Genomic DNA, 72,089 nt, shown 5'->3' on the forward strand with positions numbered 1-72,089 from the left:
CTTGCCGCCCCATGTCCCGCCCCACTCCTTCCGTGCCACCCCCACCCCCGACTGTCTAGCGCCGTTCCTCCCTCGCCTCCCCATATCCTGCACAGCTCTTCCGCCCCCACCTCTCGGCCGCTCCGCTCCACTAGCATTCTCAACCGCTTGCGCACCTCCCTCCCGTGCGGCGCCTCCCGCTGCAGCAGGACGATGAGCAGGTGGTGGAAGCCACCCGGGCCCGTGCCGAGATGCGTTGCCCGCCCAGGGGCTAGGTCCGCTCGGCCGAATGGGCCACACGCCATTGCTCGTCCCCGCCACCCCCGTCCGAGCTTCCTCCTCCGCCCGAGCCGACTTGCCCCTCTCCTCCCCAGTTGCACCGCCTCTCGCGCTGCCCCTTTCCGCCCCTACCTTCCTCGTCGCTTCCGGCCTCCCACGCGGCTCTGTGTCGCTCCTCCTGCCCCTACCTTCCTCGCCGTTCGCGCGTCCCCACCATTGGCTCGCCTCCGGAATCCCGCGCTGAGTCGCGTTGCTTTGCCCACGCGGAGGAGGCACAACGCCCACTCCGTGGTAGCGAGCCCCGCCAGCACAGACACCGCCGTGTCTTGCAACCCCGTCTCCCAGTTTGCTCCGCACGCATGGCGGCCCCACCTCTCTTGTCGCTCTAGCCGTGCGGCGGCCCCGCAGTGGCTCGACCCCCGCTTCACTCCTCCTCCCGGCCGCCCAACATGTGCCGCCCTGCCGGCCACCGCCCCGCCTCCCTTGCCGTGGTATGACCCACGTGACGCTGTTCTAGATCCCTCTCCGACCTGCCACCCTCTCTTGTCAATTTATAATAAAAAATACCGTGAAATCAAATGGACTTTGGTTTCCAAGAAAACTGTAGTTTTAATGTAGTATGTGAAAACCACAATATTGATGGCACATCCAAAAAATAAACAAGTTAAGAGTAGAAAACACAGGATTTCTTTTGGCGGTTTCTACCCAGAAGGCATAATGTCTTATTTGGATGGTTATTACCTATCTTGAGCATATTCTAATCTAATAATATAAGGGGGGAACATGCATTAGTTTCATTTTATTGAAATAATCAATAATCATAATTTGCAGCAAAAGTAAATATCATTAGTAGGCCCCAAAACATGATTCAACTCGGTCCAAAGTCCTATACTGTATAGCCCAGGATACAGAAAATAAGAGAAAATATTAATTTCTTATGGGCTAAGACGACCTATCGAACTAGACAGTTTGTAGCCTGGACCATCTAGTGCCTAGCTCCTCTAGCATGGTTTCTTTAAATTCGCTAGGAGCGCATATCATGTAAGCACTCATATGGCTAGCCACACTGACCGCACACTCAAACATAGTTGGGATTGCCTGAGTAGTCTTGAAACATGCCTACCAAGATTAACACACTCCACACAAGTACACACACCCCAACCTTGGTCCCCTCTGGCTCTGGGGATAAACCCCGTGCAATGCGCAGCGTTCGAGCCCCATAGCTCGTTCGCTCTAGCATGGGTTCTGAGCATTATATGACTCACCTCACCAAAGTTTCTCTCAATATCTATATCAAACTTCTCTCTATGTACAGTGTATATCTACAGTGTAAAATAGTGTTTTGGCCATCCATATAGCAAGTCTTAGTGATGATAGCCTAAGTTATAACCCATGCTATGCACCTGGGCCTGCGCCGTGAATTGGCAAAAGTATATTGATCTCATAGCCAGTGAATATTCTTCAGTTGTATTCGTCCATGATATCGCATCTGACTGCCACAGGATTGGTTGAGGGGAGACTGTTGGAAGAAACACTCTTATTAAATTAACTAATATAAATTAAATATATTAGTGGATTTGATGGGGTAATAGCCTATACATTCGTTGTGCCACTGCCACAAGGGGTAGAATCTTAAGAGACTATCAAATATATATTCATAGATAACTTTTTTCTTATAACTAGTTAACTTTTTTTACTTATAACTAGTTACAACAGCTTATCTTTATGTTATCTCTCTCTTTGTTCTTTTTTAACAAAACACCCACAAGTATACTTTGTAATATTTTTTGTAAAAATTAACAATTTCTCCATATAATTTTCCATACATATTCATAACTTATCTTTTCTTTTCATCATCCTTCATATATTCTCAATATGTGCTTAATTGACACCTTTACTTGTGGGGGTACTTGTTATGGAAGTCTTCTCATGGTCTATTTGTTATGACATTATGGATCTAGATTTTGGTATTTGAATTTTTATTCTATTAGTTTTATACTGATTTTTATCTGCATATTAAGTTAACATTTTAGTGCTTATAATATCTATTACTGAAAACTCTCCTATTTTGTTTTATTAAAATGTTGATTTTAAGCTCTAACCTACACTCCTAGTTAATATAGTCGCATAAGCAATTGCTTCAGTAGACCATGTCAGCTTAGGTGTTGAATTTTCTCTATCAAATAATTATGTGGAAGTATATCAACATAAAATAATATATGAACTCTATCAATACAAATATGTTATAATGTTTGTATCAAAGTATTTTATCTAAAGGAATAACTTACATAATTTTAGGGTTAATAATTTAAATAAAGATTTTGGTTAATAATTTAAATAATTTACATAATTTTAGGAATAACTCATAGTTTTAAATAATTTAAATAAAGATTTTGGTGTTATTATATATAATCTCTCATAATAGGTGGGTATGTATATACAAATTTTAGGGTTAATTTATATTATCTTCTAAAATTACAGAGGTGGGTAATTTAGATGCAAATTGGATGTAATTTAAGATTATCTTTCATAATGATAGATGTGTGTAATTTTAATGAAAATTTAGGAGAGATTATTTTGCATTGTCATTTACAAAGGTGGAGGTTAGTAATTTTTTAGAAAATAGGATATATCTAATGTCTTTGGTATCAATATACCAAATTGATTGCGAGATGCTTATGCATTTTATGACAATTTTATCTTTTCTCTAGCACATTTCAACTCCAATGTTACTATTACTCAGCGAAGATTCTAGAGGAAGAACCACTTATGATACATGCTAGATAAAAAATAATCTTCAATATTCTCATAAAAATGTGAAACATCTGGAACCATTATGGCCTTTAGATCTATTATTTTTTCTCGAACGCGTAGGAGAGCTGCGCATCAATATATTAAGAAGGCCTTTAGATCTATTATTAAAATGAGAAACATCTGGAACCATTATGGCCTTTAGATCTATTATTAAAATGAGAAACATCTGGAACCATTATGGCCACTATGCCATTATGGAAGATAATTTGGTGTGTGTGTATGATACTTCATGTGTTTCTGCATGAATTTTGATGTGCTATATGGAAACATAATTGGAGTGTGAAATAGTAAATAAAGTACTGGAATTACGAAAGGGAATATATGTATATGTTCCGTGGCTTCTCCTCAGCATATAAACAAATAAGGGTTTTAATGGCTGATGAGCCTTTCGATGCCGTGGCATCATGGAATACCAGAAAACTCTCATAGTGTGGAGACTCCTATTTTGATATAGACTATTTTCTAACGTTTGTGTCGGGTAACAATACTAGCTCATACAAAATAGAGACTTATCTTTTTTTTTCTCCAGCATATTTTTTTCTCCAATTAATAACAGTAAGATGAGGACACAATATACATACCGAGATTAAAGGCTTCGCGGGGTTGGTGGCATGAAGTAATTCCCAGCTTGCCGATTTACCGGCGCTATTAAGCACTGTTATGTCCATATCTTGGCGATGCCTTAAAGCAGAAAGCATCTCCACCTTCTTGAATTTGGCTGCGAGATGCAGAGCAGTTTCTCCTCTGCTATTTTGCATGTTAACGAGTTGCCCAAGTTGCTGTGACCCCAGGATAAACTTTACATACTCCATATGTCCACACAACACTGCTAAGTGAAGGCATGTGCTGCCCATTGGATCGCAGTAGGGAGCATCTGGACAATGTTTAAGAAGCTCTCGAGCAACACCAACAGCACCCACAGTTGCGGCGACACAAAGAAGAGGTGGGGAGATTAGGTACCCTAATGACGAATCATGTTCCAATAATACTTTTAGCACGTCAATCCTTTTTTTGCTCACAGCTAGGTGCATTGGAGTAGACTTATTCTCGTTTTGTTGTCTGACTAGCCAAGGGCGTAATTCCATAATCCTTTTAGCTATCACTGAAAGCAAATCAAAATGGTAAGGTCAACCAAAAACTAATTATAAAAACTGAGGATTAATAATGGTGGCATTAGATAATACCCCATTTTTTTCCTTCACAAATGTACTCAGTTATTCATCTTATTTAAAAAAGAATTATTCAAACATGTAAAAACACAAGTCGTGCTTAAACTATCTTTAAATTATAAAGCAAATCACAACAAGATATATAAATGATGATTTATGAATTTTTTATTATAAGGCAAATGGTGAAAGTTGTAGAAAAACGTCAACCATGATATGTATTTATGACCGAAGAGAGTACGTTTCTGTAAATGCATCTCTGATGGACACTCTTATACCTGGATTGCCATTTCTGACGGCAGCATGGAGAGCATTGAGGCCACAGGTTCCCGAATGAGCTGAATACGGAATCTCCAACAATTTTTCACACACATCTGTGATGTTTCTCATCGCTGCGATGAACATGGGCGACTCGTCGTTTTTGTTGACAGCTTTCGACAAGGCCGGCTCTGCTTCTATCAGCTCAAGCGCCAGCATCGTGTGTCCTCTGCGGATGGCGTGGTGCAGCACGTTGAATCCGCGCTTGTCTTGTTTCAAGATTACTTGGCTCAGCTGCTGATCACGGCAATACCTGAGTAATATAGAAGCTACAGAGACATGGCCCCTTGTCACGGCGGCGAGGAGCGGCGTCTCGCCATCTTTGTTGACGGCGGAGACGAGTGCTGGAGACTGGTCCAGCGTCAGGATACTCCTGCAGAATTTCTCGTGCTCCAGGATGCAGGAGACGTGGAGGCAGGTGTTCCCCGGTGGAGTTGTTCCCAGCAGCACGCCTGGATCAAGAGCCAGTTGCTTCATTGATGCCGCATCTCCAGATGCGGCTGCAGCCAGGAGACGTCGGTCCATAGTTGCTTCTCCTGACGTCGTACCGGCTGCCATCCCTACAGAGAATGATTAATCCGTCACATAATTAGTTGTCCGTAGAAAGCTTGAAAAGAAAAGCACTATTTTGACGAGGCGCCGGTCATGCAGGAACTTTTAGGTGTCTTAAGGCACAAAATATTACTTGACGGGGGAGATAATCAATGCCGATTATTCAGTAGTATTAGGAGTTATAAGATGCCAAAAATTTCAATATTCATAAAAATGCTATTCCAGGTAATCCATGCCATCGTATGATCAAAGACGGGTGTTGTTGTAGGACCCTCTCAATGTTATTGCATCCACTGGGAAAATCAAAACTTGCAATGGTATTTCGGTCGTCAACAAACACACTCTTAAGGCCTAGCTAGCCAAAAGATGATGGGAAGAACCTAGTCCTTATAACATGGTATGTCTCAATACGATGAACCATGACTTGTTATGCTAGAATACAAACTATCGCTATATTATTGGAAATATCCTAATGGCAAGATAGTTATGCTGATGTTTCTAGCTGACAAAATGAATAAACTGTGGTATGAAATACATGTAGTATGTACCTCTTTACTGTAAGTAGTTAGTGATACATTTTTGCTGACTACTATTGTAGATCAAGAGTATGTATTTTTTTTCAGTTATTTCATAAAAAATATTTTATACCATTCATAAATTTTGTTAATCTGTATAGAGGTAATGCCATTGGCACATTCAATGCATTAAAGATAACAATACTTTGGATCTGAAGTAATAAACATATACTAAACTGAAATTCATGATAGCAGATCAAAAAATTATATTTATATTTTTCGGAGAACAGATAAAATCGGACTCATGTTATGCTACGTACAGATTTATTGCTTGATCTTAATTTTGTAATTAACCTACTAGCCACGAACGAAACAACATAAGAAATAAGGATACCCATGATATATACCTGGCTGCTGAATAGGGCCGGTAGTATGGACGACAAGTGATGATTCGACCCCTTTACGCTGTCAAACCATTAACCAGTGATGATGCAAGGCGTTGCAAACACAGGTCAGATATATAAAATGACACAACACGCTAGGCAGGCATGGAGCATGTTAATTGTCCGTCGCAGCAGCCTTATTATATACAATCCGACATCACCAAAGCAGCGAAAGGGAAAGGGAAAAAAAGAAAAAGAAAAAGGGGGAAAAGAAAAAGGAAAGAGTACCTTGGGTACTAGAACAAAGCAAAGAATCGCTTATAATATATGACAGTGACAGACAGATACTAATTTGGACCTGAGGAGTATTTCCGTATGCTTCATATATATAAAGGACATGCAAAGCTGGATTACCTAGTGTTCAAAATTTGCGTGATAAACAAATGCATACTTCAAGCATGGTGAAGTAGTGAAGTGAATCAATGTATTCTCATGGCGTTCATAAGTACCAAAAGCATGTGACGGGGTATGTAGTCTAGTGAGTGTGACAACCTTAGTAGCACCTTAGATTAATTTTGGGTTCGTTCGACTCTCGGTGGGAATGAATTATTCTAAATTTTCACTGTGTCATTCTTTCGATGTTAAGCGACGTGTACTTTCACAACGACATACATGCCTTAATTTCATCAATCACAAGATTTGTTGGCTCAGTGTGGCTCAACCTCTAAGAGGTAATTATAGGCGAAGGGTATGCTGCGTGCATTAATAGGGGAAAGTATATTTGTGTTTATAATCGTCTGTCCATGTAGTGTCTGTAGTTAGTAATAAATAAATAAATAAATGCCAAAACATATGGATGAATAGATACGAAACATGGCACCACATAACATATTTTGTTCAAATACACCAAGCCTCCAGTTACGAGTAAGTAACATTTTCGGTTATCCTGAGTCAATCATTCAAGTCTTTATTAATCATTTTCTATGTTGGGCATGGATATTTTCATTACCAGGGATTTGTCTAAAAATGTGATACATATTCGAAAGGAGTTTGTTCTTCCACTGATGCAACTAGGGACAAAAACATGAGGAAACAGTCGAAAATGGTACCAAAATACAGAAAACAAGTTGGCGAATGATTTTACTATATTCATGAAATGAAAAGAAACAAAAAGATTAATGTAAATCGAACAAGTGCATTCACCTTATACATTATGAGGAACTATCACTACTAGAAAACAGGCCAAAGGTCCTGGCCAAAGGTACCAGTTGCTTTTGCAACCGGTACTTTGGCCAGCGGCGACCAAAGGTAAGGGGTTTGGTACCGGGTTAAAGCATTACCCGGTACCAAAACCCAGTATAGGCACCGGTTAGAGCCACTAACCGGTACCAAAAGAACAAGGAGGAATAGGTACCGGTTGGTGGCACCAACCAGTGCCTAAAGGGCGGACAATGGCACCGGGTTTTGCCATGACCCGGTGCCGCCACGTGCCCACAACAAAAGCACCGGTTGGTAACTTCAACCGGTGCCTATGCCTATTGTTTGGTACCGGTTGTTGAGCATCAACCGATGCCTTTGAGCCATGCCTATAAATACCCCAACGCCTCCCCCCTCCAAGCTGTCGTGAACTCACTGTTCATGGCAGCTAAGTGAGGGGAGGGGAGGCGAATTTTTGTTTTTTTTCAAAAAAAGTTAGTTATTTTTCTCCATAACTTAGCAATTGGTTTTTAGAAGCAGTTATCACTTAATTTAGTATATACATGTGATAATTATTTTTAGTTGTAGCATTTTATTGTAGTTATATGCGTTATCAATTTATTTGATATGTGAATACTATCAAATTATTGTATTTATATGTTTTATCAATTTATTTGATAAGTGAATAGTATATATTTATTATAGTTATATGCATTATCAATTATATATTTGAATTCAAATTTTGTATGGAAATATTATCAATTACATATGCAAGGGTGCTTTATTTAGATCCTTCAAAATTCCAAAACTTTACAAGATTCTACATTCGAGATGCATGCTGCGCCAATTCGAGACCCGCAGCTCAGCTAGGCCAGAAGGCCACATGCGTCGTTTCTTGTACAAAAATATAAAGTTCCATATAGAGAAACAAAGTTTTTAAACAGTCATGCAGTCAGAAGGCCATATGCATCGTTATAATTTTGTAGTTAAGTTTTATTAATAGCGTATTCAATGTTAGTTATAAATTGGTAGTATGAATGAACAATTTGTACACTACAATGATGTATATAAATATATTGTGGACCCAGATGAGTCGGCAATGGATGTACATGGCTGACCGGCGTTCAAAGGAGTTCATTGATGGCGTGCATGAATTCATAGAAGTGGCCGAGAAACACAAGTATGGCGGTTTCGTTCGTTGTCCATGCAAATTCTGTAAGAATGAGAAGGATTACTCATCATCAAGAACCATCCACAGTCACTTGTTCAATAGTGGTTTCATGCCGAACTACTATATTTGGACCAAGCATGGCGAAAGAGGAATTATGCTGGATAATAATGTAGAAGAAGAGGACAAGATTCCTGACTTTGCAGCCAATTATAATGCCTTTTTCAATGACACTGCAATGGGTGAGCCTGAAGAAGATACTGAAGGATGCGTTGTAGAAGATGATCTTGGTCAGATGCTACGCGAAGCTGTGGAAGGTTGCGAAACAGAAAAGGAATCGAGAGATCTGAAGCGTATGTTGGAGGACTACGGAACATTGTTGTACCCTGATTGCAAACAAGACCAAAAAAAGTTGGGTACCACATTGGAATTTTTGCAATGGAAGGCATCAAATGGTTTGTCTGACAAGGGATTCGAGGAGTTGCTAAAACTTATAAAAAACATACTCCCTAAGGGTAACACCTTGCCGGCGACAACATACGAGGCAAAAAAAGTTGCTTGTCCTTTAGGATTAGAGGTACAGAAAATACATGCTTGTCCTAATGACTGCATCCTATATCGAGGTGAGTATGAAAATTTGGATTCATGCCCTGTATGCAACGCATGCCGGTATAAGATCCCTCGAGATGATCCAGGAGACGTTGAGGGGATGCGTGTCAAGAAGAGGGTGCCTGCCAAGGTAATGTGGTATTTCCCTCTAATACCATGTCTGAAACGTTTGTTCATGAACAAAACGAATGCTAAATTGATGCAATGGCACAAAGAAGAACATAAGCAAGACAATATGTTGAGACACCCCGCTTATGGGTCGCAGTGGAGAAAAGTGGACAGAACATTCCCAACATTTGCAAATGATGCTAGGAATATAAGGTTCGGCTTAAGTACGGATGACATGAATCCTTTCGGTGAGTAGAGCAGTGGCCATAGTACCTAGCTTGTGACACTCTGTATATACAACCTTCCTCCCTGGTTGTGTATGAAGCGGAAATTCATTATGATGCCGGTGCTTATCCCCGGCTCGAAGCAACCCGGTAACGATATAGATGTGTATTTGAAACTACTGATTGGGAATCTTCTATTATTGTGGAAAGAGGAGGGTGTTCGTATGTGGGATGCGCACGCAGAGGATCATTTTAACCTTCGTGCATTGCTTTTCGTAACCACCAACGATTGGCCAGCACTAAGTAACCTCTCTGAACAATCCAATAAGGGTTATAGGGCATGCACCCATTGTTTAGAAGAAACCGACAGCAGGTACCTCAAGCACTGTACGAAGATCGTGTATATGGGTCATCGTCGATTTCTTCCGATCAAGCCTAGGCACCGTTGTGGGAAAATGGTGTTTGAAATGGTCAAGGATATAAAAATAGTATTCGGAAAAGGAACCGGCAGCAGATCAGTGCAGAGTGATGACGGACGTGCACCTATGTCGAAGAATAAGAGTATTTTTTGGGATTTACCTTATTGGGAAGTCTTAGACGTCCGCCACGCAATTGATGTGATGCACCTAACAAAAAATCTTTGTGTGAACCTTCTAGGCTTCCTTGGTGTCTACAATAAGCCAAAGGATACATTGGAAGCGCGGCAAGATCTTCAACGTATGAAACAATGGGATGCCCTACATCCAGAAAAAAGGGATAAAGAACGTCATTATCTAGGTCCTGCATGCTACACTCTTAGTAAGGAAGAGAGGCAAAGTATGTTCGACTGTTTGAACAGTATCAAGGTCCCATCAGGCTACTCTTCGAATATAAAGAGGCTACTGAACTTGAAAGGGAAGAAATTCGCACACGTAAAGTCCCATGACTGTCACGTGTTGATGACGCAATTGATTCCAGTTGCACTTAGAGGTATTCTACCAATCATAAAGCTATGCGCCTTTCTCAACACAATTTCTTAGAAGGCAATCGATCTATCGAGTTTAAGCAGGCTACAAGAGGATGTTGTTCAAAGTTTAGTCAGTTTTGAAATAATATTTCCTCCATCATTCTTTAATATTATGACGCATCTTCTAGTTCACCTAGTCAAAGAGATTGGTATTCTCGGTCCTGTTTTCCTTCATAATATGTTCCCTTTTGAACGATACTTTGCAGTCCTAAAGAAATACGTTCGTAATCGGCCTCATCCGGAAGGAAGCATTGCGAAGGGTTACGTCACAGAGGAGATCATTGAGTTTTGTGTTGACTATGTGGAAGAACTCTGCCCAATTGGGATTCCAGTATCACGTCATGAGGGGAGGCTGATTGGAAAGGGCACACTTGGAAGAAAATCAGTAAATGCCACAGATCATGCCACGTTGAGTAAAACACATCTCACAGTTCTGCAACAATCAGTCTTGGTGGCTCCATACATGGAGGAGCACATGCAAATTGTGCGAAGCATATACCCTTTGAAGTCTCAGACATGGACTACAAAACATCATAACGATACATTCGCCACCTGGTTGCAGAAGGAAGTCATGGCCAACGATCAAATTCATGAGCAGCTAGCTTGGCTGGCTAGGGGTCCGGCAAATTCAATCCTGATGTACCAAGGATATGAAATTAATGGTTACACATTTTATACAAGAGCCCAAGATAACAAGAGCACCAATCAAAATAGTGGTGTCCGTATAGATGCCACCGACTAGTGGCCAAACGAACTCATATTTTGGTTACATTGAAGAGATCTGGGAACTCGACTATGGGCCGTTGAAGATACCTCTATTTCGTTGTCAATGGGTTAAACTCACAAGAAAAGGTGTCGATATCGATGAGCATGGAATGACAACGGTAGACCTCAAAGAGCTTAGCTATCGAGACAAACCATTCGTCCTAGCTAAAGATGTCACTCAAGTTTTCTATGTGCAAGACATGTCTAGCAAACCGAGAAAGGACAAGTCTAGGAATAAATCAAGTTTTGTAGGTGCCGGAGATGAGCCAAAGCGCCATATTGTTCTTGTAGGAAAAAGGAAAATTGTGGGAGTCGACGATGTCACAGATGAAGAAGAATACAATAAGGTTGAAGATATGACTCCGTTCGCAGTGGAGGTTGACACAAGTATTCTTTTAGCCGAAGAGGAGGCTCCGTACGCACGTCATGATCATAATGAAGGGACGATTGTAAAGCGAACCATCGTTAATATTTCCTTAGTTGAATGATTATGTCTTGTAATATTTTCTGTGAATATTATCAGATTTCTTATGCAATGAATTGATTTATTAGGCAATTAAATGATTTATTATGCAATTATTTTATTTATTATGCAATTAAAATAATTAGTTATGCACCTAAATGATTTATCATTTAGTAATTAGAATTATTGTGCATTTAAATGATTTATTATGCAATTATTTGATTTATTATGCAATTAAAATAATTAGTTATGCACCTAAATGATTTATTATGTAGTAATTAAAATTATTGTGCATTTAAATGATTTATTATGCAATTATTTGATTTATTATGATTTATTATGCAATTAAAATAATTAGTTATGCACCTAAATGATTTGTTAGGAAATTATAAGAGAAAAAGAAAGGCGAAAAGAAAAGAGAACCATTAGTACAGGTTGGATACCTTACCGGCCTATTTGGGTAAAAAAAGTGGGGCATCGCGTGGGAGTCGAACTGTGGCCGCGGAGCTCAAATTACATCGCATTAACATTGAGATACTGAAGAATTCCATTCAAATCCGGTCAAAGTCGACAGAAAAGTTAATTTCAAAAGGCCTAAGATACCAGTTCCAGAAGTCCACCCGGTACCATAGTTGATTTTTATTTCCCGCCAGTTGGGGCCTAAGGCACCTGGTGTGCCAAGAACTGGTACCTTAGACTTGCCAAGGGTACCGGGTGGGTCAACAACTGGTATCTAAGGATTACATAGGTACCGGTTGTGTTTTTTACCCGGTACCTTTGGCCTGGGGTATAAATCCGTCTCCTCTGCTTCTTCCTCCCAATTCTCTATTGCTCATCGCCTCCTCCAGTCGAGCACCGCCACGCGCCCTCTCATCGTCGTGCCGCTACCGCCGCATCGTCGTGCCGCCGCCACCTCGTCGTGTGCCGCCGCCTCCGCTTCTTCTCTGCGTTCCACCGGCGGCATCCGCCTGTGCCGGTGGCCCTCCTCCACACGCACTAGCCCGCGCCAACTTGGTCGTCGTGGACGTCGACTCCGGCGACCGTCCCGTGCCAACCTCGTCGTCGTCATCGACCTCCTCGACCTCTCCGGTGGTCGAGCCGTCCTCGATCGCCGTCGCCGGCCCTCCTCGACGCCGCGCGCCGACTCGCCTCCTCCACCGCGCCGCCCCTTCACCCGGCAGCAAGCCGGCCACCCCACTGCGACGCCGGTGCCCTCCTACGCGCCGCGCGCCGACTCACCTCCTCCACCGCGTCGCGCCGAGCTGCTCCCCCTCCACCAGTGGCGCCGCCGACCTCCCCATCGACGTAAGCAACAATGGCGCCGCCACCGCCTCTTGCATTTTCATATTTTTATTAATTATTATATGTAATGTGTAATTTTCCTATTTTTTATTTCTATTTCTACTATTTAATTATGTAGTGAATAATTTAGTATAATAAAAAAGAATGTATAGAATTGAGTAAAATTTAGGTAAAACAATTAGTTTTATTGTTAAGTAGATAGTTTAGTTTTATTTAGTTTAAAATTTATTTATTTTAGAGATTGCTGGATAGTTTAGTTTTATTTAGTTTAAAATTTAATTGTTTTAGTGATAACTATATAGTATAGTTTTATTTAGTTTAAAATTTAATTGTTTAGTGATAACTAGAAAGTATATAATTTATCTATATTAGTTTCATGTATAATTTGTATAATTAGTTTGTTATGTATATGTATATACTATATAATGTATAATTAGATAGAATTTAAATAATTTCTGTATAATTAGTTTGTATTATATATGTATATAGTATTTAGATGTGTAATTTATTATTTTTTCTTTACATGTGTAATTTAGATGTACTTGGACCGCATGTTAATTTATTTATATACATTAGTTACAGAATTTAGTTAGAGAAGGAAATGGAGCGAATTTAGTTAGAGAGAATGTAGTCATTATTTTTTTTGCCATTATTTGATATTATCTAGAATTTAGTTATTTCATATATAGAAGGAAATGAAGAGAATTTAGAGTGAGAATTTAGAGAGAATTTAGTTATTTCTTTTATTATGTCTTATGTAGTGTATAATTGTGTCATTCAAAGATTTTATTTAATCATGTATTTAATGGTTAGAAGACGACAACATGTATTTCACTGTATAATGTAATAACGACGATGAGTAATGACGACGACAATAAGTAATGACGACAACGAGTAATGACAAGTAACGACGACGAGTAATAATTTTATGTACAATTCTTGATTACATATATTACATTTATAATTTAGATTGATTTAAATTAATTCTCGTACTCGAACCCGTTCGTATTCGCTCTCTAACTCACTCACGCATTCGCCGTCCCTCGACTCTCGACCTCGACCCTCGACCCCGACTCTCAACCCCGTCCCTCGACTCTCGACCTCGACCCTCAACCCTAGACCTCGACCCTCAACCCTCAACCCCGTTCCTCGACCCGGTTCCACGACACACACACACTCCCACTAACACACACACACACATACACACACGCACTATCTAATACACTCTAATACACACACACACACACACTCACTAACACACACAGACACACACACACTCTAACACACACACAAACACACCCTAACACACACGAACACACCCTAACACACTCTAACACATTTATATAAAGTATCGACCCTCGACCCTCGACACACACACACACTCACTCACACACACTCACACACTGACTCACACACACACTAACTCTCTCTCTCTCTTTCTCTATCCCACTAACACACAAATACACAGACACACACACCCACACACACTGACTCACACACACACAACTCTCTCTCTCTTTCTCTGTCCCTCTAACATACACACACACTCTCTCTCTCAAACACGCATATTCGTTCAAAGAATTGAATTCTGCTGCTTCATTTAAGGATGGACACATACTCTAACATATTTTTACGGTTTCAGTTAAGGATGGACCCCTTCGGTGATGACGAGGTCGCTAAGCAATACATGTTGGATGCAATAAATGAAGATACGAGGGCCAACACCACCCAGCCAATCGCTGAAGAAGATGCTCGGACAGCTGATTTGTTCCTGAATATGTCTGGAGATGCTGATGAAGAAGATGATGACTTTGCACCGCCGCCCAATCAACAGCAGCATGTTCCAGTATGAATCTTAAAACTATATACATGGTGACTTCGGTAGATTAGTTTGGAGATTAACATATCTTTTCTGTAATTTAGTCGACCTCCGCATCGACTTCGTTGAGCCAGTCAAAAGGGAGACGCCGGCCAACCAAGAAAATGGAGGGAAGACAGGTCGTCACAGAAGTGGACGCAGAGGGCTGTCCAAGTGCTCCAGAGGCTGCTAGCACAAAATTTGTCAACCAATGTGGGGTTATTGTTCGGGCAAGAATTCTGATCACCACAAGACTATGGCAAACGAGCAAACCCGAAGAACAGCAACACGCGGTGCCTGCACATTAGAAGGAAATGCTATGGGCAGAACTCAAGGATATGTTCACTCTTCCTGAAGGAGTTGACCAAGAACTTGTGAAGAAATATGCCCTGAAAAAGATGGCCCTTGCCTTTGCAACTTTCAAGAAGAAGTTGTACATCAATTACATCAAGAAGGATAAGGAGCCAAACTGGGACGATCTTCCTCAGGTTAAACCATACTGGGAGTGTTCAAACAATACAAACTATCAGAGGAAGCCCAAGAAAAATCCGAACAAGACAAGGTGAATGCAGCAAATAAGAAGTACAACCATCACCTTGGGGCTGCCGGGTACAAGAAGTTAGTTAAAAAATGGCAGAAGATGGAGCAGGACCATATGGATAGAGGCATCAGGCTGACGACTTGGGATTGGCCGGATAGATCCAAGTGGTGGTTATTTTCTAATGGTATGACACTAAACTAGTTGGATGGAAGTTTGGTCGTGCCCGAGCATATGCAAGAAGTGTCCCGCGATCTAGTCGCTGCAATAGATGAGACCCAACAAGGAACATTCCAGCCTCAAAGGGAGAATGATGAGCTGACAAGGGCATTAAAGAATCCGGAACACCCTGGACGAGCCCGCGGCATCGGCATGGTCCCATGGAAAGTTGCTTGTGCCGGAGATTCCTCTTACAAGACTCACCGAAAGAGCAAAGCCGAACAGGAAGAGAAACTTCGTGCCATACGAGAAGAGATGAACAGGAAGGTTGCGTCCTTGGAATCTCAGATGGACGCCAGGGTCAATGAGGCAATGCAGCTAGCTCTGAGCCAAAGGGGCACTGCTGGGTCGCACCCGGATGTTGTGATAAGCCCGGCCTCTCAGCGATGCAGCAGCTGTGCATCCACAGCGGCGCCCGACGTACAAGAAGAACAGCAACCCCAGATTGAGCCAACGGCGGTAGATAACCAGAGGTATCCAGTGGATGATGTCACCATGCCGACATCGTGCGAGCAAGAAATATATCCATTCATGTCGCATACGGGTCAGCCCTGCCCCTGAATCCTTCTACTACAATTCATGGAAGGCCTATACCCCCTGGCTACACCTCCGTCACAGTCGAGCAGATAGTTGGAAACAATGAGGATCTTGAGCTCGACTTCGTTGGAGGGGATGGAGAGAAGACATTGGTAGATGCACTACACGGGCTCGTTCTATGGCGCAAGGCCGACATCAAACTTACTGCAAGCACATCGACTCCTGTGCAGACCGATCGCCCGTCTCCGTGGCCTCCCTCACCGCCGTCCCCACAACCGCCGGCGCAAAGGGCCACGAGTACTCCAACTCCTCCTGCCACAGAAAAAGGAAAGAAAAAGACAGCATCCCTCCCAGCAGCTGGACCCTCAAAGAAGAAGCAGAAAACTGTCGAAAGAAAATTAACCTACGAGAAAACCGCTGAGGAGTTGGAATAAGAGACTGCTCGATATATAAAAGAACAATTGAAGCCTAAAGTCCCCCCGCCGAGGGAAAAGGTACCTCTAGAACTAGGGAAAAAGCTTCTCGCAAACCTAGACAACCCACCAAAAACGAAAAGCTTACCCTCGGAATATGATCGTACTCTGACAAAGGCACACAAGGTGAGAAATCTGAAGAAAAAATGTGGCAAGACCATTCCTTAGCTTGGCACACAACAAAAAGAACTCGAGCCCCTCCGGGTGCCAGGGTTGCCACTCCTACACCCGACGGACGTACAACTCCAGGCGGGCCTACAACCGTGATATTTCTTTCTGAAACTGGATTAACGCTAGAGGTGGCAATGGGGCAAGTGGAGGCAGAAATCCCTGTCGCTCCCGTTCTTACTCCATTCCAGCATGGAAAACCTTTTGTCATTGAGGAAGAGGAGAAAAGTCTAGGCACGCAGATGTTCAATTTGCATAGATGGTACCGGCGAATGTCAAATGACGAAGGGAAAATATTTGGAATCAAGTATCGTGACCATGATTTCTTCCGCGGGGAGGACGACTTCTAGGTATACTTCGAAAATTTATATCACATTTACCATCGACAAGCCCTCGACGTCTCTATCATCACCATTTGGGTTTTGTGAGTATCACTTACCTCTACATTAATACTTTTTGTTAACAAGAATATAATTATATGTGTGTTTTATAAAATTTCTATTGTATCGTTTAGACAGGAGTCCCAAAGAAGCCGAAAACATAGATGGCACCATCAAATCGCTTCATGTCTCCTTTGCTAGTCAACCAGAAAGTGCTCAACGAAAATTACAAGGAAACGTGCCAAAACATGTACGATTCGTTGACTAGGCAAAATTACAAATCCTATATATTCATACCATACAACTTTGGGTAAGCATTAGTCGACTCAATCCTCTGTTATATTACTAAATAAATACTAAGTCGTCTAATGCATGTATGTATATATCCTATCTATATCTGCAGTTATCATTGGATTTTATTCATACTTTCTGTAGAGACCGGCAATCTTATAGTCTTTGACTCAATGAGAAATCCAAAGTCCGCAATCTAACATATCCTAGACCCCTTGAACAGATAAGTTTAGTTTGCACAATCAACTCTTTTTTCTGTTAATAACAATTACTAAATATCAAACATAACTTTGAGCGCAGGGTTTGGAAAAAATTTGTGAAAAATAACAAAGGACGTGGTCAATGGAGGCCCGAACTGAACTTTAACATGAATTATCCGGTATGTTGATTCATAAAGATTTGTCTAGTTAAGTATATAATCCCAAATTGTTCTAAATTGAGTAATTTATTTGTTTCTCCTTAAGTGTGCGAGACAACAACAAGGAACTGATTGGTGTGGGTACTACGAATGCGACTACTTACACATCATGACTCCATGCAGGAAGGCTACTGATGAAGACACGAGAGTACGTCCAAACCGTTCACTAGTACATTTTCATAATTGTACTAACGCACATGATGTTAATCCTTTTTTCCTAAATGATAAATGTCTTAAATGGGGGGTGAATGTTACTCTACTGATCGGATCAACGCCGTGTGCGAGCAGCTCGCCGAATTCATTTTGAACGAGATCTTGGATCCTAGAGGCGAGTTCTACCACGACGGTCACATCCATAGAGGACTTCCACCGACATCCATAGAGGACTGCAAACATGACTTGTACATTTGTAAATATTTTTAAATGTTATGCCTTGATGTTTGTAAATTTGTAAATATATTAGTTCATCTAATTAGCTGAATTATATGCTCTCATTTCACTTATAGTTAGTTTCAAATATTCTCCGAAAACGAACACAAACGACCAATGAACGTATAGTACTGTAGAGCTTGAGTGCGTTTAGCAATTATAAAGGAATAAATAGTAATAAATATAACAAACAAAACTGGATTTGGGGAAAAAAAGAGAAAAAGTCATTGGTACCGGTTGAAAAGACCAACCGGTACCAAAGGGGCTGCCACGCTGACCGGTTGGAAAGACCAACCGGTACCAAAAGGGCTGCCACCTTGCGTCAGCGTGGCAGCCTCTTTGGTACCGGTTGGTCTTTCCAACCGGCACCAATGGAAGCCTAAGGCACTAGTTGAAAAACTCGATGTCTTAAGGTGAGGCCATTGGTTTCGGTTGGCGGGAACCGGTTGGAAAACCGGTGCCTAAGGCCTTTTCCAACCGGTTCTCATAGCCTGTTTTCCAGGATCTCCGGGCTCCATTTATATTTTTCGGAGAACAGATAAAATCTGACTCATGTTATGCTATGTACAGATTTATTGCTTGATCTTAATTTTGTAATTAACCTATTAGCCACGAACAAAATAACATAAGAAATAAGGATACCCATGATATATACCTGGCTGCTGAATAGGGCCGGTAGTATGGACGACAAGTGATGATTCGACCCCTTTACGCTGTCAAACCATTAACCAGTGATGATGCAAGGCGTTGCAAACACAGGTCAGATATATAAAATGACACAACACGCTAGGCAGGCATGGAGCATGTTAATTGTCCGTCGCAGCAGCCTTATTATATACAATCCGACATCACCAAAGCAGCGAAAGGGAAAGGGAAAAAAAGAAAAAGAAAAAGGGGGAAAAGAAAAAGGAAAGAGTACCTTGGGTACTAGAACAAAGCAAAGAATCGCTTATAATATATGACAGTGACAGACAGATACTAATTTGGACCTGAGGAGTATTTCCGTATGCTTCATATATATAAAGGACATGCAAAGCTGGGTTATCTAGTGTTCAAAATTTGCGTGATAAACAAAGGCATAGTTCAAGCATGGTGAAGTAGTGAAGTGAATCAATGTATTCTCATGGCGTTATGGCGTTCATAAGTACCAAAAGCATGTGACGGGGCATGTAGTCTAGTGAGTGTGATAACCTTAGTAGCACCTTAGATTAATTTTGGGTTTATTCGACTCTCGGTGGGAGTGAATTATTCTAAAATTTCACTGTGTCATTCTTTCGATGTTAAGCGATGTGTACTTTCACAACGACATACATGCCTTAATTTCATCAATCACAAGATTTGTTGGCTCAGTGTGGCTCAACCTCTAAGAGGTAATTATAGGCGAAGGGTATGCTGCGTGCATTAATAGGGGAAAGTATATTTGTGTTTGTAATCGTCTGTCTATGTAGTGTCTGTAGTTAGTAATAAATAAATAAATAAATGCCAAAACATATGGATGAATAGATACGAAACATGGCACCACATAACATATTTTGTTCAAATACACCAAGCCTCCTGTTACGAGTAAGTAACATTTTCGGTTATCCTGAGTCAATCATTCAAGTCTTTATTAATCATTTTCTATGTTGGGCATGGATATTTTCATTACCAGGGATTTGTCTAGAAATGTGATACCTATTCAAAAGGAGCTTGTTCTTCCACTGATGCAACTAGGGACAAAAACATTAGGAAACAGTCGAAAATGGTACCAAAATACAGAAAACAAGTTGGCGAATGATTTTACTATATTCATGAAATGAAAAGAAACAAAAAGATTAATGTAAATCGAACAAGTGCATTCACCTTATACATTATGAGGAACTATCACTACTAGAAAACAGGCCAAAGGTCCTGGACAAAGGTACCAGTTGCTTTTGCAACCGGTACTGATGCGTGGCATCAGTACCGGTTGCAAAAACAACTGGTACCTTTGGCCAGCAGCGATCAAAGGCAAGGGCTTTGGTACCGGGTTAAAGCATTACCTGGTACCAAAACCCCAGTATAGGCACCGGTTAGTGCCACCAACCGGTACCAAAAGAACAAGGAGGAATATGTACCGGTTGGTGGCACCAACCAGTGCCTAAAGGGCGGAAAATGGCACCGGGTTTTGCCATGACACGGTGCCGCCATGTGCCCACAACAAAAGCACTGGTTCGTAACTTCAACAAGTGCCTATGCCTATTGTTTGGCACCGGTTGTTGAGCACCAACCGGTGCCTTTGAGCCACGCCTATAAATACCCCAACCCCTCCCCCCACCAAGCTGCCGTGAACTCACTGTTCATGGTAGCTGAGTGAGGGGAGGGGAGGCGAATTTTTGTTTTTTTTCAAAAAAGGTTAGTTATTTTTCTCCATAACTTAGCAATTGGTTTTTAGAAGCAGTTATCACTTAATTTAGTATATACATGTGATAATTATTTTTAGTTGTAGCATTTTATTGTAGTTATATGCGTTATCAATTTATTTCAGTGGGATCACGGCGGTGAGGCGCGGATTCAGTGCTCCGGCGAGCAATTGCCCGCGTGATGGAGTGAGAGAGAGGGAGTAAGGAGGGGCTGCACCTTGCTTACCACAACGTGGAGCTCCGGCGATGTTTGGGTGGCGCAGAGCACGGCAGAACAGAGGGTTCGACGGTGGCGGCGGTGCTCCATGTGGCGGGTTTGAGGTCGGGCGTCGGTGTGGCAACACAGCGAGGAGTGAGGAGTGTGAGAACGAGCAGGGGTGACCAGGAGGATGGTTTGGTCTGGGTTTCATAGGGGAAGGAGGAGCAGCATGGCCGGGCGCCAGTGGTAGCCGGCGAGCATCGCGGCGGGTGTCACTGCCGCAATGAAGTCCGGCCATTAAGACCCTAAGTAAACGCGCGCGCGTTACGGGTGTTTTATGGTCATCAAGGGGAGGTGGTCGGGGAGGAAATGCGGGTGCGGATCGCGGGCGCAGGTGCTCGGCGGAGGGAAGGCGGGCGCGACCGGGAAAGGAAGGCGCTGCGGGAGGAGGAAGAAGCTGCGCTGACAGGTGGGGCCGCACATCATAGAGAGAAGGGGAGAGGGAAGCGCGGACAGGCCAGCGTGAGGAAATGGGCCGGAGCAGACCGGTCTTGGCTGGTTTGGGAAGAGAGGAGGGTCAGGGTGAGGTCTTTTGTTTTTTTAACTAAATTCAAAACCAAATCAAATCAACTCAAACAAATTCAAATAAAATTCATTTTAAAATTTTGAAAATAAAATCAGGTGTTACAGTTTTATTTGATTCTGGAGCATCATATTCATTTATTTCCGATCAATTTGTGGCAAAGCATAATCGACCTACGTGCCCTATGAAACAAAATCTTCTAGTTAGTTCCCCGGGTAAAGAGCTGAAAGCTAATCAGCTATGCTCGTGGGTAAATATGAATATCATGGGAATAGAATTTCTAACCAACCTTATAGTACTAAAGTCCAGTGGCATTGATGTTATCCTTGGTATGGACTGGCTAGCAGGATGTGACGGAGTTATTCGGTGTCGCAAACGGTCAGTGCTCTTGACCTGCCCTCAAGGAGAAAGAGTTGAGTTTGTGGCCGATGCCTTGCCCAAAGGAGTGGCAACAGTGAATCAAATGAAGGGAATGCCTTTGGAAGATATCAAGGTTGTTTGTGAATATCCCGACGTCTTCCCGGAGGATTTACCAGGTATGCCTCCTGACCGTGATATTGAGTTCTGTATTGATCTTTTACCCGGTACTGCACCTATTTCTAAAAGACCCTATAGAATGGATGTTAAGAATCTGAGTGAATTAAAGAAACAAATAGAAGAATTGTTAGCAAAAGGATTTATCCGTCCTAGCTCTTCACCTTGGGGAGCACCCGTTATTTTTGTTGATAAGAAAGATGGCACTAGAAGGATGTGTGTGGATTATAGAGCACTTAATGATATAACTATAAAAAATAAGTACCCGTTACCTATGATCGAAGATTTGTTTGATCAGATGAGAGGTGCAAAAGTTTTCTCCAAGATCGAACTGAGATCAAGCTATCATCAGTTGAAGATCCGACAGGAAGATATTCCCAAGATGGCTTTCACAACCAGATATGGCCTATATGAGTTTATCGTTATGTCCTTTGGGTTGACAAATGTACCGGCATAGTTCATGTATTTGATGAACAAGGTGTTCATGGAATATCTTGACAAGTGTTGTACGCCAAGTTGAGCAAGTGTGAGTTTTGGTTGAAAGAAGTTTCTTTCCTTGGGCATATTATCACCGACGGAGGAATCACAGTGGACCCAAGTAAAGTTCAGGACGTGTTGAATTGGAATCCGCTCGAGAATGTGTCTGAAATCAGAAGTTTCATCGGACTCGCAGGTTACTACCGAAGATTCATTGAAGGATTCTCGAAGATCGTGAAACCCCTCACTTCTTTGTTGGAAAAGGGAAAGAATTCAAATGGGATGCCGCATGTCGGACTTGTTTTGAGGAACTGGAAACCAGATTAACCACTACCCCAATATTGATATTGCCAGATATTCACAAAGGGTTTGATGTTTATTGTGATGCTTCCCGTCTCGGTCTTGGATGTGTGTTAATGCAAGAGGGAAAAGTAGTGGCTTATGCCTCAAGACAATTGAGAAAGCATGAATAGAATTGTCCTACACATGATTTGGAATTAGCTACCATCGTGCATGCTTTAAAAATTTGGAGGCACTATATGATGGGGAATAGATGTCAGATTTTCACTGATCACAAAAGTTTGAAGTATAGTTTCACTCAAAGAGATCTCAACCTAAGACAACACAGATGGTTAGAGTTAATCAAGGATTATGATCTAGACATTCAGTATCATCCCGGCAAAGCTAATGTCGTGGTAGATGCACTAAGTAGAAAGGGACAAGCAAATATGGCAATAACTAGATTAATGCCGCAAGAGTTGTGTTGGGAAATGGAACAACTTCACTTAGGGATCGTTTACCAAGCTGAAGTCGTGACCATGGAAACTGAACCTACCCTGGAGCAAGAGATTAGAAAACGGCAACTGACAGATGATAAGATCAAAGAAATTAAAGTATTAATTGGTTTGGGTAAAGCACCAGACTTCACAGAAGATGATCAAGAAACTGTTTGGTTCAGGAAAAGAATTTGTGTGCCTGATATTGACAATCTTCGCGAACTCATTCTGAAGGAAGCACATGATTCAGATTATTCTATTCACCCTAGCAGCACCAAGATGTATCAAGACTTGAAGGAAAAATAATGGTGGTATGGTTTGAAAAGGGATGTAGCAACTCACGTTGTTCTATGTGATGTGTGCTAGAGAGTAAAAGCAGAACATCAAAGACCGGCAGGTCTGCTTCAACCATTGAAAGTGCCTGAATGGAAATCGAAAGAAATTGGTATGGATTTTATCGTAGGGTTACCTCGCACTCGTGACGGATATGATTCCATATGTGTTATTGTAGACCGGTTGACTAAAGCCGCTCATTGCATACCAGTGATTCCAAGCTAGCAGAATTATACATGTCATGGATTGTATGTTTGCACGGTGTTCCAAAGAAGATAGTATTTGATTGAGGTACTAAATTCACATCACATTTGTGGCAGAAATTGCATGAAACCATGGGTACAAAACTCAATTTCAGTTCCGCATATCACCCACAGACAGATGGTCAGACCAAAAGAACCAATCAAGTTCTAGAAGATATATTAAGAGCTTGTGCTTTAAAGCACAAAGGCAGTTGGAATAAGAGTTTGCCATACGCAGAATTCTCTTATAATAACAGTTATTAAGCCAGTCTCAAGATGGCTCCATTTGAAGCATTATATGGGAGAAAGTGTAGAACACCACTGTACTGGAGTAAGACCGGAGAGAGTCAGGTTTTTGGTCGGAGATTCTTCAAGAGGCTGAAAACAAGTCCAGATAATTCGTGATAACCTTAGAACTGCACAGTCACGATAGAAGAGTTATGCTGATACTCGGAGAAGGGAATTGACGTTTCAAGTTGGAGATTACGTATATCTTAAGGTGTCACTGATTAGAGGTCTTCGCAGATTCAAGGTAAAGGGAAGTTATCACCTCAGTATATTGGTCCTTTTCAGATTCTAGAAAAAGAAGGGTGAAGTGGCATATCAATTGAAATTACCGGAACAATTGTCAGATGTCCATGACGTGTTTCACGTATCACAGTTGAAAAAGTGTTTGAGAGTGCCTGAAGAACAGTTACCTCTGAAAGAGCTTAATGTGCAAGATGACTTGACTTATTCAGAGTATCCCGTCAAAATCTTGGAAACATCACAGAGAGTCACTCGTAGCAAAGTGATAAAAATGTGCAAAGTACAATGGAGTCATCACACAGAGGATGAAGCTACTTGGGAAAGAGAAGATGAACTTATGGCAGATTTTCCTCAGTTGTTCTCCAATCTATCCGAATCTTGAGGACGAGATTCTTCTTAAGGGGGAGGATTTGTAACACCCAAGAATTCAAATTTTAAATTTGAATAAAATTTGGTTTGAATCAGTTTTAAAAAAAAGACTTCCCCCTCTCCCTTCCCCATCCGGCCTAGACCAGCCTGCCGGCCCATCCCGTGCTCCGGCCCACCCCCATCCTCTCTCCCTCTCTCCCTGACTACCACGCGGGGCCCGCATGTCGGCGCCTCCTTCTTCATCTCGACAGCGCCTTCCAACAGCTGCGCGCGCTCATGCTGCCGCCATGAGCACCCGCGTCCCCCGCTCGCCTTCCTTCCCGCGCCCCTCTTGATGGCTATAATGGGCCGCATCGCATGCGCCCTGCTTCTAGGCAGTAACGCCGCGACAATCATGGCCGCGATCGCCGCCCGCCAAGCTCGCCGGCCGTTACTTGCTCTCAGTCGTGCTCGCCCCTCCTTTCCCTATAGAAACCTCCACCCGAGCTCCCTCTCTACTCCCCCATCCTGCTCCCTCACTCCTCGCTCTCTGCTGCAACTCAACACCGCCGCTCGAGCTCAAGTTTCACCGCACGGAGCACCGCCGCCATCGAGCCTCCACTCCACCGTGCCTCAGTGCCGCCCGACCTCCACCGGAGCTTCGCACTGTGGTGAGAAAGAAGGCCCACCTTTTTCCTCCCCTCCCTTTGCCTCCACACGCTGGCGATTGCTCGCCAGAGTTCCTCCTCCATAGCGCGCCTTGGTCCGCCCTCTTCCGGCCACCACGGAGCCCTGCAGAGCCTTCCTTTGCGTTCCTCGCGCCGCACTCGACCTCCCCGGCCAAATCCCCTCTCAAACCGAGCCCCGGAGCACCATTTCGGTGAACTCCGGCAGTCCGCCGCCATCCCGCTCGCCGCTGGCGCTCGACGCCGCCACGCCGAGCTGCCTGAGCTGCCGCTCGCTCGAGCCGCCAACCCGCGCAAGCCACCGCTCGCCCGAGCCGCAGAGCCGAGACGAGCCGCCTTGCGCATCTAGGGCCATCGGATCTCGATCCAACGGATCGGATTCAATCGAGCCAAGTCAAACACGCCCCCATACAGGTTAACCCTTAGCTCTTTTGCAAATAAACCCCCTAGTTTTCCCAGAATCAACCCGCCATCCATGCCTATTCAAAAATAATTACAAAACGGCCCAAATTTTTATAGTTAGACCCCAGACCTTTTTATAAATAGAATCTGCCGTCCTGCTTAGCTGTTTTTGGGTGTTAACCCCTATAGTTTAGGATTATTTACATTCTAGTCCCTGGTTTCTTCGCAGCTAGTCCCTGGAAGTTCAAAAATCTCGCAAATAAGTCCCTTGAACCTTGTTTTAGCCATATCTTTCATGTTTTAACTCTGATTTTAGCGATTCTTTCACTCATGCGATCCTTGTACCATGCTCTACATCTTTTTCATCTATTCTAGTCCTGTTTTTTCTATTTTTGTTCTTTTTCTTATTTTGTGTATGTATTTGCTTGTGTGATCGTGTAGACGACGTGCTGCTCGAGGGAGAATAAGAGCAAGTTTTCGAAGAAAAATTTCAGCAGTTAGCCGAGGAAGGCAAGTGGACTTCTCCCCCTACATATTCTGATTTGTCCCATTAATAGTATGTTAATTCACTTTATTTTATCATTTTATGCATAAATTTGATGGGAATCCTATTAAGGACTTCACGTAGAACACTAGGTTTAATATCTTGATGGGTAGAAATGCTTAGTTGCTTAACCTTGGTTAGTTGTTACAATCTTTTGGAAAATATTAATTATGACTTTATTCATATCATGGTTATTTGTACAAGATCACTTTGTTTAAATGGAACATGGAGAACCACCCGAGTAAACCGTACCACCACATTGTCACATGGCTCTGACCTTAGCCAATTAATTAGACTCACAGTTAATTGGCAGTCTTACCGAAAGGGCAAGGAGGGGGTCGGTGTAGTGGTCATAGCACGGTCCTCTTGGGGTAGTGACCTTTGCTAATATACTAACCATTAGGGAGGTTTATGGACGACACTGCTACCGAAACTCTAGTGGGCTGTTTAGTTTTCCGCTTGGCTTTGTAAAGGCTTCGTAGTGAACCCCTCGCCACTCACCAAAGGGAGTGTTTAATGGCCTTGCAAACTTGGGCGACTTAGGGGAACACGGTTTGTGGTGAAAGTGTACAACATCTGCAGAGTGTAAAACTGTTATAACAGCCGTGCTCGCGGTCATGAGCGGCTTGGATCCTCACATGATAATTGAACTTTAAGAATAAATAACTTGTGGCTTACTTGGTTTGGATGTGCTGATGTATCTCTTATGCTTAAGTGGGTTGGTATAAACTTATACATAGATAATAGTCGCATGCTAATAAAATTTGACCAACTAAAAATGCTGACTGCAATAAATCCTAGCCTTTTCTTGAAGGCCTTGCATTTCTTTCCCCCACTTGCTGAGTACCAACCAGAAGAGATCAATGAAGTCGAGTTCTACAACGACTTTGAGGAGTTCTAGCCGCGTTCACCAGTCAAGTGCCTGTGGATGATGAAGTTTTCCCGTAGTTCACGTTTAGGCTATTCGGTGGGACGTTTAAGACTTTCATGTCTATTTTTATCCGGAGTGTAATAAAGTTATGTAATCGCTTTTATTTTACGTTTTGAACACTGTCTTGATATATTCACCGATGACGTCCTTCATATGCGTGTAAGCTTAATCCTGGTGCACATATGAGATGCATTCGGTTACTTTTTTTAACCGGGTGTGACATTTAAGTTGTAATCCAAAAAATAGCTGGATAGCTACGTACAAAGCACAAGTTGCATGCGTGTGGATCCCCCTTCCCTACGTACGTACGATTCAATCATCGAATACTATACGGACACGGCAAGCACCAAGCTAAGATAGAAACGCTTTGTAGCCGGCTTAGCTTGCATTTTGTACGTCGTCTGAAACGAATATGTCTTCAGGATATGTTCTCCTTCCATCTCATCCTCAATTTGCCTGTCAATTACTGCACCTAGCTAGAATCAAGCTACTATATATACAACTAGCAAGAAGGATGCATCACCTGACCTCAACCTCATCAGCTCTCGACGACTCCATCGTCATCGACAGACACTAGCTACTCCATCAATCACAGCCAGCACCTAGCTGCTAGCGTCATCCATCCATGGACATGGAGTGTCGTCAAGATGACCTCCGTTTCATAGAAGAAGACGAAGACGGCCACCGAGCGGCGGCGGCAAGCTTCCACCACTATGTCTTCCTCTCCCTATCCTGCAGCTCCTCCTCCTCCTCCTCGTCCTCCGCGGAAGCAGCAGGCAGCACGCCACCACGAACACGCCGTCGCCGGCGGCGGCGAGGGCAGGCCTTCGCTTGCACGACGTGCGGGCGGCAGTTCGCAACGTTCGAGGCGCTGGGCGGCCACCGGACCAGCCACCTCCGGCGACCCACGGCGAAGCCGAAGCGAGTGGTGGCGCACGCGTGTGGCAGGTGTGGGCTGGGCTTCGCGACGGGCCAGGCCCTTGGTGGCCACATGAGGAGGCACCGATGGGCTGCTGGTTCGGCTATGGGTCCTGGTGATTTGGACCTCACCCAGGTCATTGTGCTTGTCACGGCCCACGGGCCGACTGGGACGCGCGAGTTACTGTAGCGTACATCTACTGTAGCACCGCGCACAGCTCCGCTTTAGTCCCAGACTGGAAACGGAAAGGGAGTTGGACTAACTTAAATAGCCGGTCCCTGGGAGGCTAGTAACTCCGGTTCGATCCTTTTGCGCGAAGCGAGGACGAAAACGCAAGAGAGTTATTTAGCAGGTGTGGTCTACTCAACGTGTAGAGTAGATCTTAGCCGTTATCCTGGGCCGGGTCGTTACAGTGCTCAAGGAAAGGCCCAGTTCAACCTCCTCCTTGCAGAACCTCCTCCTTGCAGCTACTCGACCTGTTCGTGTAGATCAAGCAAAAAAAGAATAATCCTGTATATATTATATACCTACTAGTAGGTTTTCAGTCTAAAATAAAATGTTCACAGTTGTGACAAATAATGTGTGTATACTATATATAGCAGCCGTATGAATATATTTTTCATTATAATTTGAGCTTGATAGTAGGGTGGGTGTGGGTGTGTGTGTGTGTGTATATATATATATATATATATATATATATATATATATATCTGTGTGTGTGTGAGAGAGAGAGAGAGAGACATTTTACATAATTAGAAAATGGAAATACATAGTTCAAATCTGGCCTATGTGACCACACACAACCAAGTTTTAGCTATCAAACTCTCAAATATGTGGCAAAGTTTGAACATAAGCAAAAAAATCAGAAGCAAAGGGTATTGTATTACTTCTATCTGTTCTTGACATAAAGATAAAAAAATTACTTAAAACTACGCAGTCCTATGTGCCCATATATATTATATGCTCAACAACATTGTAGTTTTTCCACTTCTAAGCAACAATCCCTGGCTTAGATTCATAACTTGAAGTGGATAAAATGTTGAAGAATAATCAGGTTAATGTAAAAATTTGATAACATTGTTACCAGGATGAAGAAGGTGTTTAAATAACAAATCATGTACGAAAGACCGGCACAAGTACCTTGACTAGCGATCTAGTCCCCTCGCCCTCTTGAAATATGATCCCCTTGTCATCACCTGTTGCGTCATAGAGATCGAATGAGGAGGTTGATGGATAATGAGCGAGGTTTCTGAAGAGAGGAAAGAATCAATGAAATTACTATCGTCGTCAAAAGGTAGATGTGTTGTAGTACGAGGGCTTGCACTAGTACTTATTGTCATGAACAAGATGAGTACGGTCAAGGAAACTTCTACATTGGATTAGATTTATTGCATAGATAAATTAAATGAAGCCTCACCGTTATCGTTGTTGGTGACTATAGATTGAGTTTGGGGTTGAAGAGCAATCCCATCTTCTTCATTCATGCAAGGAATGCTCTTAGTTGAAGCGGTCGACTTTTCTTGCAATTCTTGCTTCAAATTAAATTCATATTTTTAATAGGATAATAGTTTGCATTTCACTAGGTAGAGGGAATATATATATATATATATATATATATATATATATATATAAGAAACTGAAATTTGAGCTTGCATCTATTGTAATGTTGAATATATTGACATTGTTACTTGGGTTTTGATCATGTGATCAGATATTAGTCAATAATGATACCATTGTCTACATAGCCCAGTGTGTATTCATATGCTTGTAATTATTGATACTTTAGATAATTAATGTCATGCTTTTAATTAATTGCCAGTTGATTTGATATTAAGTCTAGCTATAATTATCAACCTACTAGAGGAGGCATCATCAACAAATGGCCACAAATGATGAATTAATTAATGCTACGCCAAGGCTGATTCTCTATGTCTCAAGTCAAGTCTTCGATCGGAGAGGTACTTGTTGGACTATAAAAAAGAAGGAAACTAGCTAGCAGACTGGTTAGCTACTTTTGTTGCTTCGAGGACGACTAGACTCTTGGATGCAGTGCCGAGTTCTGAGCAACTTCTACGATGATCGGCAGGATATTATATGTTCACTAAGAACACGTAGGTAGGTATTGATCGTTCCACTACGTATTACGCGCGACATGCTCAGAGTGGACATCATATCGATCGATGGAGCATGCATGCACACGGGTGCCTGCAGGAGCTGTCGCCGTCGTCAGGGGCCGACAACATGACATGCATACATGCATCCTCCTTGCCAACGATGAGAGAGCAGCACAGACCAGCACCAGCTCCGTGAACCGTGATGGAGACTGCCACTGCCGCCCACGACAGAATATGTGTCTATCGGCATCCATCTTTCTGCTGGCGCATGATCAAGCTCGTATGTGTGTGCTAATAATGGAGTTGAAGCCAGCCGATTAGTGAGCTCTCCTGTTTTCAAAGTAAAATCATGGACTTTGTATGACTTCTACAAGCACTAAGAGAGAAGGCTCATGGATGGAACCATGTCAATACTAGAAAACAAATCTTTGTTGAGAAATTAGACAAGATCCTGAATTTATTCCAAATATAAAACACTATCGGCAACTATACAAGAGTCGATATAAGAGCCGATATCGATTACGTACCTATCGGCAGCTAGAGCCGATTTCGATTGCGAAGTGTCAACGTAGTGTTAACGCTGACGTAGATCAGATCAGTGTTGACGTAGACGATGGAGCCATGGTGCATAAGTTGATGAAGGAACCGCCGGCAGTGACTCCCCGCAGCAGCTGAAGAACATGGACGACCCGTGGCGAAGAGATTGAGCAGTGGCGCAGAGCGCTTCCTAAAAACCTTATTCGCCCACTCCCGGTGCAGGATCTTGAAGGCGAAGGGTTCCGGAGACCTGATCTCCCGATAGCCGGTGCACACCGGTGCTCAGGATGGAGATGACTATGAAAGCGGCGCAATATCAAGGTGGCAAAACCCTAACTCGAATTGATCTGTTTTTGGTAGAGGCCAGCAGGCTGTTTATATAGTGGTCTGGGGTCTCCTCGATCTCGTGTCGCGAACACGATCTAAACTGATAAGGACTCCAAACCGATAGGGACTCTATAACCCTAGCTTGTCGGCCAAGACACCGAAAAATAGAACAGCAAAAGGAAACTGCAACTTCAATCGGCAGATTTGCCGATATGCCCATGAATGTTCCCGATCAGCAAAATTTTGATCGGCAAAATTTTGCCGATACAAGGCAAGGAACCGGATCCGAATTTCGACGGACCATTCACGCGGGTGCCGCGCGCCCTTTGCCCCAATCCCCAGCATGGCCCGGTGAGGCGAGGCGAGCGAGCGCGCACATGTGGACTCCTTTTTCTTCCCCTCTCATCCATGACTTAGTGAGTGAGATGCCTCTCCACTTTTAAGTAGATGAAACTCCCCTTTCACTAGCAAGATGGGACTAAAAGTTTCCACTATCCCCTTTGCTCACAAATGGGCCTTTGAGGTCTCATGAAATGGGCTTGACCCATATATTCCAACAATCCCCCACCAGATCTCAAATGCCCAATTAGAGTTTTGCCAATACTTGATACTGTTTAATATATCAACATTTCATTGGAGACGGTTAAGTTGAGTTTCCACCTAGAACTCCAAGCTACGTCTATCTACATCTTGAACAATGGACCCTTGAATTGCAAGTTTTGTGCGAACAGGTTTCACCCAAAGCCCTAACTGATACCTGGCTGCCAGTAGCCCTCTCCGTCGGTGGAGCATATGCATCATACTCCATGGTCATCACCCAAGTCTCATAGACTACGACATTGGACAGTCGGCTCATATAGGTGTGTTCTTTCAAGAATGCTCTGTGGGACAACATCTTCGCTAGTTAAATCCAATAGAAACCCATTAAGGCACAATGCCAGCCTACCTCACAGATATCTGAGAGTACTGCATCTTCACTTAGAGAGGGTTTCAAGAATTACTCTCCTCAGTTCGCCCATAGCTTGTTTTTACCCAAGATCTAATTCACGAGATCTCCGATCACATAGACTGAGTTACCACTATGTCAACTTATACGGGTTTCATACCCATCTCCCTCGATGCAATTTCTATCACATTTCGTGATAGTCCCTTGGTGAATGGATCTGCTAGATTTTTGTCTGTTTGAATATAACACATACTAATCACTCCGGTGTTTCTCATTTTTCTGACAGACTTCAGCCGCCTTTTAATATGTCTCGATGACTTCGCATTATCCTTAGCGCTAGTGACCTTCACAATTACAGTTTGATTGTCACAATTCATAAGGATAGCCGGTATTGGTTTCTCAACCACCGGTAAATCGAGCAACAGCTCACGTAGCCAATCTGCATCTAAAGTGGCTGTGTCTAGAGCAGTGAGCTCTGCCTCCATGGTTAACCTCATCAATATGGTCTATTTACATGACCTCCATGACACCGCACCACCACCAAAGGTAAACACATGCCCACTGGTAGCATAGAGCTCATCTAGATCAGATATCCAGTTCGCATCACTATATCCCTCAAGCACTGCGGGATGCCTTGAATAGTGAATCCCATAACTCATTGTACCCTTTAAATAGCACATAACCCTTTCAAGTGCATGCCAATGATCTGAACCTGGGTATGATATAAACCTGCTCAATTTGCTTATAGCAAATGATATATCAGGTCTCATTGCACTAGATAGATACATGAGCGAACCGATAATCTGAGAATATCTTAATTGGTCTATACCAATTCTCTTATTCTTTCTCAATGTCACACTGGGATCGTAATTCATATCACTATATCCCTCAAGCACTACGGAATGCCCTGAATAGTGAATCCCATAACTCATTGTACCCTTTAAATAGCACATAACCCTTTCAAGTGCATTCCAATGATCTGAACCCGGGTTTGACATGAACCTGTTCAATTTGCTTATAGCAAATGATATATCAGGTCTCGTTGCACTAGATAGATACATGAGCGAACCGATAATCTGAGAATATCTTAATTGGTCTATACCAATTCTCTTATTCTTTCTCAATGTCACACTGGGATCGTAAGGTGTGGGTGAAGACTCACAATTTGTATAGCCAAAACGATTTAAGACCTTCTACACATAGTGAGAAGGTGAGAGAGTAATCCCACTTTCATCCTTCGTAAGCTTGATGTTGAGAATTACATCAACTTATCCCAGATCTTTCGTATCAAATTTCTCTGATAAGAAAAACTTGACCTCATTGATCACATCAATGCTTGACCTCATTGATCACATCAATGCGCGCGCGTGTGGACTCCTTTATCTTCCCCTCTCATCCATGACTTAGTGAGTGAGATGCCTCTCCACTTTTAAGTAGATGAAACTCCCCTTTCATTAGCAAGGTGGGACTAAAAGTTTCCACCATCCCCTTTGCTCACAAATAGGCCTTTGAGGTCCCATGGAATGGGCTTGATCCATATATTCCAACAATCTTTTTGTAACACCCTATTTTAACCGCCTTTTCAAAATTTACAAAATAAAATTTTGAATTTTCAAAGTTCAAATAAAATTTTGCTCAAACCTCAGTGGTTTTAAATCTTTCTTTAAAATAAAACCTTTCAAAAAGGTTTCCAAAAGGTTTTGAGTACCCCTCTAGGTTGTAGCGATCTGTATAAATTTTGTTGTTCAAGTTTGCGCCCCAAACATTTCAAATTCCATTCAAATTTGAATCCAAACTCCTTTTGAAAATTGTTCAAACCTTTAAACCCTGAATCGGGCCGCCCTTACCTTTTTCTCCCGCACATCCCAGCGCAGCCTGCGCTCCTCCCCGGCCCGACCCGCCTCCCCCTCTTCCCCCCTGGGCCGCCTGCCGGCCCAGCCCCGCGCGTGCGCGCCTCCGGTGGCCCGCGCTCGCACAAAGCCGCCACCACCGCTTCCCGGACGCGCCCTACCCTCCTCCTTCTTCCTCCAGCCGGCCCCTACCCGCACCCGCGCCATGTGGCCGGTGAAGCCCGAGCTCGCCCCGCCCGCCTCGCTCAGCCCCCACTTCGCACCCCCGGCCCCTACCCAGCTCGAACCTTGCGCCCTCTCCTTCTCTGCCTTGCGCCCGACCCCTACCGCCACAGCCATTGTCGGTCTAGGAAGCTTCCCGAGCTTCCTCGCCCGAACCGACTCCCCTCGGTGTATAAATGGAACCCCGGCATCGCAGAGCCTCTTTTCGCGACATCCAAGCCGCTCCAGCTCCCTCAACCGAGCCCAATCGCGAGCACCACCATCTCCCCCACCTCCGGCCACCGCAGCTCCGCCGCACAATTGGATGCCGCAGACCCCCGCATTGCCCAAATTAGCGCATCGGTGAGCTTCACCTCGACTCCCTCTTACCTCTAGGCTAGGTCCAGTGCTTTCTAGGATGCTCCCGGGGTCGGAACACCAGCTCTGGCGTGTCGCCGCCGCGCCCAGCTGGTGCTCCACCATGGCGGAGGTCACTGGTGCACCACAGCCCCGCGCGTATGGCCTGCTTGGCTTTGCCATGCCTCGCGCGTGCTAACACACCCGGTCACACTTGGAATCGCGCTCGCACGTGACTCCGGCGAGCCCGACCGCTGCAAAGCTACCCCCACCGCTGCGCACATCACACCACTATGACACAGCCCGCGCGGATCCCCTACCTGGGTTCGCCTTTGCTCGCGCTTGCTCCCCGACCGTTTGGCACCCACGAACCAACACCGACGCGCCCCGAACGGCCTACGCCGCCGAGCCCCGCCGCGTCGAGCCACCGCTGCCCTCGCCCGCACTGCCCAGAGCCTCGCCATGCCCCACCCTTAGCCCAGGAGGGTTACACATGTCGCGCTGAACCTCCCAGACCCAAGCCCAAGCCGATTTGACCCCCGGAGCATCGAGATTGGTGAACTCCGGCGAGCCCCCGCCGAGCGCCGCCGCGGGGAAGAGCCCCGGCGACCGAGCGCCGCCGCCCTCGCGCCCGGAAATGATCCCAGCCGTCCAATCCAGAACGGACGCACACGATTAGAAGATACCGGTTCGCCTGGGAAATTTTGCTAAAGAGCCCCTGAACTTTTAGAAATCAACCCGCAGTCCAACGCAGTTCAAAAATATTAATAAAAAAGCCTTTGATTTTACGGTTTAAACCCTGTAGTTTTAAAATTTAGAACCCGCCGTCCCTAGGGCGAGTTTTCACAAGTAGACCCCCCGGAAGTTTAGTTTTCTCACATTTTAGTCCATGGTTTTTGCAAAAAGGCCCCTGGACCGAGGATATTCTATGGAATATTCTCTGGTTTCACTTTTTCTAGGATTTAAAACTTCCACAAGCTATAACTTTCTCGTTTTTCATCCAAATTTGACGATTCTTGTTCCTAAAATTTTCTAAAATTGAGATCTACGCAACCATTCCAAATTTGCTCAAAACAAAGTTTATTTCCAAATGTTGCTCGTTTGTTTGTTGCATTTAAGCGCGATCGTTCGAGCCGTTAGTGATGTTTCAATGTTCGTGTGTAGGTTCGAACGACGCTGCATTCGACAACGACCCCAAACACCTGGATTACGAGGAAGAACCCGTTGAAGAATTTGAAGGCAAGTCCTATCGCCCCTCCTTGATCATATTGAACCCAGAAATTTTGCAAACATAAAATATGACCAACATTTAAGCCGGACTTTCATTTTATGCATGATGTGGTAATTTAAATGTTTTCTCGAGGATAGTGCTTACCCAAATTTGTTAATTAAACCCATCCTTGTGCTTTGAGCACCCTGATCCCTTGATAACCCTAGGTTAAATTTATTATTTCAAATGCTTAAGCTAGGTGCTTCGCTAATGAAAAACTTTCAAAACAATATTTTCTCGCGTGAGTTCATGAATGGTTTAAAAACTGTTTTGAGCTGGGAAAGACATGACTATGTACCTACTTTGTACATATGCTACGGAGAGTCTGCCCTAGCATATAAGGATTGTCGTTGTGGTTTTCACCTAGTATTTCTTTCGTGCAACCACATGTCCGACCTAGGACGGATTTGGTCACGAACCCATAGGCTTAGAGCCGCAATTCACCTGGAGCAGAGTGCAACAGACACTAGGAGCGGACCCAGGACCTGTGTGGCGTACCGGAGTCCCGGGACCTGTGTGGCGTACCGTGTTGTGAATGAAATTAAATATCCTCCTATAGCTGTGTGCTATATTGGGCCCCAGGTTGTTCCGTGGTGGTTGTGGGCTATATGTTCTATGCGTGTGCGAGATCAAGTTGTGCTTGACGTAACTCAAGTACATCATGTGGGTAAAGTGTACAAACTCTGCAGAGATAAAATCTATCCGGATAGCCGTGCCTGCAGTCTCAGGCATGCTATAGTGGAGTCACAGTGATTAGGATTTCAAGAGTTTCTGTGCATGTATGTTAATTGGGAAAGATGCCCGAACTCGGTTATCGAGATGTGGGGCAAAGCTATGTGGGAATGCCAAAGTGTGGTAGTGTGCTTTTAAGTACGGGAACTGGCCAAACCCTTATAATGGAATATACTCTTTTCGTACCTTTTTCTTTCCAAAAAGAAATTTAGCAAAATCACACTCATGCATCAAAAGCTGCATTTCCGCAAAATAAACCCAGGGCCCTCCCTTGCCTTACCCTATGCATTTAAATAAACCTTTGTTTAAAAGATAGGGCTTGCTGAGTACATTACATACTCAACCCAACCGATATCATGTTTTTCAGCAGAAGAAGCAGAAGGCGACTTCGACGTAGATGAAGATGTGTAGTTAGGGTTTCGCCTGCACCCAAACTTTTGCCTTTGGTTTCGGGTGACCGCTTAGTTCTTCTGCCATGTAATAAGTGTAATAAGTTACGGCCTGCGAGCCGTTATGTAAGAACCATATAAAGGTTTGTGTAAGACTCTGTTATATGTAATGTATGCGATGTCAGGCTTTTGTACCATTTCTGTTTATCTATGCGTATCAGCTACTAATCCAGGGACTGATACGGTAAGCAAAGTGGATCTCGGAAATGGGGTCCGACACTTTACAAGCTCTTTGGTCAAAATAAATTCATATAGGCAGCAAAGTAAATTAAACCACATATGTATCTCACTTTAACAAGACGATTGAATTCCTGCCAGAGAGAAACTGGGTAAGCTCACTGATTACCTTTTTTTTGTTGACTTGACACTAGCCAGTCTTACAATCAATACATATAACAGTACGTCCACACATGATCGAGTCTTGGGTCTTGGCCACTACATACTGCTATAGTGTAGTAGTATACTGTGCTTTCGTAGCTATTCTTTATCCAGCTGTTCCATCACCAATGCAACCACGAAAACGAAAACGCGGGGAAAGTTCCATGGTCAAACACTCTGTATCTTATTACCACCAGTTCTAAAGTTAAACTGCGCGCTGTCGTAGTGCGCGTATGCAACTTCTTCTTTTTTCCCTGACTACTATCAAATTTTCTTTGCATTATATTTTTTCATTTCTATAAGACTAAACGTGTGGAAAGATCAACTATGGGCATGCGGGATATGAATGGAATTTTGGAAAAAATTGAACAGGATGTAGAAAATTCCAACCCACGGCCGTTGGCTGGACATGGACAGGAAGAGCCCGTTCAACTTTTTATAAGATCATCCATCTTTTAATGAGAATAAATTTCTGAACCTTACTACCGACCAGCGCATGAACACAGATGGACGACGACCAATATGCATGATGCATGCTGCTCCCAACCCAGGCCATGCGTAGTAACGTACAGGACTGATCGATGCCACTGAGAATCACACCTACACGATAGCATTACCTGCCTAAACACTAGTAATGTGACACGGTGTAAGCAACGTATACTTTCCTGGAAACACACATAAACTCATCTCACTCCCACGTGGCCGCAATCCATTGGCTGTGCAGGCCTGCCGCGACCCCGAGCGGTGGTCAACCAAGATAGGCACACACACCCATTGGCCATTGCGTGCACGATCACCACTATAAATACCACCACTGCCTCTACATTACAACATTCGATAGCTCGCTTACCTGTCGAAAGTCCATCAACCGTCGTGGGTTACATACTACGCACGCACGTGTTAATATTGATCAAAGCTTAACGGCTGAGTATTGGTAATAACCACGGCGAGCACGTACATACGTGAACCATGGACGACGACGTCGAGTCCGATGCAAGGCCGGCGAGCACAAACGGCCTCTTCCTGCTGCTCTCGCTGTTCCTCTTGCCGACGAGCAAGGCGGTGATCGCCAAGGGCGGCGGTTTGCACCACCACCACCACCACCGGCGCCGGGCGGGGGTGGTCGACGGCGGCGCGTTCCGGTGCCGGACCGGCTGGGCGTGCGCCGATGGTCTCGACCTCCTGCTCGGCGTGCGCCCCGGCAAGGGCGCCGCCGCCAGCGACGTGCACCGGTGCCACGCCTGCGGCATCGTGTTCCCAACGGGGCAGGCGCTCGGCGGCCACATGCGCAGGCACAGGGCAGCGTTCGACGCCGCTGCACGGGAGGGCACCACGAAGCCGGTGCCGGTGGTCGTGTCCGCTGAGTCGTCGTCGGAGGAAGTTGATGATGACGCCGGCCACTTGTCTAGTAGCAACTTGATCCACTTCATATGATCGAGACATCCCTCGGCTGTCAACAAGTTTGGTTTGGAGTGGTTACGTTGATATACACACACACCGCGCGTCCTCATGTTCATTACATAATGCAAAGGCACGTCATTACGATTTCATTTGATATTTGTAAAAAAGGTTATTATTACAAGGAATAACAAGTATTTGGTTTGGATTATTATTATACGGGAAGGTGCCACCGTAATACCAGTATTATGTCGCTAGGCGCTAGTGGCCAATATATACTACTGGTCGTTTATTTTTCTCACATAAATTCGTCGGCCAGCCCATGACAATAAAGCTAAATTCGACAGTTTTTCCTAATTTCAATGGTATTTGACCCATGAATTTTTGCATTGTTGCTGTAAGGTCCAATGTCTGCTTCCATTATTCAAGTGGCGAGTCACGATATTGACTAGAGATGGAAACAAAACACAAATCTTGAAAATGAAGATCCGTTTGTATGCTAGAGTCGTCATGTGGAGACTAGGTTATATTGAGGACCTTTTGTGATTACACGGCGCACGCACACGGTCCTATATGGATTCTCCTAAGTCATGTGTATCCACTCCCTCTATTCCAGTAAACCATGGGGCAAAAATGTAGCGATATTTCTAACCCCACATAAATATAGTACAAATGTCTGCAGCGGAGGCCTAATTAATCTTATTTTGGTATGTCAGAATGCATCAAAAAAGAACACTTGCAATAGAGAATTATTGCGATATGAAGAATTGCCTATGGATGCCAATCTACCACTTCCATCACTTACCTTGCTACTTAATACTAGTTCTGACAATGTTTGGCCCAGCTCCATAGTGTGATTGTGGGAAATAACACAACAGTTAACTCTTAATTACTCTAATTGCGTAGGATTGTTTATCTGAAATGGTGAATTAAGTTGCTACGATCTAGAAAAATAGCTTTTATAGTTCACTTACCTCACTAGCCATATAATCACTTCATGCTAAGAATCAATTACAAGGGATGGAGCTTCCTAAACAGATAATTAGGACGCAACGACAAGTAACCAACGCTAAGCTATGTGGCATGCCCGTGCATTCGCAGCGGATAAAGCTCAGAAGGTGTTCGGACTCGGCTCAGGAGAGACAATCTCCCAGCTCCGTGTGTATTGGTCGTGATTAGCCTTCTTGTCGGCTTTTTCTGACAACACATCTTCTAGCATGCCCAGTGGTACAGACAACAGCAACAAAAGTTTGTTAGCAACCTTTTGACAACACCAAGTCACCGCTGCCTCCCTGAGAACCTCCTCTAGTTTCTCTAGTGATAGAGGAGCCTAGAAATCTACAACCCTTATATGAGTGCTCCCCCTTCCTCTCTGGTTCCGGTGGCATATGGCCAAGGCAACCATACACACTCTCTGAAACACTTGAAATTTCACGGTATCTTAATCTTAGTGCAACCCAATAATCTTGAAATGTTTGCCGGAGCAGCACTTGTAGAGACTAAGATACAAGTCAACTGTTGAGCTGCAGAGACATTCAACATTGTCGAGTTAGAGCAGAGTGTCAAAAATATTTTCGTGTGGGCACATGACTGTCTGTCTGAGTGCAAATTATTATGAATTCATTATTTTATGCCGATGTTTCTAGTGTACGTGCAACTCTAAAGACTAACTGTTTCCTTCTCTTCGAAGAGAAGGGCACATATTGCGTTATACTTACATATATATTATCTCTAGTTTTTTTATATGACGTGGAATAGTACAAATTTACACTGTTTGGCGTCATATAAAAAAAATCGAAGGGAGTATATAATAATGAAGAGAAGCAGATACACATGATGACTTTGAAAACACCCATGTCTTTTTCAGAATATACATGTATATACATATACTGGAGTAGTCAGTACGTAGTGTGCTAGTACGTAGTTGTTGCTCTAACAAGCGACACAGCTAGCTTATTGATTGGTAGGGACTAGCTTGGGAGCAAGGCAGGGCGAGTTTCCATGAAACTTCGGAGACAACCGATCGATCGAGGTGTGTCACTGAATATATAGGAGTATACTTGGCTACCAAGTTCTGAGCAACTTCCATCCAGTGTGGTACACTACTTGATGGACGTGATTCTATTACTCCACGGTTGAGGAGAAGAAACAAGATAAGGATATGTGCCCGCGCATCAGCACAAAATTGTGTTTGCTTTATTTAATTTGTCGAGCACGCACGACGGTTCGTTCTAATTACTTTTATTGGCATCAAATTAATATATCTACATGTTGGCTTATCTTCGTCGATCGCATCAAGAAGAAAAATATGTATTCTTTTAGCTTAGCTTCGCTTAGCTTAGCTTCTGTATGTGTAAGTCTTGTAGTGGACATTATTATGTTACCAAGTAAATAATTTGCCGATGAGAGTATTTTTTTTCACTCTAGTGAATGCTAAAGTTTAACAATATATATTCATTAATTAATGATCAGTGATCTTCGCATATCCTAGCACTACCGGATTTGCTGTGTCACGGCGAATCCGGTAGTGGTGGCCGGAGAGGTCGGTCCAGTACTTGCCGTGGCCGAAGACACTGAAGAAGGAGATGATGACGGTGGTGTAGCAGCCCCTGTCGCAGGTCTTCCTCAGGCTGCCCTCGGCCTTGTTCCGGCCCCAGAAGATGACCACCTTGCCGGTCGGCTTCGCGGTTGCTGCTTGTTGTCCGGCGAGGACGACGTACGACGACTAGGAAGAGGAGTAGCACACTACTAGAAAACGGGCCATGGGAACCGGTTGGAAATGGCCTTAGGACACCGGGTATTTAATCCGGTGCCTTAGGCATCCATTGGTACCGGTTGAAAAGTCCAACCGGTACCAAAGAGGATGCCACGCTGACGCAAGGTGGCAGCCCCTTTGGTACCGGTTGGTATTTCCAACCGGTACCAATGACTTTTTCCTTTTTTTTCCAAATCCAGTTTTGTTTGTTATATTTATTACTGTTTATTCTTTTATAATTTCTAAACGCACTCAAGCTCTACAGTACTATACATTGGTTGGCAGTTCGTGTTCGTTTTCAGAGAATATTTGAAACTAACTAAAAGTGAAATGCGAGCATATAATTAAGCTAATTAGATGAACTAATATATTTACAAATTTACAAACATCAAGACATAATGTTTAAAAATATTTACAAATGTAAAAGTCATGTTTGTAGTCCAACTACTGGTCCCCTCAGGAGGTAGATGGAAGTCCTCTATGGATGTGACCGTAGTGGTAGAACTCGCCTCTAGGATCCAAGATCTCGTTCAAAATGAATCCGGCGAGCTGCTCGCACACGGCGTTGATCCGATCAGAAGAGTAACATTCATCCCCCATTTGAGACATCTATCATTTAGAAAAAAAAAGGATTAACATCATGTGCGTTAGTACAATTATGAAAATATACTAGTGAACGGTTTGGACGTACTCACATGTCTTCATCAGTAACCTTCCCGTATAGAGTCATGATGTGCAAGTAGTCGCATACGTAGTACCCGCACCAATCAGTTCCTTGTTGTTGTCTCGCACACTTAATGAGAAACAAATAAATTACTCAATTTAGAATAATTTGGGATTATATACTTAACTAGACAAATCTTTATGAATCAACATACCGGATAATCCATGTTAACGTTCAGTTCGGGCCTCCATTGACCACGTCCTTTGTTATTATTCACAAATTTTTTCCAAACCCTGCGCTCAAAGTTAAGTTTGATATTCAGAAATTGTTATAAACAGAAAAAAGATTTGATTGTGCAAACTGAACTTACCTGTTCAAGGGGTCTATGATATGTTGGATTGTGGACTTTGGATTTCTCATTGAGTCAAAGACTATAAGATTGCCGGTCTCTACGGAAAGTATGAGTAAAATCCAATGATAACTGCGGATATAGATAGGATATATACATACATACATTAGACGACTTAGTATTTATTTAGTAATATAACAGAGGATTGAGTCGACCAAGGCTTACCCAAAGTTGTATGGTATGAATATATAGGATTTATAATTTTGCCTAGTCAACAAATCGTACATGTTTTGGCACGTTTCCTTGTAATTTTTGTTGAGCACTTTCTGGTTGACTAGCAAAGGAGACATGAAGCCGATCTGATGGTGCCATCCTTGTTTTTGGCTTCTTTGGGTCTCCTATCTAAACGATACAATAGAAATTTTATAATGCACACATATAATTATGTTCTTATTAACAAAAAGTATTAATGTAGAGGTAAGTGATACTTACAAAACCCAAATGGTGATGATAGAGGCGCCGAGGGCTTGTCGATGGTAAATGTGATATAAATTTTTGAAGTACACCCAGAAGTCCTCCTCCCCACGGAAGAAATCATGGTCACGATACTTGACTCCAAATATTTTCCCATGATCCTTCGACATTCGCAGGTACCATCTATGCAAATTGAACATCTGCGTGCCTAGACTTTTCTCCTCTTCCTCAGTGACCAAAGGTTTTCCATGCTGGAATAGAGTAAGAACAGGAACGACAGGGATTTCCGCCTCCACTTGCCCCGTTGCCTCCTCTAGCGTTCATCCAGTTTCAGAAAGAATTATCGCGGCCCGTAGGTCCGCCTGGAGTTGTACGTCCGTCGGGTGTAGGAGTGGCAACCCTGGCACCCGGAGGGGCTCGAGTCCTTTTTGTTGTGTGCCAAGCTGAGGAATAGTCTTGCCACATTTTTTTTCTTCAGATTTCTCACCTTGTGTGCTTTTATCAGAGTACGATCATAGTCCGAGGGTTAGCTTTTCGGTTTTGGTGGGTTGTCTAGGTTTGCGAAAAGCTTTTTCCCTAGTTCTAGAGGTACCTTTTCCCTCGACGGGGGGACTTTAGGCTTCAATTGTTCTTTTATATATTGAGCAGTCTCCACTTCCAACTCCTCAGCAGTTTTCTCGTAGGTTAATTTTCTTTCGACCATTTTCTGCTTCTTCTTTGAAGGTCCAGCCGCTGGGAGGCCGAATGCTGTCTTTTTCTTTCCTTTTTCTGGGTCAGGAGGAGTTGGAGTACTCGTGGCCCTTTGCGCCGGCGGAGACGGTGGTGAAGGAGGTGGTTGTGGGGACGGCGGTGAGGGAGACCGCAAAGACGGGCGATCGGTCTGCATGGGAGTCGTTGTGCTTGCAATAAGTTTGATGTCGGCCTTGCGCCATAGAACGACCCCATGCAGTGTGTCTCCCAATGTCTTCTCTCCATCCCCTCTAAGGATGTCGAGCTCAAGATCCTCATTGTTTCCATCTATCTACTCGACTGTGACGGAGGTGTAGCCAGGGGGTATCGGCCTTCCATGAATTGTAGTAGAAGGATTCAGGGGCAGGGCTGACCCGTATGTGACATGAATGGATATATTTCTTGCTCGCACATGAAGCTCGCACGGTGTCGGCATGGTGACATCGTCCACTGGATACCTCTGGTCATCTACCGTCGTTGGCTCAATCTGGGGTTGATGTTCCGCTTGTACGTCGGGCACCGCTGTGGATGCACAGATGCTGCGTCGCTGAGAGACCGGGCTTATCACAACATCTGTGAGCGACCCAGCAGTGCCCCTTTGGCTTAGAGCTAGCTGCACTGCTTTATTGACCCTGGCGTCCATCTGAGATTCGAAGGACGCAACCTTCCTTGTCATCTCTTCTTGCATGGCACGAAGTTTCTCTTCCTGTTCGGCTTTGCTCTTTCGGTGAGTCTTGTAAGAGGAATCTCCGGCCCAAGCAACTTTCCATGAGACCACGCCGATGCCGCGGGCTCGTCCAGGGTGTTCCGGATTCTTTAATGCCCTTGTCAGCTCATCATTCTCCCTTTGAGGCTGGAATGTTCCTTGTTGGGTCTCATCTATTGCAGCGACTAGATCGCGGGACACTTCTTGCATTGCTCGGGCACGACCAAACTTCCATCCAACTAGTTTAGTGTCATACCATTAGCAAATAACCACCACTTGGATCTATCCGGCCAATCCCAAGTCGTCAGCCTGATGCCTCTATCCATATGGTCCTGCTCCATCTTCTGCCATTTTTAACCTGACTTCTTGTACCCAGCAGCCCCAAGGTGATGGTTGTACTTCTTATTTGCTGCATTCACCTTGGCCGGTTCGGATTTTTCTTGGGCTTCCTCTGATAGTTTGTATTGTTTGAACTCCTCCTAGTTTGTTTTAACCTGAGGAAGATCGTCCCAGTTCGGCTCCTTATCCTTCTTGATGTAATTGATGTACAACTTCTTCTTGAAAGTTGCAAAGGCAAGGGCCATCTTTTTCAAGGCATATTTCTTCACAAGTTTTTGGTCAACTCCTTTAGGAAGAGTGAACATATCCTTGAGTTCTGCCCATATCATTTCCTTCTGATGTGCAGGCACGGCGTGTTGCTGTTCTTCGGGTTTGCTCGTTTTCCATAGTCTTGTGGTGATCGGAATTCTTGCCCGAACAATAACCCCGCATTGGTTGACAAATTTTGTGCTAGCAGCCTCTGGAGCACTTGGACAGCCCTCTGCGTCCACTTCTGTGACGACCTGTCTTCCCTCCATTTTCTTGGTTGGCCGGCGTCTCCCTTTTGACTGGCTCAACGAAGTCGATGCGGAGGTCGACTAAATTACAGAAAAGATATGTTAATCGCAAAACTAATCTACTGAAGTCACCATGCATATAGTTTTAAGATTCGTACTGGAACATGCTGCTGTTGATTGGGCGGTGGCGCAAAGTCATCATATTCTTCATCGGCATCTCCAGACATATTCAGAAACGAATCAGCTGTCCGAGCATCTTCTTCAGCGATTGGCTGGGTGGTGTTGGCCCTCGTATCTTCATTTATTGCGTCCAACATGTATTGCTTGGCGACCTCATCATCACGGAAGGGGTCCATCCTTAACTGAAACCGTAAAAATGTGTTAGAGTATGTGTCCATGAGTTAGAGAAATACACGAGTTACATGATAAATACATGAGTTACATGCACGATGCACGATGCAAGGATCGCGTGAGCGCAAGAATCGCTAAAATCGGAGCCAAAATATGAAAGATATGGCTAAAACAAGATTCTAGGGACTTATTTGCAAGAAAAATCTAGAAAGGGCCTCTCTGGAATTTCTTTTGAACTAGGAAGGACTGCGGGTTAATTTTGAAGAAACTCAGGGTCTCTTTAGCAAAAGCACTGGGCGGCTCTGGTTCGGCTCAGATCTAACAGATGCACGATGCAAGGATCGCGTGAGCGCAAGAATCGCTAAAATCGGAGTGAAAATGTGAAAGATAAGGCTAAAACAAGATTCTAGGGACTTATTTGCAAGAAAAATCTAGAAAGGGCTTCTCTGGAATTTCTTTTGAACTAGGAAGGACTGCGGGTTAATTTTGAAGAAACTCAGGGTCTCTTTAGCAAAAGTGTCATGACGGCTCTGGTTCGGCTCGGATCTAACAGATGCACGATGCAAGGATCGCGCGAGCGCAAGAATCGCTAAAATCGGAGTCAAATGTGAAAGATATGGCTAAAACAAGATTCTAGGGACTTATTTGCAAGAAAAATCTAGAAAGGGCCTCTTTGGAATTTCTTTTGAACTAGGAAGGACTGCGGGTTAATTTTGAAGAAACTCAGGGTCTCTTTAGCAAAAGCGCTGGGGCGGCTCTGGTTCGGCTCAGATCTAACAGATGCACGATGCAAGGATTGCGTGAGCGCAAGAATCGCTAAAATCGGAGTCAAAATGTGAAAGATATGACTAAAACAAGATTCTAGAGACTAATTTAAATCAATCTAAATTTCACATGGAATACATGTAATGTGTTACAGAGGAGCTTGATAAATTGAAGTCTTTGAATACATGTCCATTTACAATAAATTTAAGTCTTCAAATACATGTATATTTACAATAAATTGAAGCCTTTGAATACAAGTACATCTAAATTACACTTGTAAAAAAAAGTAACAAATAATTGACATTGACATGTACAGTATTCACTGCAAAAATTAAATAGAAATTATTTCTTTTTCATTATACTAAATTCTCTACATTCTCTCTATCTAAATTCTTCTCTCTATACTAAATTATTCACTACATAATTAAATGGTACAAATAGAAATTACAAACTAGAAAATTACACATTATTCACTACATAATTAATACTAGAAATAGTAGAAAAATATTAGATATAATAATTTAGAAAAAAAGGAAAAAGCAAGAGCTGGCGGCGGCGGCGCCATTGCTTACGTCGATGGGGGGAGGTCGGCGGCAGTGGTGGAGGGGGCGCAGCTCGGCGCGGCGCGGTGGAGGAGGCCGGCGAGTCGGCGCGTGGCGCGTAGGAGGGGGCCGCGTGCGCGGCGTCGCGGAGGGGCACGGGGGAAGGGCGGCGGCAAACAGGGGGCGTCGAGGGCGGGGCGTGGAGGCCGATGCCGGGGCGCTCAAGGTCGGCGCGGCATGGAGGTGGCCGGGGCGCTCGAGGTCGGCGCGGCATGGAGGCCGATGCCAGCCGGGGGTGCTCGGGGGCGCCGAGGCGGGGCCGGCGTCGACGGCGGGGACGTCGAGGGCGGCCGGCGTCGAGGGCGGCGGCGTCGAGACGGCGCAGTGGTAGATGACCAGGCACGGAGGGGGCGGCGGAAGATCGGGCGTGGAGGGCGCGGAGGGTGCGTCGCAGAGGTTGATGATCAGGCACTGGAGAGGAAGCAGAGTGGGAGAAAGAAGAGCAGGGCTTTATACCCTGGCCCTTAGGTACCGGGTGAAAACATAACCCGGTACCTAAGAAAAGCCTAAGGCACCGGTTGTAAATCCAACCGGTACCTTAGGCACAGCAAAGGTACCGGTTAGGTTTACGCCCGGTACCTTAGTTCCCAACGGGCGGGAAACTAAAAAGCCCTAAGGTACTGGTTAAATAAAACCAACCGGTACCTAAGGCCGAAAATTCTATTGTCTTTAGTATTTTTGCCGCCCGTTGTTTCGACTTCACAGAGTAGCTCAATGGCAACACGCCACACTTTGCAAGCCGCGGCCAGGGTTCGAGTCCTACCGTGCAACTTTTTTTTGCGAAAAGGTATCTTTGGTACTGGTTGAAGGTACCATAGGCCTCCTTTTCTATTTTTTTCTTAATAGTTCACAAATAAATCAGTTAATTGCCTAGAAAATCATTTAGTTGCCCAATAAATATATTAATTGCGTAGTAAATCATTTAATCGTCTAATAAATTAGATAATTGTGTAATAAATCTGATAATTGCCTAATAAATAATTTAATCATCTAATAAATTAGATAATTGAGTAATAAATCTGATAATTGCCTAGTAAATCATTTAATCGTCTAATAAATTAGATAACTCATAATAAATCTGATAATTACATAATAAATTATTTAATCATCTAATAAATAAGATAATTCATAATAAATCTAATAATTGCATAATAAATCTGATAATTGCCTAGAAAATCATTTAATGGCCTAATAAATTAGTTAATTCAATAATACATCCTCTTGATTCAATAATATTAACGATGGTTTGCTTTACAATCGTCCCTTCATTATGATCATGATGTGCATACGGAGCCTCCTCTTCGGCTAAAAGAATACTTGTGTCAACCTCCACTGCGAACAGAGTCATATCTTCAACCTTATTGTATTCTTCTTCATCTGTGACATCGTCGACTCCCACAATTCTCCTTTTTCCTGCCAGAACAATGTGGCGCTTTGGCTCATCTCCGGCACCTACAAAACTTGATTTATTCCTGGACTTGTCCTTTCTCGGTTTGCTAGACATGTCCTGCACATAGAAAACTTGAGTGACATCTTTAGCTAGGACGAATGGTTTGTCTCGATAGCCAAGCTCTTTGAGGTCTACCGTTGTCATTCCGTACTCGTGGATATCGACACCTTTTCCTGTGAGTTTAACCCATTGACAACGAAATAGAGGTATTTTCAACGGCCCATAGTCGAGTTCCCAGATCTCTTCAATGTAACCAAAATTTGAGTTCGTTTGGCCACTAGAGTCGGTGGCATCTATACGGACACCACTATTTTGATTGGTGCTCTTGTTATCTTGGGCTCTTGTATAAAATGTGTAACCATTAATTTCATATCCTTGGTACATCAGGATTGAATTTGTCGGACCCATGGCCAGCCAAGCTAGCTGCTCATGAATTTGATCGTTAGCCATGACTTCTTTCTGCAATCAAGTGGCGAATGTATCGTTATGAGGTTTTGTAATCCATGTCTTAGACTTCAAAGGGTATATGCTTCGCATAATTTGCATGTGCTCCTCCATGTATGGAGCCACCAAGGCTGATTATTGCAGAACTGTGAGATGTGCTTTGCTCAATGTGGCATGATATGTGGCATTTACTGATTTTCTTCATAGTGTGCCCTTTCCAATCAGCCGCCCCTCATGACGTGATACTGAAATCTCAATTGGGCAGAGTTCTTCCACATAGTCAACACAAAACTCAATGAACTCCTCTGTGACGTAACCCTTCGCAATGCTTCCTTCTGGACAAGCCCGATTATGAATGTATTTCTTTAGGACTGCAAAGTATCGTTCAAAAGGGAACATATTATGAAGGAAAACAGGACCGAGAATGCCAATCTCTTTGACCAGGTGAACTAGAAGATGCGTCATAATATTGAAAAATGATGGAGGAAATATCATTTCAAGACTGACTAAACTTTGGACAACATCCTCTTGTAGCCTGCTTAAACTCGATGGATCGATTGCCTTCTGAGAAATTGTGTTGAGAAAGGTGCATAGCTTTATGATTGTTGCTCGAACATTAGCTGGTAGAATACCTCTAAGTGCAACTGGAATTAATTGCGTCATCAACACGTGGCAGTCATGGGACTTTACGTGTGCGAATTTCTTCTCTTTCAAGTTCAGTAGCCTCTTTATATTCGAACAGTAGCTTGATGGGACATTGATACTGTTCAAATAATCGAACATACTTTGCTTCTCTTCCTTACTAAGAGTGTAGCACGCAGGACCTAGATAATGACATCCTTTATCTCTTTTTTCTGGATGTAGGGCGGCCTGTTGTTTCATACGTTGAAGATCTTGCTGTGCTTCCAATGTATCCTTTGCCTTACCATAGACACCAAGGAAACCTAGAAGGTTCACACAAAGATTTTTTGTTAGGTGCATCACATCAATTGCATGGCGGACGTCTAAGACTTTCCAATAAGGTAACTCCCAAAAAATGCTCTTCTTCTTCCACATAGGTGCACGTCTGCCATCACTCTGCACTGATTTGCTGCTGGATCCTTTTTCGAATACTACTTTTATATCTTTGACCATTTCAAACACCATTTTCCCACAACGGTACCTAGGCTTGGTGCGATGATCTGCCTTTCCATCGTAGTGAGCATGCCTCCTCCTTAATGGGTGCTTGATCGGAAGAAATCGACGATGACCCATATACACGATCTTCCTACAGTGCTTGAGGTACATGCTGTTGGTTTCTTCTAAACAATGGGTGCATGCCCTATAACCCTTATTGGATTGTCCAGAGAGGTTACTTAGTGCTAACCAATCGTTGGTGGTTACGAAAAGCAATGCACGAAGGTTAAAATGATCCTCTGCGTGCGCATCCCACATACAAACACCCTCCTCTTTTCACAACAATAGAAGATCCTCAATCAGTGGTTTCAGATACATATCTATATCGTTACCGGGTTGCTTCGGGCCGGGGATAAGCACCGGCATCATAATGAATTTCTGCTTCATACACAACCAGGGAGTAAGGTTGTATGTACAGAGTGTCACAGGCCAGGTACTATGGCCACTGCTCTGCTCACCGAAAGGATTCATGCCATCCGTAGTTAAGCCGAATCTTATATTCCTCGCATCATTTGCAAATGTTGGAAATGTTCTGTCCACTTTTCTCCACTGCGACCCATCAGCGGGGTGTCTCAACATATTGTCTTGCTTACGTTCTTCTTTGTGCCATCACATCAATTTAGCATTCGTTTTGTTCATGAACAAACGTTTCAGACGTGGTATTAGAGGAAAATACCACATCACCTTGGCAGGCACCCTCTTCTTAACACGCATCCCCTCAACGTCACTTGGATCATCTCGAGGGATCTTATACCGGCATGCGTTGCATACAGGGCATGAATCCAAATTCTCATACTCACCTCAATATAGGATGCAGTCATTAGGACAAGCATGTATCTTCTGTGCCTCTAATCCTAAAGGACAAATAACTTTTTTTGCCTCGTATGTTGTCTCCGGCAAGGTGTTACCCTTAGGGAGTAAGTTTTTTATAAGTTTTAGCAACTCCTCGAATCCCTTGTCAGACAAACCATTTGATGCCTTCCTTTGCAATAATTTCAATGTGGTACCCAACTTCTTTTGGTCTTGTTTGCAATCAGGGTACAACAATGTTCTGTAGTCCTCCAATATATGTTTCAGATCTCTCGATTCCTTTTCTGTTTGACAACCTTCCTCAGCTTCGCGCAACATCTTACCAAGATCATCTTCTACAATGTATCCTTCAGTATCTTCTTCAGGCTCACCCATTGTAGTGTCATTGAAAAAGGAATTATAATTGGCTGCAAAGTCAGGAATCCTGTCCTCTTCTTCTATATTATTATCCAGCACAATTCCTCTTTCGCCATGCTTGGTCCAAACATAGTAGTTCGGCATGAAACCACTATTGAACAAGTGACTATGGATGGTTCTTGATGATGAGTAATCCTTCTCATTCTTACAGAATTTGCATGGACAACGAACGAAACCGCCATACTTGTGTTTCTCGGCCGCTTTTATGAATTCATGCACGCCATCCATGAACTCATTTGAACGCCGGTCGGCCATGTACATCCATTGCCGACTCATCTGGATCCATAATACACATTTATATACATCGTTGTACTGTACAAATAGTTCATTCATACTACCAATTTATAACAATACATTTATATAATTGATAATGCATATAACTATAATAAATAGATACAATTTACTTATCAAATAAATTGATAAAACATATAAATACAATAATTTGATAGTATTCAAATATCAAATAAATTGATAACGCATATAACTACAATAAGATGCTACAAATAAAAATAATTATCACATGTATAAACTAAATCAAGTAATAACTGTTTTTAAAAATTATTTGCTAAGTTATAAAGAAAAATAACTAACCTTTTTTTTCAAAAAAAAAGCAAAAATTCCCCTCCCCTCACCTCACTCAGCTGTCACGAACAGTGAGTTCACGGCAGCTTGAGGTGGGGAGGGGCTGGGGTATTTATAGGCTCGGGCTAAAGGCACCGGTTGGTTTCAATGATCCGGTGCTAAATTTTGTTCAATAGCACCGGGTCAAGGCACCAACCGGTGCCTTCGGCACGAGCTTCTGGCAGCTGCCACGTTTCATCACCATAGGAACCAGTTCTTATCATCAACCGGTGCCTATAGCGCCGCCTTCATTTGGTACCGGGTGGTGGTTCAAACCGGTTCCTATGCTGACATATTGGAACCGGTTGGAACCACCACCCGGTGCCAATTGTCCTCCACTAGGTTGGTCTAAGGCCAAAGGTACCAGCTACTGTTGCAGCCGGTACCGATGGGGTACCAAAGGTGCCGGCTGCAACAGCAGCTGGTACCTTTGGCGTGGACCCATGGCCCGTTTTCTAGTAGTGGCAGGACCATTTGATGAGCTGAAGATGATGGAGGCGCCGTGATGGTTTGCATTGCATGCTGCCATGGGGCGAGGTAGCTTTTATATTGTCTGAATATGCAACTTGCAAGAGCGCTACACACATCATGCATGGATATGGTTCATAGCACTTTATTTTCAAAGCACATATTTTGATCCAACTTGTGTGCTATAACTCTATAAATATAAGCATAAGCTACCTACTGATATGGATATGGTATTCTGCAGCTATTCTGCAATGCATGGACACGTAAACGTGCAATACGCCAGTGCACCTTGGCTCAACCTTCCTAGACCCGTACGTGACATACACACGTACAACAACTGAACTCCTGAACTCCAGTACGTGACGCACACATACACGTACACGAGCTGGACCTGGACACTCTACGCGCTACGGACCCTGCACGCATGACGTCGAGCAACTCCGTGCGACAAAGACGCACCGCAGCACAACACAGACACACGCCCGCGCAACGCAACACACACGCGACGACGCGTTTATACCTAACAACATTCACTTGGTCATATGAACGCACGTATCACTATTTTGCCGAGAGCAAAAATACGGGCACTCGGCAAAGAGAAGATTTGCCGAGGGCTGCCTTCGGCACAATAAAACACTCGGCAAAGATATCCTTTGCCGAGAGCCAAATTCTCGGCAGACAGTAACACTCGTCAAACAAATATTTTACCGAGGGCTGAACTCTCGGCATACGCAGACACTCGGCAAAAACATCTTTGCTGCTCGGCATTGTGTGGCCCTCGGCAAAGAGCAGTCACCTGCTGACAGGCCCTGACAGCTGTGACCTTTGCCGAGAGCCGCGTAGTTGGACGCTCGGCAAACCTACTGCTTTGCCGAGAGCCTTCGGCAAAGAAAAACTTTGCCGAGTGTAATTTTCTGACCCTCGGCAAAACATTTTAAATTTTTTCCACCCCTTGACCTCAAACCTTTTCTCTATTGTTTCTACATTACCTTGAACTACATATGAAAATTTGGCCAATTATTAGAAATGTTTGCTATATTTAGTAAAATTATTTCATTTGATTGAATTTCTTAGGATAGTTCAATTTGAACTACAGGTCATTCAAATAATGATGAAAAATGAATGGAAAATTGTTATTCATGTTTTTTAGCATACACTGACACCTTATCCAGAAAAAAGATCAGAAATTTCAAACATCGTGTACACGAAACATGACCACAAACTTATGGTTATTTTGTTTTTGAATTTTATAAAAAGCAAACATGGTTAGAAAATCATGAAACTTGTCATGGTGCCATGATATGATATGGAGAGGTTGTGGTAAAAATTTCACAAAGTTTCTAAAAGTTATCACTTATGATGCATACAAACCGAAGAATATGCGAATAGGTTTCTTTATTTCATGTGTAGCTCAAATAGGTTTTAAACATCGCACTTGTCAAACTTTCATGAAACGTTGAGAATTTTGATCACAGTCTCCCCATATGATATCATGATATCTCGTCAAGTTTCATAATTTTCTGGCGTCATTTGCTTTTTATAAAATTAAAAACATCTTGACTGCAAGTCTGTGGTCATGTTTTGTGAAAACGATTTTTGAAATTTCTCATCTTTTCCTAGAATAAGGTGTCAACACATGCTTACCACCACGAATAACAACTCTGCACTCATTATTTTCCATTTTTCAAATGACTTGCAGTTCAATTTGAATAATCCCAAGAAATTCAATTAAAGGAAATAAATTTACTAAATATAGCAAACAGTATGATCATTGGGCCAAAATTGAATATGTAGTTTCAGATAATATGGGATCACAATAGAAAAAGTCATTCGGTGCTAAAACTTAAAAAATTAAATCTAGTTTGCCGAGAGCCAAAATTTAGCTCTAGCTCTCAGCAAAGAAATACTTTGCTGAGGGTAATTTTGTGACCCTCAGCAAAACAGTTTAAATTTTTTCCTCCCCTTGACCTCAAACATTTTCTCTGTTGTTTCTACATTACCTTGAACTACATATGAAAATTTGGCCAATTATTAGAAATGTTTGCTATATTTAGTAAAATTATTTCATTCGATTGAATTTCTTGGGATAATTCAATTTGAACTACAGGTCATTTAAATAATGATGAAAAATGAATGAAAAATTGTTATTCATGTTTTTAGCATACATTGACACCTTATCCAAAAAAAGATCAGAAATTCCAAACATCGTGTACACGAAACATGACCACAAACTTATGGTTAAGTTGTTTTTTAATTTTGCCGAGAGCTTTTGTGCTTTTGCCGAGTGCTTGCGAGCAGCTCTCGTCAAAGGTTACATTTTGCCGAGAGCTTATTTTCGAGCACTCGGCAAAGACGCCGTCAACCCGTCACGGCGACTTTTCTTTGCCGACGGCTGTCATGGCGCTCGGCAAAAACTTTGCCGAGTGCCCGATAAAAGGCTCTCGGCAAAGAGGCCTTTGCCAAGAAAATTTTTACTGATACCTCTTTGCTGAGAGCAGCTCTCGGCAAAGGCTTCGCCGAGAGCTTTCATGCTTAGGCACTCGGCAAAGCTTCTGTTTCCGGTAGTGTATGCACATGATACTCTTATGAGCACCGGTTTCTAGGATAAATCAATGAAAATGCAATACCACTATTACTTGAACCCAGGTGTTCCATCATAATGAACATAACAATCTAGATGTTAAAGGAGAGGTCAAGAATTTGAGGTTGGAAGAGGGAGTTGAGATGAAGAAAAATGATGCTAGGCTATCAGAACAACCCCGGGTCAAAATGAAGATTGTTACATATGGATGGAACTATCAGAGGTTAGCCATTTGTTGGCCGGGAGAGAATCTTGGGTATTCGGAATGAGGAGGACCCTGATATTTTATACTTTTCCAGAAACATAATGGGATGGAGCAGGATAGAATGATTAAGGTTGCCGGTGGATAGGGATGAAAACTGAACCGAAATTCCTCGTAACTGTATCGTTTATGTAAAGATGATACCATTTCTGAAAATTCATATCTGGATTTTCTAATTTCTATCAGCATCGTATTTTAGACGTCGACGAGTAGTAAACTTATGAAACCAGGTAAGTTACTGACCGACTGGAAATTATTTTTCTATAGATGATATAATTTCCGACCGTTTTTATTCCTATCGATAAGAATGACGAATATATTTGTAAAATATTGTGTGCACGTGGGAGAGTGCTGTGTTATTAGAGATTTTCTAGAAGGTGATAAAGTTTCATTTGCATGTGTTGTCTTCACTGTATATCATAGATAAGGATACTTTCATTTGGTGTTTTGCTAGGTTAATCCAAGATCATATCAGGCATGTAGAATCTGTCCTAGGAAGCTTTGAAAACCCTAAATGCATTGAGGAAGAAAGCATAGCTTTGAATGGGTGACTTTAATGAAACCCTGCTTAGCTACGAGGAGGAAGGTGTACCAAAAACATGGGTTCATGGATAAGCTTAGGGAGGTGTTGGAGTGTATTTTACTATGTTGGAGGATTTGGGTTTAGACAGTTATGCTTTCACTTCGATTGTTACATCAGAGAAAGGCTAGATCGGGCTATTGCTGATCTGAAGTGGAGACGTTCCCTGGAGTACAGTGTGCTTAACGTTTATCAAGGCCGCTATTATGCTTGGTGAGGGAACAAGTGTTACATTTTGAGACAGGGAAATTAGTGCATATGAAGGCAATTGCACAAGCTGATAAGCTATGCCATCACCGTAAGTGATGTCCTGCTTTGATCTCACTAAAGGCCTTTTTGATGACATGAGTCTATGGTGTACTGTTGTTGATGGTCTGAATAAGACAAATAAAACAATATGCATTGACAGGCCTGGGACAAGCTGTGCAGCACAAAGAAGAACCGGGGGCTAGGCGCTTAGATATATCCACTTATTCATCTTGGCATGCTTGTTTTGACAACTCTTAACGAACTCCCACAAGATCTCGAGAAAAAAAGATCATGATTTCACCATTTTTTTTGAGGGGATCAAAATCCCCAGAAGGAAGAACCTTTCTTAAGAACATGCAGAACTTCCTTGCAATATTTCGGTGCTCCTGGAGAAGGCAGACCAAGAGGTTCTTCCACATGTTCTTGCACCCAAAAACAAAGTAGAGAACCTCAGCACCTCACCCAAATCTTTGACGAAAAGGGAAGACCGGCCAACAGTCCCCAAAGGAATTGTTACATTCCCAATATAGAAGCTGCTCATCAGTACAGGAAAAAAATCACTAGTACATGACAACCTACATGCAAGCTCTCGTAATGAGTAACTGATAACAAATTAAAGTGACGATATATATTTATTTTAACAAAGCAACAGAGCAGTAGAATGGCCGGCCGGTAGGTCATTATTTGCTTTGAAAGGGAACTAAGCTAGAAGGAACGAGTAGCAGCAGCAAGACATTAGACATATGCATGCATGCCTGGCTGCCTGCATCCACTCTTATTCTGCAGTGATGAACGTACGTACAGATGAACAACTCTCTCTGCATAGTAACTAACAGGGAGATGATGATCTAGGATCTGGGTTAGTTGGAGTTGCAGACAGCCTCGCACTGCAGGATGCAATCGTTGTTGACATGATTTACGCAGTCGTTGCAAATTTCTGCATTGACTGGCGGGTAACCGACGCTGATGCCAGAGCATTGGGTGTTGGCTTCAGCTTGGCATGCGTTGGCGCAGTCTTGGTCGTTGCAGGCGTCCGGAACCGTCTGTGCCACCGCTAGCTGCGCTGTGGACGACAGGATCACCACGATGCAGACATCGGCAGCCACCACACGCAAGGACGCAGCCATTTTATCTGGAGCTGGAGCTACAGCTAGAGCTAGATGCAGAAGCAGCTTGCTATGATTTTTGGTGACGATACGTACGTGTGGGGTGAAGGGGTGAAGGCTGCCTCTTCCCTACTATTTATTTATAGTACAATAGCATGGCATGTGAGGATTTGACCACACATTTTTCAATTTCACAGATTGAAATATGGGACAGCTCGTCTGGACGGTGATCCCATCAGGTTTGGATAGTCATCACGCATTGTACTGTTATGCGGTCATTTCACCATGTAAATTAAACCTAGCTCTTGTTTAGTTCCCTATGTAAAGTTTTTGAATGAAATCTTTTCACATTTGAAGTATTAAACATAGACAAATTACAAAACTAATTACAGAACTCGTCTATAAATTTCGAGATGAATTTATTAAGACTAATTAAGACATCAGTAGCATATGGTTACTGTAGCAGTTGCTGTAGCAATTTAGTGTCTAATCATGGTCTAATTAGGCTCATTAGATTCGTCTCGTAATTTACAAGAAAACTATGCAATTAGTTTTTTTATTTCATTTAGATTTAATACTCCATGCATGTGCCGCAACATTCGATGTGATAGTTTTGAGGTGTAAAGTTTATGCAACTAAACAAGGGGCTAGAGGAAAATAATCGCTGTCTAGGTGGTAACTACAAGCTCAATTTTCATGAATACAATACTAGCACTAGTATGCTTCGGATTGTGTATTGTTACTCGACATCATGGCAACATGTTTTACTATGCAATCGTTTGCGTATGGTGTGGTTAATTTGTGTGAGTTGGTGTGGTTTATAGGAGAAATTAAAATGAACAGCTAGAGATGAATTTTGTTGATTTATTTACTCTTAGATAGAGGGTTGGGTGTGGAGTAGATGAGATTTCGTATTTTCTCGTTACAATGAATGAGTTGCTGTTTAACTTGTTTTAATAGTGAACACTGCAGGTTTGAAAATTAAAAGTCATATAGCTCCTACTTTTGTTAATGACGACTGCATGTTCACCTGCCTCTTTGCTTCCATTATTAGATATATCAAACTTCCATCAAGAATAATATTTAAGTTAAACCCTGGAGTCTGAATTTATTATTAACACGCGATCCAATCATACATAACTTTGCATTCAGATCTGTTTCGAGATGGAGAGTCAAGAGTAATCACATAGCTCAAGACCCATCGGCGATGAAAGTTTCAGTCATATTAAAAACTGAAGTTTTCCAGTTTCGTATCAAGATGTAGTAATTTATCCTAACACACACACACTACCCTGGCCGGTTAAGATAGCCTGCTAATTTTGTCAGCGCAACGGCTGCGCCAAAAGAGTACTCGCAAGTGGGATTTCAGGAGCGAGGCCAAGCAAAGGGTAGCAAATCCCATCCTTCTCATGGCTTGCTACATTGGGTCCAAATGGTCCAAACATTACTACACTACGACACAAGAATAAGTCTATGGGCATGTATAACCTCCATTTAAAATATGTAGATGCATTTTGTTATATTACGACAAGTTTTTGAGCCAGATCTAATCTATTAATATGTAGTTATGTTATACAAAATCGTAAGCAAAAGTTCATGCTTTACAATACAGAATTTAATAACTTCCAAAACCGAAGTATTATAAAAGAACTTTCAGTTATGGGCTCCTTGTATTGAAATATGGCTACTAATTCAAAACACATGTACTTCTACTTTTTGTTATTCGTGCAATGTCACCCTCCTCCCATCTTGGATCAAGAATAATATCAAAAATCAAACCTCGAGTCTACATCTATTATATAATATTAACACGGCTCCAATCATACAATTTGGGATTCAGATATGTTACCTGTTTTGTATTGATTCAGTAACCAACATAATCTGGTTTAGATTCACGTTTGCTGCAGACTTAATTTTCTCTGCACAATGGTATTTTTGGAGCGATGTCCGAGCTTGTAACAACCTGGGTTTTTGAAAACACGAAAATCTGATATTTTTAAAACTTTTTTAATTAAATTAACTTAACTTGTTTTGTAATCAACTAAAACTTGAGCAAACCTAGACGAACCTATGTCTCCTACATTAATTCTATAGTTGGAGTGAATTGATGCAGATGGTGAGAAGCTTTGGAGGAAGGTGATTGATTTTATATATAAAACTGCTGATCCAAACCTTTTCACCACTAGAGTGTTGGGAGTTTCCCAGGTTATGAAGAGTTTCATGCAGGCAGCAAAAGTTGCTAGTTTTGGTTTCAGTTGGAGTGTGGGAGATGGGAAAAAAGATTTGATTTTGGGAGGATAATTGGCTGGGTACCATGAGTCTGTCTATCCAATTCTAGGACCTGTACTTGTAATTAAAGTCAGCTACAATTGCAGAGCTGTAGGATGGGGAAAATTTAAAATGCTCTTTCTCTATAATATATGGCTTGATGTAGTTCAACTTGCCTCAACCATTGTGTATTCGGGTGAACAAGATGCATTGATATGGCAGTATAACTCTAATGGGGTGTATAGCTCATGTTTTCTTTATAAAATCATAAGTTTCAGATGGGCCAAACTGGTGCATGTGCCTTTGGTGTGGGGGCTTAAGATTCCACCTAGAGTCAACTATTCCTTGGGCTGGTAACAAATAACAAGGTGCTTACCAGGGATAATCTTAGTAAGAGGAGGAAAGAGTAGGATAATTCACGTCTGTTAGTTAATTCAGGCACGTTCATATTAGTTTGTTTAGTTGTTTCTTTAGTTGTTAGAGTCCATGCGCATGAGGACATGATCTGCTTGTGTTGATCCCGTGCGCATAGGTGGAGGTGGCGAGGATAGCTCGCGACATCCGAGTGTTTAGGGGGCATCGTGCACTCTTCTGTTGCGAGTCGTGGGGGTGGACGCGGCATCTGCGCGGTGAGAGAAGCGCTCGTGCGCCCGTTTACTTGTATTGCAATTGCTAATAAATAGAGGAGAAGAACAGAAAAGTTGTAGCTTGATCGCAGCATAAAAACAAAGTCCAAGTGTTCGTGTGCGTTCGTGTGTGCGTTCCCGTCTCTGAATTCATCATCCTCGGCTCCAGCGAGGTGAGCAGCCCCAGCGTGCGCCGGAACAATTGGTATCAGAGCCGGGTTGAGGAGCTTCGGCGGCACGGCGTCATGACCTCCCCCAAGCACCGAGGTCGCATGCCGCCGCCGGCGAGCAAGCCCAGGACGTCCGACGGCAAATCCCCACCGCCGTCACCCGGGAAGAAGGCAAGGTCACCCGGGAACAGCTCGGGGAGGACGGCTTCAAGATCCTGCTTGAAGAGGGCTTCATTTGAATCTTGGACCAGTGGAGGCGGTTGTTGGCAAGGGTGCCACGCATGGTGAATCGCCTCTACCAGCTGACACTGGACATCGCCAAGCCGGTGTGTCTTGCTGCGCAAGGCACCAATGTGGCGTGGCGATGGCACGCAAGGTACGGCCACCTCAACTTCCGGGCACTTCGGCAATTGGCGCAGCGGCAGATGGTGCAAGGGATGTGTTATCACCATAAATTAACAGGATTAATTAATGGGCCACTAGCAAGTTGGGCTTAGTGTGGAAATTAAAGAAGGCTTGTGAATTGGCTCCTGCATGAGTATTTGGGCCATGTGGGCCGTGTATCTTTAGGTTTAGTTCAGTTCGGTTAGGGTTAGAGTCCAATATGGACGTGTTAGTTTAGATTGTGTTCCAAGTCTACGGACTATAAATATGTACCCTATGACATTCATAGGAGGAGGACGTCATTCACCTTCAGCAACAACAAACCGCGGTGCACCGCTACCCCTGTTTCTAGGGTTTTCATCCAAGTAAGCGCCATGCTGCCTTGATCGCTCCTTGCGATCAAGGCAGCATTGTTCTTGCTTTTACCTTTGGTATTACTCGTGCTGAAGCATTTTTTATGGCGAGTAATGCTAGTTATCCCGATGTTTGTAGCATGTTTTTAGTAGATTTATTACGTGCTTACATGCTTAACATATGCAAATATCATGTTACTCATGCATGATCATATACTTTCAATCTTGTACTAGTTCTTGCTACGCAGAATTAGTCGTGCAGGAGTAACACCTTGTTGTGCTCTGTTTAGTAGATCCGATCTGTTATGGTTTGTTCTTATCCTATAAGAATTGGTTTAATATCTGCTAGATTAGGCCTTGCAAACAGATTGGATGTTCCGGCGACATATTAGATGTTTTGCTTTAGTCTTAGTGGGGATTGTTCTGGGAATTGGCTCTTGCTACTTCTTAGGCCTCTATTCTGGTTAAGGTTTAGCCATCTATTACGTGTGTTAGGCCTAATTATGTGTAGGACGTTCCGATCTAGCAGTGAGGCTTTTACTATCATGGATTGGATTGATTGAATGTAATTACAGCAATTTATTACAGTTATATGCTTCATTTATTGATATCTGGATATACAAATCTGACTGACACTGGGACTCGATCGGCTCTTTAAGCTGATGCAAGAGTCGTCCCGAGGAGCCGACAGTGGCTCGAACTAATGTTTATACGTGTCTATGTATGCAGGCGAATCACTGAAACACGTTTTGCACCTTCCTGATCAGGTATAGGTCAGGTGGCACACCCTGCAACTCCGGAAGCAATAGGCGTGTGCCAGGATCTGGGCCGTTGACCGAGAGGGACCGGTGCCAGCCAGCGCCCCGGTAGCTCACGGCTCCTCATGTTGCCTGTCGCTACTCGCTGGTGGGTTTCGACCAATAATAGGATGCCGCAGCTCGATCATGTCGATCAGGTCTACGACAGCTGCTTGGCGGGCAAGCAGCGAAGAATGCCATTCCCTGGCAAAGCAAAGTACCGCGCGGAGTCCAAGCTCGAGCTTGTGCACAGCGACATCTGTGGGCCGGTGATGCCATCGACTCCAAGTGGCAATATATTCTTCCTCCTCGTCAATGACCTCAACCGGTACATGTGGCTCATCCTACTGGGCTCCAAGGACCAGGCAATGGCGGCGATAATGTGTTTCAGGGGGTGCACCAAAGTTGAAGACGGGAGAAAGCTGGGCAGACTGCACACCGACCGCGGAGGTGAGTTCACGGCGTGCACGTTCGCTGACTACTGCGCCGAGGAGGGAATCCAGAGGCACCTCACCGCGATGTACACGCCCCAACAGAACGGGGTAGTAGAACAGTGATTGATGGTCGGGTTGTCACAGGTGGAGTTGGTTAGAGTTTTTCTGTCGAATATGTGTACAATCCGGTTACGATTGGACTTGAGTTGTATTAGGGTCTAGGATAGAGTTCTAGTCGTACTCTAATCTAGGGGGCCATAAATATGAGGCCAACCCTATTGTAACCGTAAGACGACAAGATAGCTTGGATTGGGTGTGTGGCGCTTCCGTGGTGTGCCCGGATGCCGGCATAGCTATTGATACGGGGAGGAGCGCCCGTATCAATAGTCCCGGGGATGTAGGCTTCGGCTGAACCTTGTTAACAAATATCGTGCCTCCGGTGTCGTCTGTGATCGTACATGTTCGTCTCGGATAGATCTAATCATCATTTCCGCTGGGGAAGATTAGCAAGCCAGCTCATCGCTGGGGGCTAATCTCTAACACAAGTACGCAACACACTAATGACGAATGAGACCTGCCACAAAGGAGAGGGATAAATCTCATAGATAGCAAGTGGGTCTACAAAATAAAGAAAAAAGCTGATGGCTCAATAGAAAGGTTCAAGGCTAGGCTGGTAGCCAAGCGTTTTAAACAAAGACATGGAGTAGACTACCTAGATACTTACAGCCCAGTGGTTAAACCATCCACTGCCTGAATAATTTTATCTCTGGCAATTTCAAAGGGTTGGTCTCTAAGACAGGTAGATATACAAAATGCCTTTCTTAATGGGTTGCTTCAAGAAGAAGTGTATGTGAAGCAGCCTCTAGGCTATCAAGATCCTAACAAGCTACCAGCTCACATATGTCGATTCAGAATAGCACTGTATGGCCTAAAACAGGCACCCGGAGCATGGCATTCAATGCTTATAGGTGTAACGAATATGGCACCATTTATGCCATTTCGAGTGATTTTGGTGATCGAATGACAACACAACACTTGGACTAATATGATTGTTAAGATGATCATTCTCAGGTTTTTAGGTTCAGGTGATGACAAAAAAAAAGAGAAAATAGGCGTAGCAAGGCCCGAAGGGCACCGGTGCATCCGACGCTTGTCGGAAGAACCGACGCTACGATGTTTGGTACAGGAGGAAACCGAAGCCAAGTCAGCCTACAGGCACCGGTTGAACCGACGGTCCAAGAAAGGGCATCGGTGCATTGGCCGTCCCTTGTACCAGAGACGATGTCAAGTGCCCAGGAGAAGTGTCTTCAGCACCGGTTCAACCGATGGGGCATCGGTGCATACCACCGGTGTAATGACATCAGCGTCCAGGAGAAGATTCCTTCAGCACCGGTTGAACCGGTGAGGCATCGGTGCAAAGCATCGGTTCAACCGGTGGTCTCTGCGTCAGCCGACAGGAGTCCAACGGCTACTTCGTGTTATGAGTGACCGGATGAACCGACGCTACCCCGCCAAGAGGCATCGGTTCTTCCGGTGGTACGCAGATTTTCAGCTAACCGTTGGAGCAACGGCTACAAGACTTGGTGGCCTATATATACGCCTCACCCCGGCCATTTGAAGATTGCTGGAGTTGCTGGACATCCCACATACACCCAAGAACATCTCCAAGCCATACAAGAACATCAAGATCATATCCTTAGCCCTTAGCACACTTTGAGAGTGTTGTGTAAAGGATTAGCTCTTAGTGAGTGAGTTTGCAAGGCTTAGAGCCTTTGTGCTGTGGTTCATTAGTGAACCAAAACAAGAGCTTGGTGCGCCGGCACCTTGGAGCGTGGAGCTCGCCGGCAACGTCATCGACCCTCCGACTTGGTGTGGAGCGGCGACGACACCTTTGTGCGGGGGACGTGGAGACCCCCATCCTTTGTGGAGAAGCTCCTTAGTGGAACCCGGGGCCAAGGTGACCGTGATTGTGTTCACGGAAGAGACTTGGTGGCCGAGTAGCAATACTCTTAGTGAGTGCTACAACAACGTGGATGTAGGTGTGCCTTTGTGGCTAACCGAACCACGGGATAAACACCCGCGTCAAGAGTTTGCTATCTCCTATCCCGCTCTTTAAGCTTCCGCATTTCATTCTAGTAATTTGTATGCCTTTACTTTCATAGAATAGTTTCTTGATAGGAAAGGCTATAGGTTGCTAAACTCTTTTGGGATAGGGGTTTTACACTAGAACAACCTAGTTGCACATCTAGATAGCTTGTTTTAGTTTAAGCTTTGTGCAAACTAGTTGGAGCCATAGGTCTAAGTTTTTATTAGTGCCTAATTCACCCCCTCCCCCTCTTAGGCTAGAGCACCCGATCACTTTCAATAGGGAAATTACAGGAGCTGGGCTTCAAATCTTGAGAGAAGATGCATCTCTATTCATATTCAGAAATAGAGAGGTCACCGTTTATATGTTAATATATATTGACCACATCATCATTGCCAGTTATTCGGATAGTACAGTCAACAAGTTGATGCAGCAGCTCACAGGAGAGTTTGCAATCAAGGATCTGGGTACACTAAACTATTTCCTGGGCATTGAAGTTAAGCAACAAAGAGATGGTCTAATGTTGTCTCAGAAGCACTATGCTCTTGATCTGCTGAAAATAGCATGTATGGAAAAATGCAGAGCAATTTCCACACCCATGGCAACAACCGAGAGACTGTCTAGAGAACAAGGCCATTCACTGAACAATGAAGAGCAGTTCAGATACAGAAGCACGGTTGGAGGACTACAGTATTTGACAATGACATGACCTGACTTGGCGTTTGCAGTAAATCGAGTGAGTCAGTTCATACAAAATCCCACTGATATACCCTGGAGTGCAGTAAAACTCATACTGAGGTATGTCAAATGTACAGTGGGTTCTGGACTGAAGATTTAGAGATCAGCACATACAACACTGTCAGGCTTCTCTGATGCAGACTGGGCTGGATGCCCTGATGATCGCCGATCCACGTCAGGCTTTGCAGTATTCCTTGGAACAAACCTGGTGTTCTGGAGCTCAAGAAAACAGGCCACAATGTCAAGATCGAGTACCGAAGTAGAGTACAAGGCTATTGCCAACATGACAACTGAAATAATCTGGGTGCAGTCACTACTACAGGAATTAGGGGTGTTCCAACACAAGGCACCGTTGATTTGGTGTGATAATCTTGGGCTACCTACCTGACGACTAATCCAATGTTCCATGCCAGGACCAAACATATTGAAGTGGATTTCCAATTCGTTCGAGAACAAGTAGCCCGCAAAGCACTAGAAGTGAGGTTTATCTCCTCCAAGGATCAACTGGCAGATGTACTGACAAAGCCACTCTCCAGAGCGCCTTTCACAAAGAATCGATCCAATCTCAACATGACAGCACGTTGTGATTGAGGGGCATGTCAAAGTTGTTAGTCAGATAGGCTAGGATAAGCTTCCTGCGTCCCTCACGTCATAGACCGTGTTTACTGCAGAACGTTAGCCGCAACGTTGCCGCGACGTCGTGACCACAGGCTGCGCCTTGATAACCGGATCATGGATCCATGTAATTGATCGTTGTACATTTGTTCTATAAATACATACAAGGTTCGAAAGAGGACCAGCGCTTCGGCAACTCTTTCTGTGCTTTCATTAAGCATTTCCATTTATGTTTTTCGTACAAATTTCAAACGTTGTGTTCTGAGATTGAAAAAATTCCTCTCGTGTCACCAAAATCAGGGACATGGTGGCTAGTACCTGGCTGGTTCTTTGTGTATTCTCTCTGGTGCTGTTTTAGTTTGTTAAGTTTGTTGAACACACATGTCCATCCCTAAAGAATAATATTTAGTCTTACAGATAGAGATATGCATCCTTTTGATTGTAAGCCACAACACTGATGTTTCCTCACGACATAGAATACAGTACTCCGTAAGTTTTGTTATAAACGCTGTACAATAGCTTTGAAAAACTATAACTTGTATCATGCCATCGCTGCTCATAATTTTGCTGGATTTTCAAAAACCCTACTATGGAGCTAATATATCCCTCATCAACAAAGGAAATTTGTAAGATGTCCAATCTGGAAACAAAACAGTACCACTCATCTGCACAAACATGGTGCAATCAGTGTTCAAAGTACATAGTGCAGGTTTTACATAGAATTCCAAATTGCCCAAATAAAATGTCATTATCCCAACATAGAGATACAATATGTTCGAGTATTAAAATATAGAAAAGCAGCTGGGCCCAACAATTGAAGCTGATGAAGCTAGATCATACTAAGGAGCTCAGACTTGAAATTCCGACCCAACCGGAATCTCAGTTCCAAGATGGGCCATTCTCCTAGTAGCTTGGTAAGAATGGGCAATAAAGATGTTAGAACACATATTGTAACGGCCAGCCATAGGAGATGAGGAGCAAGAACAGTGAATAGACCAGTTGCGAAGGCTGTGGTGGTAGCCATGTATGCAAACCACATAAGCTTCTTCGTAAAAGATCTGTAGTAAAGTAAGAACTCAAGATCCTCCCACCTTGCTATGATGCACACAAAGGCAACAACAAGTGAGGAGCACATTGCCAAGGTGTCTGAGAGCAAGAATGCCTGGAAAGCAAACTTCCTTGCCATGATGGGAAGCCCCTCGTTTCCGGAGTCACTGCTATATCCTCCAGGCAGAGTGAAAGCAGCAGCAAAGGTAATAGTGGCAAGGAGGATGGCAACTAGGGAAGTGTTGCCAGTGTATGTTTGAGTCAGTGACTTAATATCCTTCCTTGATGAGGCTGTCACTTTATTCTTGACTTGCTCATGGAGATTACCAATAGAAGGTGCGTGTAGAGGATCAGCTTTCAACATAAGCATTGACACTTCATTCTGCATAAAATTCAAACAAATGTGCAAATAAATAAATGGAGTTTGCAGTATTTAATATATATACTAGTACTCAAGGGAATTAATTAATATAATGAAAATTAATTGGATTCCTGTTGTGTGAGGAATCCTCGTGCCATTGTATTGTAGCACATAACTAATGAGGAATTATAGTATTATTTATTTTAGATTATGACCAAAATGGTTGTTATTTATATTGCTTTGCACTGCATTGATACAAGGGCTGAGGCATTTGGACAACAAACATACGTACGTACCCAGTTTAATGTCTTGGCGTGGTGGGCGGTAGTACCTAGTAACCAGGATGCTGGGTTACCCACTTTGTTGAGCACTGTAACATCAATGTCCGGGCATCGTAGCAAAGCATGGACTATCTTTGGATCACACTTTCTTACCGCGTTATGCAAAGGAGTCTCTTCATTTTCGTCTCGCACGTTGACTAGTTTCCGAGTATACTTTGAATCAAGGAAGAATTCTAGAAGCTCCATACGACCAAGCATTACAGCTTGCTGAAGACATGTCGATGTCGTCTCGTCGTTTGCAACGCGACAGGGAGCATCCGGACAATGCTTAAGAAGCTCTTTGGCAATACCAACATATCCCCGTGACGCTGCCGCAGAAATAAGAACAGGGGATCCCTTAGAGGATACTGCGTACCCTAAGGACCAGTCATGTTCGAGCAGCACTCTCAGGACCTCAACCTTGTCCCAGTGCGCAGCCAGGTGCATTGGAGTAGCCTTATGTTTGTCTTCTTCTCTGGCCAGCCCGGGACGTGTCTCCATAATCCTTTTTGCGATGGCTGAAACCAAATTAATAAATTAATTTACTACTCCTGCTCGAAAATTAAATTTCATACACAATCCACACACACTAAGCATGCACCACCTGTATTGCCACTTCTCACAGCAGCATGCAGAACATTGTAACCATACGCTCCCCCGTGAGCAGAATCAGGGATCTCCAACAGCTTCTCGAAGACATCCGCGTGATTTCTCATCACCGCGATGAACATGGGCGACTCGCCGTATTGGTTTACAGCACGCGACAGTGAAGGCTCGGCCTCTATCAGCTCCAGCGCGAGGTCCCTGTGGCCGCTGCGGATGGCGTGGTGCAGCGCATTGCATCCGTTCCTGTCTTGCATTAGGATTGCGTCGCTCAACTGCTGAGCAATGCAGCACCTGAGAATAGATGAAGCCAAAGATGTATGGCCGCTTGCTACGGCTGCGAGCAGCGGCGTCTCGCCGTCGGCATTGGTGGCGGCCAGGAGAGGCACAGACTGGCTGAGCGACATGACATCCTTGCAGAACTCCTCGTGCCCATGGATGGAGGCGATGTGGAGGCAGGTGTTCCCTTGCGGGGTTGTCCCATGCAGGACGCCAGGGACATGCACAGCCATGTGCTTCATTTCTGCAGCATCACCAGACGCTGCTGCTTCTAGGAGACGTAGGTCCATCAGAGGGTTTCCTGGTGAACGGGTAGCCCCCCTGATGGTTCTGGCGGGGAAGATATATCGTCTGCCATCTGTAATACAACAACTAGTATTGTTTATTCAAAACTGTTGATATATAGGACAAACAAATTTAGTTGTCGTTCGAAATTAGTATCTAGTATTATTGCATAAGAGAACCGCAAGCTCTAATTGCTGCAACACAGGCTGTCTCAGTAACAGGCAAGTATTCCAACCAGAATCCCATGTATCTTATAATCTTATAATAATAATAATAATAATAATAATAATAATAATAATAATAATAATAATTACTAATTAGACACTACTACTCCCTTTTTTAGCCTCTATGTAATTTCTCCAACGACGCACTAAAAAAAGTACAATATCTTAGAAATTCAAACAACAAATTAAAGCCAAACATCATACAATCTATTTTTAGACTAGGTCTAGTCGATAACGATAGTCTTTTGGTATAATTTGGTGCATTTGGTGTGAGCAGGGGAGAGGAAAAGAGAGGAGCTCTTGGGAGAGAGGAGAGAGAGTTTAGGGCATGTTCGGAATCACTGTAATTCTACAGTTTTGAAGTATATGGAAATACCATGGTATTTTGACCCAAAAGCTGTTTGGTTGGTCTTTGCAACACAGAGTTTCCAATAGCACAGTTTCCTCAATACCACAGTATTTTTGGGGTATTGAAAACTCTGTTAGCCGGCCTTGTTCAAGCCGACCGACCACGGCCTACCACTCAGCCGACCCCCACAGGCTCACGCACACACACACTCACGGTCTGGGAGATGAACACCGAAGGTGGAAGCAGAGAGGAAAACAGAGGAATTGGTGCTGCTTCAAGTCTCAGAGCCGCAGCTGCTCATTCCTTTATATGCAACCAACCGACATCGAAGGCATGGCGCTACAGTTGCTATTGCTACTTTACACTGCAGCCATACTGCAACTACTACCGCTACTATTGCTCCTACTGTTGCCATGCCGGCAACTGCTACCACTACATCAGCCGTCCGAACAAAAAGGACAGGCATGGTAAAAAGGGGAGCTAGTGCTCCTACTACTATTGAAAAAGCAAGCAAGAGTCGGTAATTATCAAGCAAACTCCACTCGGGACCAAAGTTTTCTCCACCAAACGTCCACTTTTGTCTCCCGCCTCTCGCCTCACGTGCAGCGCCGCTCCTCCCTCGCCGCCCCATGTCCCGCCCCACTCCTTCCGTGCCGCCCTATATCCCACGCCGCTCCGCCGCCCCCACCCCAGACTGTCTAGCGCCGTTCCTCCCTCGCCTCCCCATATCCTGCGCAGCTCTTCCGCCCCCACCTCTCGGCCACTCCGCTCCGCTAGCATTCTCAACCGCTTGCGCACCTCCCTCCCGTGCGGCGCCTCCCGCTGCAGTAGGATGATGAGCAGGTGGTGGAAGCCACCCGGGCCCGTGCCGAGATGCGTTGCCCGCCCAGGGGCTAGGTCCGCTCAGCCGAATGGGCCACACGCCATTGCTCGTCCCCGCCACCCCCGTCAGAGCTTCCTCCTCCGCCCGAGCTGACTTGCCCCTCTCCTCCCCAGTTGCACCGCCTCTCACGCCACCCCTTTCCGTCCCTACCTTCCTCGTCGCTTCCGGCCTCCCACGCGGCTCTGTGTCGCTCCTCCTGCCCCTACGTTCCTCGCCGATCGCGCGTCCCCACCATTGGCTCGCCTCCGGCCTCCCGCGCTGAGTCGCGTTGCTTTGCCCACGCGGAGGAGGCACAACGCACACTCCGTGGTAGCGCGCCCCGCCAGCACCGACACCGCCGTGTCTTGCAACCCCGTCTCCCAGTTTGCTCCGCACGCATGGCGGCCCCACCTCTCTCGTTGCTCTAGCCGTGCTGCGGCCCCGCATCGGCTCGACCCCTGCTTCACTCCTCCTCCCGGCCGCCCAACATGTGCCGCCTTGCCGGCCACCGCCCCGCTTCCCTTGCCGTGGTATGACCCACACGGCGCTGTTCTACATCCCTCTCCGACCTGCCACCCTCTCTTGTCAATTTATAATAAAAAATACCGTGAAATCAAATGGACTTTGGTTTCCAAGAAAACTGTAGTTTTAATGTAGTATGTGAAAACCACAATATTGATGGCACATCCAAAAAATATACAAGTTAAGAGTAGAAAACACAGGATTTCTTTTGGCGGTTTCTACCCAGAAGGCCTAATGTCTTATTTGGATGGTTATTACCTATCTTGAGCATATTCTAATCTAATAATATAAGGGGGGAACATGCATTAGTTTCATTTTATTGAAATAATCAATAATCATAATATGCAGCAAAAGTAAATATCATTAGTAGGCCCCAAAACATGATTCAACTCGGCCCAAAGTCCTATACTGTATAGCCTAGGATACAGAAAATAAGAGAAAATATTAATTTCTTATGGGCTAAGACGATCTATCGAACCAGCCAGTTTGTAGCCTGAACCATCTAGTGCCTCGCTCCTCTAGCATGGTTTCTTTAAATTTGCTAGGAGCGCATATCATGTAAGCACTCATATGGCTAGCCACACTGACCGCACACTCAAACATAGTTGGGATTGCCTGAGTAGTCTTGAAACGTGCCTACCAAGATTAACACACTCCACACAAGTACACACACCCCAACCTTGGTCCCCTCTGGCTCTGGGGATAAACCCCGTGCGATGCGCAGCGTTCGAGCCCCATAGCTCGTTCGCTCTAGCATGGGTTCTGAGCATTATAAGACTCACCTCACCAAAGTTTCTCTCAATATCTATATCAAACTTCTCTCTATGTACAGTGTATATCTAAAGTGTAAAAATAGTGTTTTGGCCATCCATATAGCAAGTCTTAGTGATGATAGCCTAAGTTATAACCCATGCTATGCACCTGGGTCTGCGCCGTGAATTGGCAAAAGTATATTGATCTCATAGCCAGTGAATATTATTCAGTTGTATTCGTCCATGATATCGCATCTGACTGCCACAGGATTGGTTGTGAGGGGAGACTGTTGGAAGAAACACTCTTATTAAATTAACTAATATAAATTAAATATATTAGTGGATTTGATGGGGTAATAGCCTATACATTTGTTGTGCCACTGCCACAAGGGTAGAATCTTAAGAGACTATCAAATATATATTCATAGATAACTTTTTTCTTATAACTAGTTAACTTTTTTTACTTATAACTAGTTACAACAGCTTATCTTTATGTTATCTCTCTCTTTGTTCTTTTTTAACAAAACACCCACAAGTATACTTTGTAATAATTTTTGTAAAAATTAACAATTTCTCCATATAATTTTCCATACATATTCATAACTTATCTTTTCTTTTCATCATCCTTCATATATTCTCAATATGTGCTTAATTGACACCTTTACTTGTGGGGGTACTTGTTATGTAAGTCTTCTCATGGTCTATTTGTTATGACATTATGGATCTAGATTTTGGTATTTGAATTTTTATTCTATTAGTTTTATACTGATTTTTATCTGCATATTAAGTTAACATTTTAGTGCTTATAATATCTATTACTGAAAACTCTCCTATTTTGTTTTATTAAAATGTTGATTTTAAGCTCTAACCTACACTCCTAGTTAATATAGTCGCATAAGCAATTGCTTCAGTAGACCATGTCAGCTTAGGTGTTGAATTTTCTCTATCAAATAATTATGTGGAAGTATATCAACATAAAATAATATATGAACTCTATCAATACAAATATGTTATAATG

General features: G+C 43.6%; 3 protein-coding genes across 5 annotated transcripts in view; 1 reads left to right on the forward strand and 2 right to left on the reverse strand.

Annotated features, from left to right (window-relative positions):
- LOC120639466 (serine/threonine-protein phosphatase 6 regulatory ankyrin repeat subunit B-like) overlaps positions 1 to 6,172 on the reverse strand; it is a 9,087-nt gene extending 2,915 nt beyond the window's left edge. The window contains exons 1-3 of the mRNA XM_039915316.1: positions 6,031 to 6,172; positions 4,517 to 5,116; positions 3,654 to 4,174 (exon numbers count right to left, since the gene is read on the reverse strand). Of these exons, the coding sequence (XP_039771250.1) occupies positions 3,654 to 4,174; positions 4,517 to 5,114 (1,119 nt within the window). The 5' untranslated portion in view covers positions 5,115 to 5,116; positions 6,031 to 6,172. The remainder of the gene's footprint in view (positions 1 to 3,653; positions 4,175 to 4,516; positions 5,117 to 6,030) is intronic.
- Positions 6,173 to 38,172: 32,000 nt separating this feature from the next.
- LOC120642933 (zinc finger protein ZAT12-like) lies at positions 38,173 to 38,637 on the forward strand. The gene has a single exon (XM_039919503.1). It carries the CDS (start codon positions 38,173 to 38,175, stop codon positions 38,635 to 38,637), a length of 465 nt encoding a protein of 154 aa, XP_039775437.1.
- Positions 38,638 to 66,099: 27,462 nt separating this feature from the next.
- LOC120639467 (ankyrin repeat-containing protein ITN1-like) overlaps positions 66,100 to 72,089 on the reverse strand; it is a 22,348-nt gene continuing 16,358 nt past the window's right edge. For 2 of the 3 annotated variants that reach the window (XM_039915319.1, XM_039915318.1), the window contains exon 4: positions 68,221 to 68,435. In XM_039915319.1, the coding sequence (XP_039771253.1) occupies positions 68,367 to 68,435 (69 nt within the window). In that variant the 3' untranslated portion in view covers positions 68,221 to 68,366. Of the gene's footprint in view, positions 66,897 to 67,171; positions 67,714 to 67,799; positions 68,436 to 72,089 lie in introns of those variants that run through there. The other variant, XM_039915317.1, reaches the window with a different exon arrangement.

The sequence above is a fragment of the Panicum virgatum genome, chromosome 7K, assembly GCF_016808335.1.
Source record: "Panicum virgatum strain AP13 chromosome 7K, P.virgatum_v5, whole genome shotgun sequence".
Classification (NCBI taxonomy): Eukaryota; Viridiplantae; Streptophyta; class Magnoliopsida; order Poales; family Poaceae; genus Panicum; species Panicum virgatum.

Coding starts and splice junctions, on each gene's coding strand:
- LOC120642933 (XM_039919503.1), top strand. CDS start 38,173: ATGGACGACGACGTCGAGTCCGATGCAAGGCCGGCGAGCACAAACGGC.